General features: G+C 32.9%; 2 protein-coding genes and 1 pseudogene across 48 annotated transcripts; 1 reads left to right on the top strand and 2 right to left on the bottom strand.

Annotated features, from left to right (window-relative positions):
- Positions 1 to 23,249: 23,249 nt before the first annotated feature.
- Positions 23,250 to 27,914, top strand: LOC112741642 (ferrochelatase-2, chloroplastic). Of its 46 annotated transcripts, XR_011870700.1 has the most exons (10): positions 23,305 to 23,764; positions 23,940 to 24,048; positions 24,145 to 24,262; positions 24,344 to 24,379; positions 24,830 to 24,995; positions 25,249 to 25,461; positions 25,584 to 25,621; positions 26,054 to 26,101; positions 26,200 to 26,300; positions 27,568 to 27,914. XR_011870700.1 is itself a non-coding variant. In XM_072213822.1 (9 exons), the coding sequence occupies exons 5-8, from the start codon at positions 25,459 to 25,461 to the stop codon at positions 26,490 to 26,492; spliced, it is 270 nt and encodes an 89-aa protein (XP_072069923.1). In that variant the 5' UTR covers positions 23,305 to 23,764; positions 23,940 to 24,048; positions 24,145 to 24,262; positions 24,344 to 24,995; positions 25,249 to 25,458; the 3' UTR covers positions 26,493 to 26,523; positions 27,568 to 27,914. The 46 variants fall into 46 exon arrangements, 10 of the variants coding, with proteins under 10 accessions (XP_072069922.1, XP_072069923.1, XP_072069919.1 ...); XR_011870708.1 differs by having other exon boundaries at positions 24,344 to 24,995; positions 25,252 to 25,461; XR_011870721.1 differs by lacking the exon at positions 25,584 to 25,621 and having other exon boundaries at positions 25,252 to 25,506.
- Positions 27,915 to 33,525: 5,611 nt separating this feature from the next.
- On the bottom strand, positions 33,526 to 46,245 carry LOC112742285 (serine acetyltransferase 5-like; annotated as a pseudogene).
- Positions 46,246 to 50,076: 3,831 nt separating this feature from the next.
- On the bottom strand, positions 50,077 to 54,135 carry LOC112741643 (uncharacterized). 2 transcript variants are annotated; one of them, XM_025790693.2, is made up of 12 exons: positions 54,048 to 54,135; positions 53,782 to 53,951; positions 53,654 to 53,702; positions 52,600 to 52,749; positions 52,311 to 52,444; positions 52,129 to 52,198; positions 51,921 to 52,011; positions 51,268 to 51,337; positions 51,011 to 51,106; positions 50,811 to 50,910; positions 50,573 to 50,724; positions 50,077 to 50,480 (listed from the first exon to the last, which is right to left on the bottom strand). In XM_025790693.2, the coding sequence occupies exons 1-12, from the start codon at positions 54,100 to 54,102 to the stop codon at positions 50,349 to 50,351; spliced, it is 1,269 nt and encodes a 422-aa protein (XP_025646478.1). In that variant the 5' UTR covers positions 54,103 to 54,135; the 3' UTR covers positions 50,077 to 50,348. The 2 variants fall into 2 exon arrangements, with proteins under 2 accessions (XP_025646478.1, XP_025646477.1); XM_025790692.2 differs by having other exon boundaries at positions 54,033 to 54,108.
- Positions 54,136 to 72,089: the final 17,954 nt, after the last annotated feature.

Below are 72,089 nucleotides of genomic sequence, written 5' to 3' on the forward strand. Positions count from 1 at the left end.
CTTCTCTATCTCTTGCGGAATAAAGAATTTTATTTGGAACATTTATCTCTTTTGTAGGATCTTTTAATTTAATGCTTACTAATTCTTTATTTGTATTTTTAATATCTAAAGGATTTTCAGCACAAATTTCATCCAAAAATTCTTCTATCTTTATTTCGAGATTATTTTTTGGAATATTTATCTGAAAGTATAAATTTAAATAACATATCTCTAATATAGAAAATATTTTAAATTTTAAGATCTTATCTATAGTAGTAGTTGGTATTTTTATACATTTTGATTTTTGATTTATTGAAGAATCGTGTGGAGCTTTTAAAACTATATATGTTAATTCTTGAATGAATGGATGATATAGCTTTAAAAAGTTATTTCCTATGATAAAATCCATTCCAGAATCTAACATATATATAGATGGAACAATGAACCTATAATTTTGAATAAAAATTTCAGCCATCTCTACTTTTTGGTCAATTTTATGTATTGATTTGTTAGCTATTCTAACTCTTAATGGTTTCTTTAATTTTTTCCAATCAAGTTTTATATTTGTACTAGCAAAGCATTGTGTTGCTCCAATATCTATAAAAGCATTTATAAACTTTTCTGTTATTTTTATAGTAATAAATGTGGCATTATTACTCAGTCTCTGAGTCTGTTTCGAAGACATATTCAAAAATATAGTCTAAGTTATCATCAGATTCTTCTAATGGTTCCATGAAACAAGACTTAGCAATTTCTATTTGTTTAGTAAGATCCTTTTTATCCTTCTTTTTTGGACATTCATTTGCATAGTGTCCTTTTTCTTGGCAATACCAACACTTACAATTTTTTTTTATTCGGGCAATAGTCATTTTTTTGTCTTTTGTTTTTATTATTATTTTTTTTTCTAAAATACCTCTTTTTTCTCCAGTTTGGATAGTATTTTCTTTTTCTAAATTGATATTTTCTTTTTCTTTGAAAATTTTTATTAAGACCATATTTTTGGGGTATCTCTTCATTATCCTGACAGCAAATTCTAATTATATTTGCAAATCTTTTTTGAGTCGATTCTTGCATACAACGTTCTTTTATTTCCTCTCTTATTGCAGAGGTTGCTCCACCAAAATTATTTTCAATTGTCCCTCTATTTATTTCTCTTATAAATCTTCCCATTATAAATTTATTAGCAGGATATAGAAGTTTTGTTATATACATACTAAGATAATAATTTTTATCTTCTTCTTTTAATTTATAATAATGTATTCTATATTCACATATATAAGACTCCACATTACATAAATCATATATCTGAATATTAGCCAAATAGTTTTTTGCTTCTTGATATTCTTTATTATAGACTTCTTGTTTATGATCTATAATATTTTTTCCAAAAAATTCTTTATATAGAATCATCATTATATATAATATCTTATCATAAGCTGTTGTTTTTGTTGCTAATTCTTCTATTATTTGGTTTTCTATTGATGTCATATAATCTCTTATAGTTCCTTTAGTATGAAACCCTATATAATTCCAAATATCTCTTCCAAATAATTCACTAAGTTTTGGATTAGTAAAGGCTTCTAATAAGAAGGAATTCAACCAATTTTTGAAAATTTCTTTTTCATTCTTTTTACAGTCCAAGTCAAGCATTCTTTCTCCTTCCATTTCCTGGATTTTAGGAACGTATTTTAATGGTATTTTTGTATATTTTGAATCTTTATTTATAAACCCTTTTTTAAAAGCATAATTATCAAAACATGTTTCCCATTTAAATTGAGATTGATTATCCTTAGATGTTCCAGCTTTATTTTTTACTTGTATTGGAATTTCCGGTTCTTCGTCACTTGAATAATCTAGGATGTGTTCTTTATTTTCTATATTTTCAGAATTTACTAATTCTTCTTCTATTTGAAATCCCTGTTCCATAATATTATTTTCTTGAGCCATTTTTAATTGTTTAAAAGGCATTGTAACTTCTTCTAATTTCTCTTCAATATTCATAATTTCAATGGTGGTTTTACTTTTAAATCTGTTACGTTGATTATATTTTGAAACTTTTCTTCTTTGGGATTCTCTTTTTCCTTATTTCTTTGAAATTTTATGGATACTAATATTTCTTCAAGCATATCTACTATAGAATTTAATTGTGGGTTAAAAGTATGATAAAGATGTGGAGAATCATTTCCATGGTAACATTTTTTTGAAATTCCGTGTGAAAAATAAGTTTTTTCAGGTTTTTGAAGACCTTCAATAAAACTTATAGTAAAATAAAGATTTTGAGAAAAATCATTTTGTATTGATTTTAAGAATTCGGTGTCATTACAATTAACATTAGTTAGAATCATTAATTTTTGATCTATTAATTTTGATAATTTAATTATTTCTTCTCTTAAATCTTCTAATTTACTTTTTTCCATTAGGTGACACTTTTCTTTGTGAAGGGTTACGGTTCTAAGTAAAAAGTGTGGCTTTAGAATGTATGGTTTAGGTTTTGCCACGTAGGCGTCTTTACCATAAAGTCATTTTTGGGATCTTTATTTAAGTGGTGTCTTTAATTGATAGCTATATCCTCCAAAATATTATATTAGTTATGTGAAATGTCTATAATAATTTTAATTCAAAATTAATAATATTAATTTGAAAATTAATAATAATTACTAAAAATTTGATTAGACAGCCAACTTTTCTCAACTAATATTACCTAATCTTTTAATCATAAACTCTAAATATTTTAAATTTTAAATTTTAAATTCTAAATCTAATACTAAAATCTAAACTCTCTAAAAAATAAAGATTAAAAAAATAATTTTACAATAAAAATTTAACTAATATTAATTAAAAGTTAATTTTATACTTATTCTTACTAAAAAGGGTAAAAAACGCATATAAGCTAAGGACAGATTTTAATTACGCAATTCAACCAAATCAGATTCTCATTCATCAATCAACCAAAACACACTATAATGTAATTCGAAGCAACAAAATTCGAATTAGATTTCTTCATAATTCGAATCGACTTAGCTCGAATTATGACCAACCATTGTGCACAAATAGTTCGAATCAAGTTGTCACGAATTACACAACCATAAATCGAATTTAGTCAATTCGAATTACATGCATTTAGTGACATAGGGAAAGTTCGAATGGTATCAATTCGAATTACTCTTTTTTGCATGTGTGCCACTGACGGAGGAGAGAGAGACTTAAAAGTGTTGAAAATGAAGGACTGAGAAGCTGATGACAAAGCGGCGCTCTGTCTCTCACCCAATGTTCTGTATTCTATCATAAAAGCAATTAAGAGTTAACTGCGAGAGTAATTACGTATTAATTAGAATTTTTATTTAACTCTTATTATTAAAAAAATTTAAATATTTTTATTTAATACATATAAATAAATACATTCAAAATTTAAATATTTTATATTTTTAATAAAAAACTTAAATATATAAATTTAATATGTACTCTTAAAGTACAAAATAGATAAATCCTAAAATTTATTCTAAATTTAACAATTTAACCGTTTAAAATTTTATTATAATTTATATTTTATGTACTTAATTTATATTTTAATTTTTTATAAAATTCTAATTTTTCTACTCTAGTAATATTTAATTAGATTCATTACTCCATTTTGGGAAAAAAGACTGGCCTCCTCAAAGTTTATATATAAATTTGGTTACAGGATATTTCATTAACAAAATTAACTATTTTTATATTAGTAACGTAAAATGTTTTAGTTTATCAACAATAAACTATAATTAATTTTGTTAATGAAATATTCTGTAACCAAATTAACTATTTTTATATTAGCAACGTAAAACGTTTTAGTTTATCAACAATAAACTATAGTTAATTTTGTTAATGAAATATTCTGTAACCAAATTTATATATAAACTTTTAGGAGGCCAGTCTTTTTTCCCAAAATGGAGTAATGAATCTAATGAAATATTACTAGAGTAGAAAAAATTAGAATTTTATAAAAAATTAAAATATAAATTAAGTACATAAAATATAAAATTATAATAAAATTTTAAATGGTTAAATTGTTAAATTTAGCATAAATTTTAGGATTTATCTATTTTGTACTTTAAGAGTACATATTAAATTTATAAATTTAAATTTTTTATTAAAAATATAAAATATTTAAATTTTGAATGTATTTATTTATATGTATTAAATAAAAATATTTAAATTTTTTTTAATAATAAGAGTTAAATAAAAATTCTAATTAATACGTAATTACTCTTGCAGTTAACTCTTAATTGCTTTTATGATAGAACACAGAACATTGGGTGAGAGGCAGAGCGCTGCTTTGTCATCAGCTTCTCAGTCCTTCATCTTCAACACTTTTAAGTCTCTCTCTCCTTCGCCAGTGGCACACATGCAAAAAAGAGTAATTCGAATTGATACCATTCGAACTTCCCCTATGTCAGGAAATGCATGTAATTCGAATTGACTAAATTCGAATTATGGTTGTGTAATTCGTGACAACTTGATTCGAACTATTTGTGCGCAATGTTTGGTCATAATTCGAGCTAAGTCGATTCGAATTATGAAGAAATCTAATTTGAATTTTGTTGCTTCGAATTACATTATAGTGTGTTTTGGTTGATTGATGAATGAGAATCTGGTTTGACTGAATTGCGTAATTAAAATCTGTCCTTGGCTTATATGCGTTTTTTACCCTACTAAAAATATGCAAGTAAAAATTTTGATTGATTTTTTAAATAAAAAGAGCTCAACACAATAAGTGAAGTAAGAACAATCACAAGAAATAAAGAAGTTAAAAAAGAAAAAAAATCGCAAAAAAATTCATCAACTATTTTTGGCGCTCCTCCTTCCTATAGTGTACTCCTAATTGTATACTCGTGGAAACATCTCCAACTAAGAGTGCATATGACTCGGTCCGAACCCGAATACTTTGGGGGTTAATTTGGTGTGATTTCAAAACGGTCTAGGGCCAAGTAAGGGTCTCAAAATTAGACCCGGTCATTATTTAGGTCGGGTCCGGGTTAAGGTAAACCCGGCTTCACCCGACCCATGTGTACTCTAGAAAGACTAAAGAAGATATATATGTTTTAAATTAATTCCAATATTATATTATGAATTAATAGTCAAAACCGTCCCCAAAAGATATATCGATCTCCATTTTCATCTCCAAAAGATAAAATTTATCAAATTCATCCCCGAAAGATACCCAATCTAATCACGTTCGTGTGTCTTTCCATCATCTCCTTCGCTAAGTTGGCAAACGTTCGCTGATGTGTGTCGTTAACTGCCAGCATGGCAGACACCAAATTGTACCCTGTTGTTGCTGACAAGATAAGTCTTTTATATCAAGTCAAATTAGTCCTTGAGTAGATAAACCCTAATCCCCTTTTCAATTTTCAACCCATTTTCTTCTCTTCTCTCACGGCTCTTACCAATTTTCAAACCTCATAACCTCCTTCTCATTTCCCATTCCCTCCATTCTCCCACTACTGTGTGACCCTCCATTCTCCCACTGCTGTGTGACCCGATTACAACCCCAATTCTAATCCTATCTCCATTTTCATCATTTTCGGATTCTTCCTTTCTCTTGTTGCAATCAAAGAGATCAAGAGGGATTATAATGAAGCTGGCTCTAGCTACGGCTAGCAAAGTAGCAGCAGCACCAGCGTGGCTAAAGGCAAATGCTCGTTAATGTCTAGCGGGAAGGCCAAGATGTGGGAGGAAGACGACGAACCAAGCTCTGGTGGCAGTGGCGGCGGCATGGACGAGCTCCTCGCTGCTCTTGGTTACAAGTTTCGCAACTCAAACATGACTGACATGGCCCAGAAGCTAGAGACTAAACGGCGGCATTTCAATGGTAGGAGAGCATTGTATCAAAACTGCGTCATTTTGATTGTGTGCCACGCTGGCAGTTAACGCACATATCAGCAAACATTTGCCAACTCAGCGAAAGAGATGACAGAAGGATAAACGTGACTAAGTTGGGTGTCTTTTGGGGACAAATTCGATTAATTTTATCTTTCAGGACGAAAATGGAGATCGAGGTATCTTTCAGGGACAATGTTGACTATTAACTCATTATATTATATTAATTATAAGCTTATTATTTTATTTTTAATCACATTTGTTGAATTAGGAAATAGATCAAACAAGCATGAAATTAGAATTTATTGACAAATTCAAGTTCAAGTATGGTTATCAACTTCTCTATAACAAGTATTTTTTTTTCCTTTTTTATAAATGAGTGCATCATAATTTTTTGACATAAAATTTATCGAGACCCAGACTAGACCCGGACTTCACTCGGTCGAGACCAAATTTTAGTGTGACCCAAAAGTAGTGTGATTTCACCGGGTCTATGGTCGGGTAAGGGTCTCAAAAATAGACCCGATCATTATTTAGGGTCAGGTCCGGGTCAAGCCAAACCCGATTTCACCCGACCCATGTGCACCCCTATCTCCAACCACTCCAATCTTACTAAAACTCTGTCAATCTGATTGCAAGATCGCTAAGGGAAAGTCCACCAGTTGCATATCTTCTTGTGTCCAATTCTTACTAAAACTCTGTTAATCTGACAATATCATTTCTCCCCTCCACCTGCACAATCTCGTTGAAATCTCCCTTAGAAACTGACATAACTTTACAATATAACTCAATTCTTCTCACACATCAAATTTCTCTTCTCTTATACGAGCCCCGTACACAAAAAAAAAAAAAAAACATAATTGAAATTATTTTTAATAAGACCCCTTCAACACACAACCAAAACTCTCCTTTATGACAACAACTCATTTTAAATATTATTTCATTCCAAATTAATAGTAAACCACTTGAAGCACCATCTAACTCAACATATTCTCATCCCGCAGCATCACTCCCCCAAATTCTTATTACATCAAACTTCGTCACTACCTGCCACTTAATCTCAAACAAGCCTAACATATTCAATTTAATTTTTTTAAGGTGTTTGACCATGCTCAAATTTCCATCATCCATCAACCCCCTAACATTCCAAGAACAAAATTATTTTAAAAAATTACTACACACTTTTTTATTTTTATTTTTGGGCCTGTAACGTCTTGCTTTATCTTCCTGTTTTGCCAATCTTTTTTTCTGAGCAATTTTTTCATTCTGTTTTTGGAGAATATACATAATATCATATTCTTTATTGTATAAAATTATACCTGATTCTAATGTGAGGTCCCAAGTGTTTCTATTTTCAAGCATCTGCTCCTCGAACATACTATCTCTGTTCCCCTTACTTCCTTCATTTTTGTCCGAACCACCATCATCAACAACCTTCTTCCCAACTACTTTTTCATCGTGTTCCAATAGCTCCCCCTGTCCTTTTGTCAATGTTGTTCCATTTGTGCTGGAACCCATGCCATTATTATTCACAATGTCATCCCTATCATCCGTTCCTTCATCAACGTCTTTCGCACCATCATCATCAACATACACACCCAACCCACTAGTCCCTCCATTCAATGTTACCTCTGGGAGAGTAGCGGCTTGGTTCTCTGCCACCAACTCTTCCTCGATCTCACGACCCAACATAGGTGGCGTCAGGGTTGCGCATCTCCCTTGCCACGTTGAGCCTCCTCTGCCGTGGCCAGCCTTTAGCTTCCCTCCTTCAACATCGATTCGGTCTCCCTCGGTTATCTCCACGCCGGTCTCCAGCGCAAGTTTCGCAGATGCAGCTTCTTGCACACTTGCCGTAGACCCTTCCCTAGCGTGCCCATCCCTATCGTGGAAACCGTACTCCATTTCCATCAAGTCCGATTTGAATTCTAGATCCAACCCAACATCACTGAACTGGTTGATTGAGAGACCAGGCCCAAAGAGCCTTCCCTACCTTTTTTGGACATCTTTGAATTGTTGGGCCTAGCACCAAGCCTACAAAGAACCTTATTTTTCTTATTCCTTTTGCCCCTTCTTACCAGCACATTCAAGTTACCTTCATAAACCCATGTAACTGTATTTTTAGAATCAGCTTCATAATTAATATAATCACATCCCACACAATCCGCTCTCCCTTCAATTCCTTCATAAATTGGTTAATATGTTACTGTTTTTACCTGATTTTGTTTTGAATGATCATTAATCCACTCATTCAAAATAATTTCAGGAATTACCAACCTGCCTTTATCTTCTTTGTCTTTTCTCAGCTCCCCCATCACTACATCGGCTACCTAGTCGTTGAAAACTGCCGATTTTATAGCCCGTGCACTCCTTGAGCTCGTACCTGCATACTCCCTTTCTGCAACTGTTCTTCGTTGTTCACAGCTATAGTCAATTTTTTCATTAACTTCTTCATAACAATTCAAACCAAAAGTCTCACGTCCCACTTCTTTCACTAGCACATCGAATCTACTGGTACTTATTGTGATATGGACCCATTCATTAATCGTATCCATGATACAAGTATCAATTTGCACTCTTCCAACACTAAAAGACATGCACGATTCTGTCACTTTGTCACAACCGACTACTTCCCCCCATTAGCCTCCTAACATACTAAAGGTATCTGCTGACCACGCATGTAACAGAACTCCGTAGCATTCTAACCACACTCTTCGAGTTTCATATCGCTCTGTCTCATCCCATCTCCATATACTATGGAAGAATTACAAGAGATTATGCATTTTAAACGCATATGCTTCTTCTGTATTTAATACAGAATCAAAAGTCAAAAGTACTTTATACGCTCCCAATTCCCGTACTTAGACAACTTGAGGCAGGTTTTTTCCAATCATCTTCTTCAAGGAACTAAAATCAATTGCCTTTGTCGTACCGCCAAGCAGACTTCTCTGTAGCTAGTCCATATTCTCTTTCACCACTGATACTTCCACTTTCTTTGTCCACCAATTTCCATGCGGGTCTGATTCTTTTTGGTGCCTTGTTAGTTTCTCTACCTGCCTTTGGTTATTTTCTCCTTCAGGCTGAGAATTTGTCTTGTTCCGACTATCACCTCCTTCCTGAGCTGTCTTTCGGACCTTTGTCTCAGTTTTTCATTTATACTTTGCTTCTTCCACGTACACAATCTTCCCTCTCAACCTCATACGATTCATTTCTGCTATAGCCTTCAGAGCTTTACCTTTCGTTGTGTATCAAATGAACGCAAAAGCATACATATTACCACCTTTTTGTTTTCATGATACATAGATGTCGTTAATGCGTCCAGTCCAATTAAATAGATTGAATAATTCATTCTTCGAAATGTCTTCAGGGAGATTATCAACAAAGATAGAGAAAGACTCATTTTCCAACCATTGGTACTCTTCTTGATTCCAAATCTTGGGATATTTTGCATGTTCCTTAGTTCTAACTCACCCTGTGTTTCTCACTCTTTGATTGATTTATACTATTTTTTTATCTCATGCTTGATTATTAGTCTTAATAAGATCAATCTCGCTATCTATCTAAGTATTTTTATTAACTAGGTCTAATCAAATTGATCTAAACTCAATAAAAATAGCTTAAACACGTGTGCGTAAGTCACAGTTCATCTTCTTCTCGTGAAATTGAAATTTCTTAACTATGATATAGAAATTTTTAACTTTAATACCGAAATTTCTCAAGGTTTTGAACTTGATACTACAGTTTTTTTTCTTCTTCTTATTCTTTTTCTTTCTTATTTATTTTTACAGAATTTTTTTGTTTTTATTTATAAAATTACATGTTTTTTTCTTTAAAATCTTTTGTGTTTATTGTTAAAAAAATAAACCAAACAAAGAAATAAAAAATTCCATAATTCTTTTATTTTATTCCTTTTTCTTCTTTGTTTGATTTTTTTTATTCTTCTTAGAGGATAAAACAAGAAGAATTATTAGAGTGTGAAATAACAAGAACTATAAAACAAGGAGGAGGAACTCTATAACACCCTAATTAGCCTAAGCTTTACCTCACGTCGTAAAGCAAATGTTAATCAGAGATTACGACAGTTCTAAGCTCACACATATAATATATAGAAAGGATTAATATAATCTAGAAGTCCGATGAAAAATATATAGCTCAAAAACAGGATTTGAAAAGCGCAAAATGTACTAGCGAAGCTACTAGCTTAAAGCACAAGAAATGGATACAATATATCAAAATATAATAGTATAATATCATAAGAATCTAGCCACGGCTTGTGGAGTTTAAGCCGGCTAGCCATATACAATCATACAGAAACCAGACAGTAAAAACAGCTTATACAAGTTTTGTTCTCTCAAATACAAGCCTCTAGGCAAAACAAAATATAAAAGTGAGAGACATATACAAAATAAATCAAGAAGACTCAAAAGAAGTATCCGGATCCTCCGCTTCTGTCACCAATCAGACAACTCACCGAGGTGGGTTACGACCTGCATCTGAAAAACACAACAGAGATATGGTATGAGAACCGGAGACCCTCAGTATGGTAACAGTACCCAGTGATGTAGGATATAAGACCCCGGGACGCCAAAGGCAATCCTAGACTTCATATCCATCACAAGAGTTCAATCTTAAGGCATACTAAAACAGATGAGCATAATATGTAAACCTTAACATAAATAAACCGGGTAATCTATCTTAGGGGATTTCTATTCTAATCAAATATCGCTGTCCCACAGCCTTCACCGACCAATCCTCCATGTGATCCCATCGCCATCGCCTTCCGAACCTCCTCAATCCCAGTAGAAATCACAGTTATATACAATGCAAGTAAATCACAAGTAGAAGCATATAAAACAAGTAGCTCAAGTAGCAATTATACATGTTATACAAATAGGCATACAATTTTAAGTCGGCAAAGCAACCAAGCAGATAAAAAATGCATATGATGAATGCCTGCCCTACTGGCTATGATATTACATTGTCGGTTCAACTGCCAACCCGACACATCTCCATGGAGATGTCGCCCTTCGGAATCATTAATGGAAACCCCCGAGATATAGTGCTCGGATCACTGTCCAGGGTTTTGCGCCTGCACGTTTGATAAGATGAGAATTGGTGTTGATTCGAATTTTCTCTCAAAATAGGATCACTTCGTTGTAAATATAGCCAAATCAACAACTAACTCTCAACATCAAATTTAATTCCTAAAGATAGTCATAATACAAAACAAATTATAACCGAGAGCATTTAGCTCCCGGGTCGTCTTCCCTAAGAGTTGCAATGAAATGTCATATTATTGGCTATGAGAGAGCATGGGGAATTTGGGAAGCAAGAGAGCAAGAAAGTAAATGAGCATGCAAGGAATGTAAATGGCAACTCTTGGCAAGAATTGGGAAATTTAGGATTCCTATCCTAGTTATGGACCACAAACATGGGAATTGTGTAGAATCAATCCAAATCAGTCAATCCTCCTTGAGAATTATTCAAAAGGCGTAATTGATCTCAATCCATAATTTCTACTCAACTCACTAATGACTTAGTGAAAGACTAGCGTCAATGGAAACCAAACCAATTAACCATTCTCACATAATGCGGAATGGACATCCACAACTCAATCACACCTAAACACCCAATTTCTCAACCAAGAGTGTGAAGATTAAACATGCAAGAAATTAAACATCAAAGCAATTAAATAAACATGCAAGGAATTAAAAGTCAAAGCAATAAAAGTCAAAGCAATTAAATGCAAGGAAGGGAAAATTAAAATGCAAGAAACCTCTTGGCAAGTAATTGAGAGCTAAGGTTACCTATCCTAGCCATTGACCACAAACACATGATGATTATGAAGAGTTAATCCTACTTAGTCAATCTTACATCGAAGATAAGTCAAATAGGCATAGTTGATTTCAATTCCTAAGTCCTAAGTCAACACTAAGGGGTCACTTAGAGTCCAGGGAGACCAAATTAACTAACTACTCTAATATATCAAACAAGAATAGACATCAATGACTCAAGGGACACCAAAGTCAACAATTTCAAGCCAAGAGTGAAGAAAAACTATGTAAAAACTAAGCCAAGCATTTTATCAAACATTTGGTGTACATGAAAATAAAATAATATTGAAAATGCATTAAAAATAAATTCTAACTACCAAGAGCAAGAAAATCATAACAACAACTAAGGAAAGCAATAAATGAACATAAAACATAAAGTGCATAAATTGAAATTAAAGAAATACAAGAGTGTTCATAAAATGGAAAATTGACAAAATAAAAGGAAATGACAAGCGAAATGAAGAAGAACAAAGAAGCAATAACAATAAATGACAAGGAAAAATAAATAAAAACAAGAATTAAAAGTAGAAATTACAAGAAATTAAACTAACAAACCCTAATTCTAGAGAGGGGGAGCTTCTCTCTCTAGAATACAACCTACATAATGCTAATCTAACCCTAATTTCTCTCTCCTTCACATGGAGTGAGGCCTTCCTTCATATAGCACTCAATCAGCTTTAGAAAGTCCCAAAATTGGGCCCTGGAGGCCCAAAAATCGCCCCCAGCGATTTGCAAAAAATGAGTCATGCGCTGGGACGTGTGTGTAGGCACAGGTGTATACGTACGCACACATGCTGATTTTCATCTTGTGCGTACGCACAGAATGTCGTGTGCACGCACACATGGTTTTGTGACTTTTGTGTGTACGCACAGGTGGTTATGCATACGCACACTCCAATGTGTGCTTCTCCTTTGTTTTCTTCATGTTTTCTCCCTTTGCACATGCTTCCTTCCACTTTTGCCTTGCCAAACTTGCCTTTAGGACCTAAAATCACTAAAAAAATATGTCATGGTATCGAATGGCATAAAAGTGGGATTAAAATCACTAATTTAAGCACAAAATAGCATGTTTTCACAATTAAGCTCAATTAAGGAAGAGAACACAAAAGTATGCTATTCGGATGAATAAATGTGGGTTTAAGTGATGAAATCCACTCAAATCAAACCAAAATATATCATCAAATATGGATTCATCAACGCTCTATAGATCCGAAGGAATGCGAGCGGGATACTCTTGCCTCCAACCTCGCATCTCAACGTAAGCGAGATTAACCACCATCCTTACGCCGCCGCCACTACCTCGACAGGCGGGATTAACCACCGTCCCTGCCGGGCGCATAACGTCTCATAATCTCAGTATAAAAATGATACATCAGTGGTTTTCAGAAAACATTTTCATGATAGCATGGATCCATCATCTCATTCAGAGTTCTCGACTCATTTCATCCACTGTCAATCCACATTTCCATTCCGAACCCAATAGTTTTTCATTTCTCATCTCATACATCAATCATCCTTCACATATCATCAAACCATCCTCAGTACATCCAAGACCTAGAGCTCCATTTTTTAATTTTTCATAATAATCATCAACTAAACCCTTAAGTTAATTCTCATGTTCGCATACTCAAAATCAAGCCCAAAAGTCTTAAAATGGTGTTATAGAAGCTTACAATCTTGTTGGAAAAGTGAAATAGTTAAAAACAAAGTTTAAAATTGAGAAATAGGGTGTGTACGTCCGCACAGGGGTGTGCGTGCGCACGCCCAGAAAGAGTTTTTAAAAGTGTGCGTACGCACAGGTGCGAAAATTTACAAGTCTGTTCGCTCGCACAAGATGTGCTAGCGCCCCCCAACAGACTGACCTTCCCAACGTGTGCGTGTGCACAGGTTGCAATTTCTCCTTAGATATGTGCGCGCACAAGGTGTGCTCGCGCTGCAAACAGAACGCACTTCCCTGCCTGTGCGTGCGCACAGGTCTGTGCGTCCGCACAGGTCTGTGCGTCCGCACAGATTAAGATTTTCGCAGGGCTGTGTGTGCGCACATATCAAAAATCATAAAATTCTGCAACTTTGCAGAATTTCAGATTTTCAACACCAACTTTGAGTGATCATAACTTCCTCTACAAAACTCCAAAATTTTCAAACTTTATATCGTTTCGAAGAGTTTTCAATAAAATTTAATTCTAAACCAATTTCAACCGATTTTGAAAATCGAGGCAAAAGTTATGATAAAACAAAGTTCACCAAAAACCCACTTTTACCAAAATTCACATTTTTCCCACTTTCTTACCATACACTTTCAAAACCATACCAAACCATTCCAACTCCATTTCTCATCAAAATTAACCCTTTGTGTCCTAATACACCAATTCTTACCAAAATTTATTCTCAACCACAATATCACATATATCACATATCCACTAATCATCATTACATCTCTATCAATTTTCATCATCAACTCAACCATGATTCACATTAATAATCAACAATATTTATTCATCCAAATTCATCATATCTCAACCTCATCACTTAACCACAACAACAACATCAAACCATTATACATCATCAACCAAACCAACCATCAACAACATATAATTTTCAAACCTATCCTATGGGTCACTAGCCTAAGTGTCCATGAATATTATATACTACATAGAGGAAACCGAAACCATACCTTATCCGATTTGCAATTTGTCCAAAAACTCAAAATTGAGCACCAAATGAGCTTTCAACCACAATCCAACCACCAATGTAACTCCCACAAACACCAACAAGCTCCAAACTCACAATAATCAAGCTATATACATATAAATCACCACAAATCAACCTAGGGCTCAACATAACCATAATCTCACAAAGGTTCAAGAGTTCTTACCTTTCCCAATAGCTTTGGAAGCCAAAACCCAATGCTAAGCAAGGATTAGAATGAACCTAAACACCCAAAAATCACAAATTCTCACTTAATCAAAACCCTAATACTCGAAAATTTAGAGAGAACAAATGAGAAGGATTCAAGCTTTTCTTACCAATTTCTTGGGTGTATCTTGTAGATCTCTTCACAAGGAATGCATAGTCACAAACGGTGCGATGATCGGAGCTCTATAGCTCAAGCTATGAGCTTGAGAAGATTGAAGTGAATAGTGCTCAAGGGGTTCTCTTCTTCCCCTTCTCTTTCAGCTGGGTGTGTATGTGTGTGTTTAAGTGTGGTTTGGCTGTTTGGGTTCATTAATGGATCCTTTTATATGTTGGGCTTGGGTCCAACTTGGGTCCGGTCCAACCCGTTAGCGTTTTTAGCCCGTTTGGCCTAACTTCGGGCCAAACCTTTAAAATTAACGTCCGGTTTTCTATTTCTAACATTTTTCTAAGGTTTTTGACTGTTTTTACTTTTTCTCACGCAGTACCGGGCAGACTTGAATCGGTTCAACCGGTTCAATTGCCGGTTCGCAGTTTTTCACGGTTTTTCGCAGAAAACACATTTTCTTACTCAGAAAGGCCTACTGAGTCCAAAAATCATATTTAAATCCTCAAATTCTCACTCTAACTTTTCGGAACCTTATTTGGGAAATATTAGTACTTAATTAAATGGGTAATTAAGCTCGGTTCTTACAAGTTTCTTCTTCTTATTTATTTGATTTTTTTCCTTTATATATATATATATATATATATATATCTTTTTTTAGAAAGTAAAACAAAAAAATTATGAGAATGTGAAATAAAAAGAATTATAAAAACAAGAAGGAGTTTGAAAAAAAGTATAAAATAAAAAAATAGTACCAAAATGTCTTAACCGCAATACAAGAATTTTTTATTTTGACACCGAAATTTTTCAAGGCTCTAGACTTCATGCAGTAGTTTCTTAACAAGAACTTATTTAAATTTTTCTTCTTATTCTTCCGCTTTCTTCATTTTTTTGTTGTTTGTAAGAAAAAGAAAAATATGTACATAAAATTTAGTTATTTACGTTTTCGTTTCAACTGAAATAAAAGTAGCACGTGAATCTAAAATTATTATTTTAATTTGGTTTGACTTGGATAAATTAAAAAATGAGTCATTATCCAAATCAGTCCCTGAATATTTTAGGATCAGATACTTTAATCTCCCAACTTTTGATCATTTTCCTCTACGTTTAACTCTGGCCTAGTCTTATTTCTTCATCAATGACAAACAAAAAATGTTGACATGGAGGCCTGGACTAATACACGTGGCAGTCAGTTGTCCACGTGTATAAACAAAACAAATTAGTCTCTGTGCTATGTTGTAAAAATGCATCATTTTGAAGCCCACTAAACATCGCAGCTCTTTGCTGCGCCTCCACCACTACCACCAACGTTGTAGCATACTCGGTCTCCACTACATGAGTAACCTCAAACCAAGATCTGCATCATAGGAAGTGGTCCTGCTACTCATACTGTCGCCGTCTATGTTGCCCGTGCTGAGCTCGAGCCAATTCTCTTCAAAGAATGGATGGCCAATGGCATTGGTGGCCAACTCACCACCATAATTGACGTTGAGAACTTCCCCAACAACTCAAAACCCAATCAACGACGACTACTCCCCAAAACCAAACAAGCGATGACATTCATTCACTCTAAGCCCCATCAACTACCTTCTCCACAAGCAGCGCCTCCTCTTTACCCTCCTTGGAATCTTCATTGCCACCGCCTTCTTCACTCTCCTCCCTTCCTACAACACCAACCCTAACGAATAGGACATCGTTTTGATCCCATACTTCACGCAACACGACTCAGTCTTGTAAACTTAATTTAAGCAAAAGCATTAATTAGGATCTTAAAAGTTGTGATTTTTATACCTAGATTGATTGTCATAATGATTTTTGGTTATGATAGAGTTGCACTTTAAGATTAGTTTCTCTCCCTTTCCCTTTCTTTCAAACATTCATTAGGATGGTAGTTTTCTAGTATTTTCAGTAAGTAAAAACTGTAAAAAAGTCGTGTATATTGGCAGAGAAAGGACCATCTTTATATGTGTCATTACCTTTAAATCTAATGCGTACATCAAACATTAGCATTAACGGATGAGATTAAATCATTAATAATTTATAAATAATTACAATAAACTTCCAACATTCTCCCACTTGGCCTAAGTATAATCAGATTTTCACACGTTACATAATTGCTTCAATATGGTAAAATACTTTGTGTGACTTATGGCGGTCATGCATTAAATATGAAATGCATTTTCTTCTATATACTACAACCACTAGCATCTTACTACACAAGCTACATAAATAATACAAAATTTTATATCAGTCCCATAAAGTTTCTAGATTATTATGCTATAACTCATAAAATAATCTTACTTTAACTAGAAACAATAAACTATCAATGTTCAAAAAATACATAAATAAACATAATAAGTTCAGAGTGTTAGCATCATTCAAAAGAACCAATACCTATTCTATGTACATGTTACTTAAATGTCTTTGGTTACAATCCTTGAGTCATGGATCAGCAATCATAAGTTCTGTTCTAACATGTTCTATAGATGTAAGAATCGAAATAACCGTTTTAATAAAATAATAATTTTAACTGCCCGAAATAAGTTCGAAAATATAGAAATGATATTTTAAAAATAAAAAGATAAAATTTGAATTCAATGAATTTTTTTGAGTGGGAAAATGTATCTTTTACAGAAAATTTTTGTAAAGATTACGTACCGGTGCTTAAGCCGACAGTATCAGCTCTAGTCTGTCCGATTTTACGTACTGAAAAAAATAAGATTTTAAAAATTGAATTTATTATTTTGAAAGGACAAAAATAATTTATAATTGAAAACCGGACACTAATCTTAAAGGTTAGCCCAAAGTTGGGCCAAATAGAACTAAAATACTAACGGGTTAGACTGGGCCCAAGCCCAACATATACAAGTGTCAATTAATGAGCATTCAGCTCATTTTACCCTAGAAACAAAGAAAGGGGACACTGGTGAGAGAAGAGAGGAAGAAGAGAGTTGCTATTATTCATCTTCTCTTTCAATTGGCCATAACTTGAGCTATGGTGCTCCGATTGATAAGCCATTTGCGGCCGCGCGAAACTCTTGACGAGCACTTCATTTTTATCTAAACCAATTGGTAAGAAAATTGAATTCCAAGCTCTAGTTTTTTGTTTTTTGACAAATTCGAGTTGTGGCTATGTTAGATTGAGATTTTTATAGTTTTATTTGTTTAGGGGTGATCTAGCATTGGAATATTGTTGGGTTTTGTCCTTAATACTGTTGGATAAGGTAAGATTTCACTAAACTCTTGTGTTTAGTTATTTCTGTGAACCCTAAATTTGATGTGATATGTTGTATGATGTTAGATTGAAGTTTGATGTTTGTTGGAGTGAGCTTGATGGTTTTGGAGTTGAGTTTGAGCTTCGTGTTTTGAGTTACGTGGGAATCAACCAAGGTATGATTTTGGTTTTCTTTATGTAATATGTAATATTTTTGGAAACTTGGGCTAGTGAACCATAAGATAGGATTGAATTGGATATGTGATTGTTTGAACTATGTTTGTAGTATATGCATGATGATGGAGATGGAGAAAAATGTATATATTGAGGTATGATTGTGGTGAATTCTAATATGATGATGGATTGATGTTAATTGTTGGTGGTTATTAATTTTTGTGGGTGATGGTGATTGTTGGGGATTATTGGTGTTGATGATATTTGATGATTATTGATGTTTGTGATGATTTTGATGGATTGGGATGGTGATTGTTTATGTTTGATTATGAATTTTAATGATGATAATTAGTACAGAATATTGTGGTTGGTGTTGTTAACAATTGGTGGTGATTGTGAGCTTTGATTTTGATTGAGTTGAGGAAGTGAGGAGGTTGATAAAAATTTAAGTAAGTTAGTGAGGGTTAAATAGTTTTAATACTGAATGATGGGAGATGGTTGAGAAATGTTGGTATGAGGCTTTGTGTTGGTTTTGGGTGTATTTGTTTTGGTTTGGATTTGAAGTTTTGGAAACTAGAGAATTTTGTTGAATTTGGTAAAACCTTATTTTTGACAAACTTTGGCAGTTCATAACTTGATCCTCATACATTGAAATTAAATTATTTTTATTTTAAAATAAAGATGATTTCAAGATCTTTAAAATGATATAAGTTTGATGAAAATGGAGTTTTGTGGAGGAAGTTATGAACGTTTAAAGTTTGGTGTTTAAAATTGAAAATTCTGCAACTTGACATTTTTCTGAAATCTGATGAATATGCGTACGCGGCCCAGGTATGCGCACGTGAAATGGCCCAATTTTTGTGTATGCGTACGCGGACATATTGTATGTGTACGCGGACGTACTTTTTTAACGTGTGCGTACGCACAGTCCCTGTTTTGCTGAAAAATGATTTTTCTTCACTTTTCAAGGGTTCTTTAGCTTTCCAAACTTCTCTATCTACTGTTTAAGATCGCTAACTAGTAATTAGGCCTTAAGACTAATAGAGATGGGTTAGTGAACTAAGGTGGTAATTTTCTGTATGAGTTTAGAAGATGGAGACTTAGGTTCCTGAAGTTGTGGGTGAACTAGCGAAGTGCTTTATTGGTAATGGCTTGAGAACTTGTGAGTGGATGATAACTTGTGAAATTAAGAACTAATGATGGTTATGATGAGCTTGATGGATATTGAAGGAGAGTGTGCCAGGCACTATATCCTTAAAATGTTGAGACTTGAGAATTGAAAGTGGATTGAGATGAAAAAATGGTGATGACTGATGATGATTTGAGGTTGATGGACTTGTTGGATGTGAAAAGTGTGCCAGACACTATATTGTTGGAATGATAGTGTGCCGGGCACTATATCCCTGGAACGATTTATAATGAAACATATGTTGTTGTTTTCCTTCTCTGCCGCAAGAGTGTGCCACGCACTATATCCTTGGAGCATGCAAGTGTGCTAGGCACTATATCCTCGGAACGATACAAAAGCGTGCCAGGAACTATATCCTTGGACGTGGCAGAAAGGCGACATATGAAAGGATGTGTCGGGTTGGCATTCATGAACCGACAAGTGATATCACGAGCCAATAGGACAGGAATTCATCATATGCATCTCTTATGTGCTTATTTGCTTTGATTACTTGCAGTTTGCCTAAATGTATAATATGCCTACTTGCTTCCTGTTTTACTTGCTGTATATGTATATTACCTGTGAATTACTCGCTTGCATTATCTGTGTTTGTCTGGTGCTGAGGAGGTTAGGTAGGCGGCGATGATGGTATCGCGGGGAGGGTATGGTGAAGACTGTGGAGTACAGCGGTGTGATTTTGATATTAGTTAGAAATTCCCTAAGTTTAGATAACCCTGTTTATGGTTTATGGTTTAAGTTATTTATTTTGATTAAACTTGAATATCTGTATTAATGTGAAGTTCTAGGATTGCCTTTGACGTCCCGGAACCTTACATCTTATATATTGAGCACTGTTACCATACTGAAAACCTCCGGTTCCCATACCATATTTTATTGTTGCTTTTCAGATGCAGGTCGTAACCCACCTCGGTGAGTTGTGGGATGGTGATAGAGCAGAGGATCTTTTGCTATCTTTTTGTATTTTGATTATTATATTGTAGTTCTCTCATCTTTTGTGTATTTAACTTTGTTGCCTTAGAGGCTTTATTTCTGAAAACTTTGAGAGATAGGTTGTTGCTGTTTTAAACTTTAAAACTATATTGTATTCAGTTTGACTAGCCGACCTAAACTCCGCAGGCTGTGACTAGTCCTCTTTTGTATATCATACTTATATATATCTTATTTACTTTAATTATTACCTTGTGTATCCTGGAGCTATCTACAAGGTTTTATATATACTATGTCTTGATTCGTCTGGGCCTACCCGTTTAGTTATCATGTGTGAACGCTTCGCGTTTTGTAATTCCGCTTTAAGCGACTTTAAGCTTTACTCCTTCATCGGGCTTCTAGTTATATAAATTCTTGGGCATATATTATGCATTATAAGCTTTAGAACTGTTGTGGTACTTTGTTATCCTTTGCTTTACGGCTAGAGGTAAGGCTTAGGGTAACGGGGTGTTACAATAGACATTCTTTATTTCCGAACTTCCTCCTTAATGCCAAAGTACTTTATTTCCATATGCTTGGCACTTTTAGAGTATCTATCATTTTTTGTAGAAAAATATTGTTGTAGAATTATCACAATAAATTTTCATTGGTTTAGCAATTGAGTTAATAATGCCAAGTCCTGAAATAAAATTTCGTAGCCATAAAGCTTGATTTGTAGCTTCAAAACATACTACAAATTTTGCCTCCATGTAGATGTTGTCACAACACTATACTTAGAGATTTTTTATGATATGGCAGCTTTTCCAAAATAAGAATAAGTTGCCAAATATAGACTTTTTTGTATCAGCACATCCACTAAAATCTGAATCTGAATAACCAATTATTTTAATTGGCTAGACCTTTTGTACATGAGTATATAATTCTTTGTTCTTCGAAGATACCTTAAAACCTTCTTTACAGCTTTCTAATGACTCGTTCCAAGACTACTTTGATACCATCCTAGCATTCCTACTGCAAAGTTAATGTCTGATCTTGTGCAGGTTTGCACATACGTAAGACTACCCACTACAGAACTATATGGAATTGCTTTCATTTGCTTTTCTTTCTATGTCATTTTTTAGGCATTGCATAGGACTAAATTTGTCCCTTTTTGAATTGGTACAATTTTTGCGGAACACTTTTTCATAGTGAATCTCTCTAGAACTTTACTTATATAGGCCTTCTGAGACAATCCTAATAATTCTTGTTATTTATCATGGAAAATTTAAATTTCTATCACATAGGATGCCTCTTTTACATCTTTCATTTCAAAATTTCTAGAAAGATATTCTTTAGTCTCATGTAGCCTTTCCAAATCATTTGTTGCAAGCAAAATATCATCAATATATAAGACTAGAAAGATGAACTTACTCCCACTGACCTTTCAGTATATGCATACATCAATAACATTTTTTTCAAAATTGAAAGAAAGAATGGTATTACTAAACTTAATATATCATTGTCGTGAGACTTGTTTCAGTCCATATATTGATTTCTTAAGTTTACACACCATATGACTTTTTTCTTCATTTGGAAAACCTTCAAGTTGATCCATATAAACTTCTTCATCAAGATCACATTCAAAAAGGCAATTTTTACATCTATTTGATGTATCTCTAAGTCATAATGAGCCACAAGTGCCATAATGATATGCAATGAATCTTTCTTAGAAACAGGTGAAAATGTTTCTTTATAATCAATACCATACTTTTGAGTAAATCTTTTAGCAACAAGTCTAGTTTTATATCGTTTAACATTGCCTTTTGAGTCTTGCTTAACTTTGAAGACCCATTTACAACCAACATATTTAGCACCTTCTGACAATTCAACAATATCCCAAATTTTGTTATCTTCCATGAATTTTAACTCTTCTTTCATGGCATCAATCTATTTTTCTGAATCATCGCTATTTATGCCTTGTGTAAATGAAACTGGATCTTTAGATATTCCAATGTCTTCTTCTTGTAAATAAGTTTCATAATAGCTTGAAATAGCTTACTTTCTTTCTCTTTGAAATCTCTTCAATGGTACTTCTAAAGACTCATTTATTTTAGATATTTGTAAGTTAATTTTTTCATTGGGAGTATTATCATTCAAATTTTATTCATCACTACTAATGTGCTCAACAATAGTTAGAACTACTCTTTGAGTAGGTATGGATAAAGGAGCACAAACATGTATAGGAACATTAACTTTAATTTCTTTTATTTTCACAATTTGATGATTTTCATTCCCACTAATTTCACCATTTCCAAATAATTTGGTATTACCAGTTTCTATAATTCTTAGACTATGGTTTGGATAATAAAAAAATACCTTTTAGACTTTTCTGGATAGCCAGTCACTGTTCGAGAATCTAATTTCTTTTCTTGTGGATTAAATATTCTTGCTTCTGTTGGACAACCTCAAATATGCAAATGTCGTAAACTAGGCTTTCTATTAGTCCATAACTCAAAAGGAATCTTTGGAACAACTTTACTAGAAATTCTATTTAGCAAATACACGGTAGTCTTTAATACATACATCCACAAGAATTTAGGTAAAGAAGAATTGCTCATCATACTTCTAACCATATCTATTAACGTTCGATTACGCCTTTTTGCCACACCAAAATTTTGTTGCGGTGTGTATGGCATTGTATATTGTGCACATATGCCATGTCTTTCTAGAAGTTTTGTAACACTACAAGAAAAAAGGCCTATCGGCACCCTTTTTTCTTGCCACGCTTTAAAAGCATGGCTAAAAGTGGTCAATGACCACGCTTTTATGAGGGTAGCCATTGATTTGTGGCCACGCTTTTTTTGGCACGCTTCAAAAGCGTGGCCATAGAGAGATTTTGGCACGTTTTTATGAGGATGACCACTGATTTATGATTTGACCACCCTTTTTTTTGTCACGCTTCAAAAGCGTGCCCATAGAGAGAAACAGGTACGCTTTTAAAGCGTGGCTAGTTTGTCAGGATACGGGGCACATTTTTAAAGCGTGCCTATAAACTCTAATTATTTGGGACCCTAAAAAAGCGTGACGATAGGATTCCCACTTAATTTAATTTCTCACTCAAACACTTAATTTCTTTATCAGAACACTCAAAACAGCCCTAACTTAGAAGTGAGAACCCAAACCCTCGAATCCTCTCCATTACTCAACTAAGAACCCTAAACTTTCGCAGCTCTCTCTCAGTTCGCAGCCCTCTCAGGTCTCAGCTCGCAGCCCTCTTCATCACTGAGAAGTGAGAATCCATCGTCATCTTTCAGGTCGTAGCCCGCTCTCAACTTGCAACCCTCTATCCTTCTCTTGCAACCCTTTATCCCTCTTTTACAACTCTTGGAAACTTCAATCGGTGCTGCCTCCGCCGGCGCACCCTCCATCGGCGTGCCCTTCGTCGGCGTTCACTCTCGCTCGCAAGGCCTCCATCAGTGCTCGTTCTCTCTCGCTCAAACCTTACCTCCGTCGACGCTGACTCAATCGTCGCTGCCTCTCCCTCAATCGTCGTTCCTCCCTCAATCGGTGCTCAACCCTCACCATAACACAAGAAGGTACGTATTTAAAGATTTAATCCCTTTTTGTTTCTCTGTTTCAACCCTCCGCAAATTTCTCTATTCAACCCTCACCATAACGCTGATTAATGTTTTCTTTTCTTATATAATCATCTCTTGCAACTGTAATCACCTCTCTTTTTGTTTTGTTTCTATTATGTGGTGAACTCTCTAGTTTGATTGCATTGGTGTGGGGAATGCGATGGATTGTCTATTTTATTATATGTGCTTTGCCTTACCATGACACATGCATTTATTCGAATAGTACAGATACTTGATATAAGGTTTGAGTGATATGATCATTTGTTATTTTGTTTGATTATGATGTAAATTGCTTATTGGAATGGTTTCTGATGTTTGTCTTCAATTTTTTGGTAAAGAAATACTAAATGGAGGTTTCTTGAGGGTGTGAGGGTCTCTGGTGCACTGCCACCTAGAACGGTCTTGGTGCAGCAGTGTATCTGTGATGAAGGTGTGTTGGAAGTTCTATGCAACTATGTGAGTGCTCAATTCGTTTTCGTTCTTGTATTTGATTTTGTCTAATGGAATTGAATAGTTAGATAAAAGTTTCAATTGCAGGCAGCTCCATCAAAGAAGTTTCAACCTTCAAGACATGTAATAGGCTTATGTACTGCGGTTTGCATTTCATCAAAAGAAAATTATTTCCTAGCTTAAATGCTGTAATTTTGCAATAATCTGGTGGTAGGAAGCTAAGCATTTGACCTGAATCAAATAAGTATCCTCTGTTCATACTCATTTTTTTGGGGCCTGGATATATGTTTTTACTTTTTATCCTAATGTGTTCTCTGCGGATATGATTTGGTATAGAGAGAGTTTTACTAATACAAAAGGGAAATGATTTTATAGAGAAAGTGAACTTCTATGTATTTAATGCCATTGGAAACTCAGATTTTATCCTTCCTATAAAAATTCTTCTATTTTTGTATTCTTCACAAATGCCCTTTGTAAAACTGATAAAGATATAAATTCTGTCAGCTGCTGTCTGGTATACCAATGTGTTTTCTAGGCCAAATTTTTTAAGAGTTTGCTTAATTCATTTTTTAGGTTTCATGGGGAGAATCAAGTATGATTCAAGCTGAAAGGTTATTTTCCTGAACCCAAAGAACAAGGAAATGTTGCTGGAGAACTTCAAAGAACATCTTGCTTTGTCTGTGAGAAGCATCCAGTGGAGCTATGCAATATTCTGGTCTACTTCATCTACCCAACCCGGGTACTAACTTCTAACTAACTGTTTCCTTGAATTTCAGTTCTGTTTTGTGATTTTTTTTTCATTTTCTGTTTCTTGAATGTGTTGTTTGTGAAAATACCTCAATGGACTTCATATGACGAGACACATCATGACTTGTTTCTTCTTCTTCTTCTCTAATATGAACAACTCAATGCAATGGCTTCTTAGACAACACCACAATTCAATAATACTACTATTCAAAATCAATTTCTTTCTATTCATGGTGCCCATTTAGCAGGGTGTTGAGTTGGGGGGAAGGATATTACAATGGAGACATTAAGACAAGGAAGACAAGTCAAGGAGTGGAACTCAATTTTGATCAGATAGGGTTGCAGCGGAGTGAGCAGCTTCGAGAGTTATACAAGTCCCTCAAAGCTGTAGAAGCCAGCCCTCAAACCAAAAGGCGTTCAGCAGCACTGTCTCCGGAGGATCTCACAGATACAGAATGGTACTATTTGGTTTGCATGTCCTTTGTATTCAACATTGGCTAAGGGTAATAATAGTGACACTAATAAATCTTCTCTTTATATGTTTCTTCTTTGTCCTGTTTGCTTTGTATCCTTTTTGAAGTGAAGAGGCAGGTTGGGATGTGGTAATTACTTGCCATAGTAAGAGTCTAAGTTTCTGTTTTTCTTTAGAATGTATCATGTTATTAACTATTATGTGTAAACATAATATCATTTGCTTCTTTTAAATTGGAAATTTAGTTCTCTATATTATAAAGGCATACTTTTATTCTGATTATATCAAATAATTGCAAGCTGAAGTTGTTATTGTAAATTTCATCCCATTGTCTCTATTTCCCCTTTTTATTTATTATTTGATCACAGAATATAGTCAGATGAGTTACTTTCACAACCCTGGAATAGCTGTAGAATATCTATGATATGGTTCCTGTATACCTTTTTCTCAAACACTCAAATAACCTAATATTTGCAAAAGCCCCATATACACTATATCAATACTTTTACTTCTGCTTCTACTTACTGCTATTATTTTTTTTATCAGTGCACAAAGTGATGGTAAATCTGATTATGCAGGAGTTGAAAGCTAGAGGAATTAACAATAAGCACACTCTTGCTTATCAGGTTAGTTTGGACCTCATTAACTTGCTTTTTAATTGCTGAATTGTTGGCTTACCTTTTAGAGCCTCTGTTTCTTATGGAATTGTTGGATGAATTTCCAGAGTCGAGTGGACCCGGTACAGTGGTTGAAACCATATACAGATGAAACTCTCGTTGAGCTTGGTCAGAAAGGTGTGAGGAGTCTTTTAGCTGTTCCAGTGAGGTACATTATTTTTGGACTTTTACCCAGTTTTAAATTTTAATTGTGTTTTGCGTTAGACACTATTGAAAGTTGTGAAATAGCCTTAAGAGTAAAAGACACTCCTCCTCCTTGTATCTCAGCTTTGTGAGTGAGCACATAGAGACCCTTGAAGAAATTGACATGGAGTACAGGGAGTTTGGACGGTGCATGTGATCAAGTGGGGGTAATGTGTGACAGTGTGAGCGTAGGTCCCTCTCCAATTCCACCAACCCTTTGCTTTGGTTTTTGGTTCATTAAATACAAACCAGTAAAACCACGCAATCCAAAAGGAAACAAACACATGTTTTTGGCTTTCATTTGATTCCTTTTCAACTCAAATCCCCAGCGTTACATAGGAATTTCTCCCTTTGACATATTAATTATACTTATGCCATTTTATTGTTATTTTTTATTTTTGCTTGCTCACATCCAGTAATTGAATATTTGGTCGACCTTCCTTGCTTATCTTATCTATTTCATGGATTACTTGAAAATTTCGGAATTAAAATCAATATTTCTAGTGGCCTACATTTAATTTTCCAATGCACTGACATCATTGCTTGCAGCTTATGTTATCTTTAGTCGTGTTATCCTCAAGTCATTGCTTAAGTAGAAAAAAGATATTCTATTATTATAATATTAATAATTAATAGTTCTATTACTAGTTCTATTACTAATGTATGAGTATATGCATGCATTAAGGATGGTTCTGAATCGGTAATGATGTGCTTGAGGTGTTGTGTCAACAGCAGAGTAATATGGATATCCCAAAATAGCTTGTCTCTAATGAATATAGATCGTATCTAATATTTCATTATTGTTTATAGGTTTCTGATTATATTTTACAAACTGGTCATAATGTAGTATCTGATCAGTTTCTACATTATATATATTTATATATAAATATATTTTACAAACTGTTTATAGGTGATTTATAGTATCTGATCTATATGAAATTTGGAACTTGTAATGCTATACGCTAGGCAATTATTTGACTTCAAAGAGTAATTTTGTTTTTCTCAAGAGTATAAATGGATCAAACATTGTTTTGTTTTAGCTTTATGCAATTTATGCATCCTTGCTGAGACTTTATGCAATTTAAGGTATAACAACATTTTCAAGCTGATAGTTACAATACAAAACTGCATTATATTTTGTGTAGTTGTGCTTAGACTTTTTAAAATCATTATTAAATGAAGATAAAATGGTTGAGTGTGTTTTCATGGCATTTCTTTTAAACTTGTTGCAGGTAAGAAGAATGGGAAGTAAAGAAACTGCATTGATATTCATGCATGAAGAATATAAAATCCTCAAGCGCTACAAAAATTATAGAAGTTCTTCTAAGAGGGCTATCTCCTTTTTCTAAAGCACAATGGTGTGAGCTACAAGATTCAACAGCATGAGTTTTTGCCATTATGTTTGGATTATTGATATTTATTTTTTAATTTTTTTTATTTTTTACACAAAAAAATGACAAAGAGATAGAATAAGTTAATGACTTTTAATAAGTTTTATATGTATTGATATTTTTTAGCCCAATGTATTTTATAACTACTTTGGTTTGAATTTTATTAATGTAATACTAATTTTTATTAATTAATTTTTTTAAATGATATTCACATATTTTTGTCAATGTTTTTTTATTATTTTTGGAGTGCATTAGAGTATGGGTAAAAGCATATGCCAGATTTTCTTTTTTGATGATAGGGATATAGCCACGCTTTTAAAGCGTGGCAATAGGATTATGTTTCTTTACTATTGGCACGCTTCAAAAGCAATACCATATCTTTTACTATTGGCACGTTTCAAAAGCGTAGCCATATCTTTCACTTTTCGGGACGCTTTTAAAGCATACCGATAGGTTAATACATATGGCCACGCTTAAAAGCGTGGCAAGAGTTGAAAGCGTGGCAAAAAAGAAAGCGTGCCGATAGATTCACAAAAGCGTGGCGATAGAGCAACCGGCACGCTGGCAGATGTGACCTTTTCAAAAGCGTGCCGATAGCTCAAAAAGCGTGGCGAAAAGCTGTCGACACCCTTTTTAGCACTTTTCGGCACGCTTTAAAAGCGTGGCAGAAAGCTTATTTTCTTGTAGTGTAAATGGACCAGGATATTGTCCTGTTTCATTATGTTTTCCATAATATTCACCACCTCTATCTGATCTAATAACTTTTACCTTTTTGTCTAATTGTCTTTCAATTTCTTTAATATAAATATGAACAGCATCAACTATTTGAGACTTTTTTTTTTTAAGCAAATAGACATATCTATAACGTGAAAATTCATCAATAAAAGTGATGAAATATTTTTTCCACTAATAAATAGAGCATCAAAAAGTCTACATACATTAGTGTGTATAATTTCAAGAAGATGACTACTTCTTGTGGCACCTTTTTTGTTTTGTTTGGTTTATTTTCTTTTAATATAATCCACACATAAACCAAGATCAGTAAAATTTAGATTTTATAAAATCTCATTTTTTTACTAATCTTTCTATTCTTTCATTGGATATGTAACCCAAATGTTTATGCAACAAGAATGCAGAACTTTTTTTAGGTGTATTTAGCCTAATTATGTTATTCTGATACTCAATAAGCAAGAATTCAGAAAATTGATCAAGAATTTTAATCTATATAAGCTATCAATTAGAACACCATAACTAATTAACAATATTAGAATTTTTAAATAAATTAAAACAACTATGTCTACTGTTAAAAGAAAAATCATATTTGTCCAACTTAAAAACAGAAAGTAAATTCCTAGACATTGAAGATACATAAAGAATCTTAGATAAATCTAAATGAAAGCATGTATCCAACACCAAGCGATAAGTGCATATTCCTTCAATGGGTGTTTTCACACGGTTTCCCATGCAGAGGAACATCTTACTTTGGCTTGTGATTTGGATCATAAGGAATCCATGCATTACATTAGATATGTAAGTTGTAGCACCAAAATCAAGCCACCAAGAATTACGAGGAATATCAATTAAATTTGATTCATAAGTACATACATATGTTTCAGATATACTTTTATTTTCGAATCATGCCTTACGTTTAGGACATCCTTTTAGAAATGTCCTTTTTTAACACTGTTTTGTATTGACATGTCCTTTCTTCTTAAAATTCTTTGATTTTGTCTTTAATTTTTTTCTGATTTGCCCGCTCCTTAAACCAAGTTGACAGAATGATCACCACAATTCTTAAGTCTATTTTTTTCTGTATGAGCTTTCCAATCAATTCATTAACATCCCATTTTTTCTTTATAACATTATAATTAATTTGAAAAGCTCTGTACTAAGAAGATAGTAAATTCAGAATGAACTGCATCATAAAAAAGTCATCAACCATCACACCTAGTGACGTTAACTTTGCAGCAATATTAGTCATCTCAATAGTATTAGAATGCTCTTGCATGCTCTTAGACCCATCAAACTTCATAGTCGTGAGTAGTGACATTAATGCACTAGCGAGTGACTTATCAGCAGAACGGAAGTGGTCTTCCACAAACGCAGGATATTCTTTAACACGTTTTTTTTAGAAGGGTAGTCTTAATATTTCTTGCCGTAGTCATTCACATAAATATAAGGCTCAATATGTTAGAATGTTCCCATGTCTTATGTGCATGCTTCTCATCCTCATGATTATCATCAGTGATAATGAATTTTTTTTCCAAAAATGACAAGTCAAACATCTAAAAGACCTAAATAGAACTTCACTTGCTCATTCCAGAGAAGTTTAAGCCATTAAATATGGTAACAAATGAAGCTTACAAATGAATTGAAATACCTGTAATTTAATCATACAATATTCATATTAATTTTGATTTTATCATCTACTCAGATTACATAACATAACAAAGTATATTATAGTTCACTTTTGGGTAAAATTCTAAATATACTAACGTACAAATAAATACTATATTTATCATACTTGAAGATTGAAATTTTTTGTCGAATACATATACCATCTTTGGATAATACATATATATGATTTAAGAATAATAAATTTTCTCTTTCAAGTCTATTAATAATAAAAAAAATTTTCTTTGGGTAAATCTAATTCTAAAATTAATTAACACAATATTAACTATACTGACATTTTACATTATAACTTCATAACTTGGTCAATTTAGTGTACACAAATAGTAAATAATCAAAATAAACTTAATACTATAAATAAAATATTTATAGATTTTTATAAAACTATAGTATATTACGTACTCAAAATAAATTCATAGCAACACTAAACATAAACTCAAGATTAAATTTATACATGAGTACAATTTATGGTCAAATTAAAATATTTAAAGAAACATGTAGAACATATACAACCACAAATATCCAGTTTTGATGACATGAAAATTCGAAACCCACCACTTAATTAAAATCCTACTATAAATAATTAATCAGAAAATATCGTGGACATTATAATTAGACCAGAGAAAATCACATACTTTCAAAACACATGATCTGCTGATACCTGTAAACTTAATTTAAGCGAAAGCATTAATTAGGATCTTAAAAGTTATGATTTTCATACCTGGATTGGTTGTCATAATGAATTTTGGTTATGATAGAGTTGAACTTCACAAGATTGGTTTCTCTCCCTTTCCCTTTCTTTTAGAAGTTCATTCGGATTAGTTCTCTAGTATTTTCAGTAAGTAGAAATTATAAAAAACATCGTGTATATTAGACAGAGAAAGGAATATCTTTATGTGTATTATTACCTTTAAATTTAATGCGTCCATTAAATACTAACATTAACGGATGAGGTAGATTAAGTCATTAATAATTTGTAAATAATTATAATTAGGCCATAATAGAAGTTTAAATTACAATAAACTTCCAACAAGTCTTCCCAACGAACCACCAGAGCAAGCACGCTCCGGCGAAGGTCCCAACAGTTTTTGGAACCACAAGATCTCGACATGCTGTGTGCTATGGTGCCGCCTCAATCTTCCGTAACAAGCCTCTTGACGTTATCGGAGGCGACGATTCCGCATGGAGGAAGCAACATTCCTCACGAGGTAGGGTTCCGAGGTTTATATCATCTACCGTAGAGATACGTTCTTCACCCAATTTTAAATGCTGTTCAGGTACTAATTTATCTTGTTTGCATATATAAATAACCGATTACTATATGTGTTAGTCTAAGTCTTTATGTCAGTATTTTTTATTTGCTATTGACAGAAAATTAAGGTTAAGAAATTTGTTTACCAAAATTAAATGTGTGAGAGTTTTTTGTGTATTTTAAAAGTTAAAAGACTAAAATATTCAATCCTAAAAATTTTAATGACTGATTTGGATAATTATTCTTAAAAAATTTTGTATGCATAGCTTTCTGTAATAAGATAACGTAGATAGTTGAATTTCCTCAAGTAAGCCCTAGTTTTTGCTGCACATCGTCATCACAATGACAAGTAGTGCTAATAATTAAAAAAAAAAGGAGATTAAAACTATATCGCATGGTTTTTATTTGATGTTACATGTGTTATCGATCAGCAAAATTGTGGCATTTGAATGGTTATTGAATATTGATAATGATGCTTGTCGATTTAATTATGCATGTAAAACATTTGTTCTTTACTTCTTTAAGATGAAAGATACTTTTATTGTTGAAGGATTCTTTTTATGTAGCTTTCTCTATTTTTTTTCTTTTAAGTTTTTCTCTAAAATTATAATATGCAAGCATCACGATCAATCGATTTTTTCAGATAAATAAAAAAAAGGTCTACATTAAAACTTGATTTAGTAAATTTTTTCAAAATACAACCACTTTACTTTGTATTTAATAAAAAAAATGTGTCTGTAAGTGTGATTTATTAAAATTTAAGAATTTAGTATAATTTCATATATTAATAAATAAGAAATATTGGAGAGTCATCAAAATTTGTTATTTTTAACCATCAGTTAATTATCATTGTTTAAAAGTATTAGCTAAGGTATGTTGTTAGATTATTAGACTAAAAGAATTAAATTAATAACTAAAAATAATGACCAAAAATTCTATAGTATTTCTCTTAATAAATATACAATTTTATCTTTAATTAAATTATTGATTCCAAATTCAATTTTCAAATTCTAATTTCTATTTATGTCTATTATTACTATTTTAAATTTTGAAACAATTTGTCAAACACAAATGTTGTAACTTATATTTATTGGAAAACATTTTTATTTTAATTTATCAAATATAACTCTTATAGTTTTTAGAAAACAATCTTTTAAAAATTAATCTTAATTAATAGGCTACTTTTAAAATTTATCAAATTGGAGCTAAATTTTATCTCATATTTGTTAACATACTTTTTATTTGAAATTTTTATGCACCGATAATAGAAATAACAATTAAAATGATCTCTCAATTTTAAATTATAAATCAAAATAATTCTTTTGTTTATTACCAAGTTAACGTCGTTGTCAGAAATCGTATATATAGTATTAACTTTTATGTTGACACAATATAAAAAAGATAAAATCAATTTAGCTCCCTAAATTTAAAATTAAATTGATTAAATTCCCATCTTATACTTATATTTTTTGGTTTGGTGACACATCTTATACTCATATTTTCTCATTATCTTTTTCTCTCCATCCGATATATAACAAATTATCAGAAACTTTGTATTTACATTGGGGGAAATTTTCTGGTGGCAAAGGAAGAAAACATAAAAAAGACAATCCCAACAAACATGTGTATTAAAAAATAAAATGGAACTTGAAGTTGAAGGCAAGGTACGAATGAATCAAATGTTTTAGGAAAAATAATCATTTTTACTCATAATTATTTATAATGTCAACAAAATTACTCACCAAATAATAAAATTAAATTTATATCTATGAGAGATAAGTTCTGTATCCAAAAAATATTTAATTTTTTAATTTTTGTTAATTTTTAAAAAAAAATTAATCAAAATCTCAAAATTATCTTGGCTTTTATCTTACACCATCATTACCACCATCTTTTTTTTTGGGATAAATACCTTATCTGTCCTGATTTTTTTCTTGAGAAACAAAGCGCACTTTGATCATCTTAAAACTTTAACCAGACCCCCACCTATCTATAAAATTATACAAATCGACCCTTATTCTGGTCAGTTGATAAATGGTGGTCCATATGACATGTCCGGTAAAGTCTGATGTGCTATTTCATAGTGTCAAATGTCAATACCAATTTATTGAAGGGACTAAAACTCCATTGCTAAGCTAAAAAATATCAAAAACTCTCCTCTTCTTCTCCCTTTTCTTCCTCTTCCTCTTCTCCTTTCTCACATGTCTGCCATCAATCAAAACAACGCTCCTGACACCAATCTTAGCACCTTCACCGATCGTTATGTTGCAGAAAATTGTGGCACCAGCACTAATCAGCACACCATCACCAATCCTGGGGTGCCTGTTGATGAACTGAAGATTGATGGTTTAGAATTCACAATAAATTCTCGTTGCAAGTATAGTTTCTAAACCAAGCAATAATTCTTTCATACAAAAACTTGTTTGTCACTTAAGCAAACCCAATAAAATTGATAACCGAAGTATTGAAACCTCAGGTCGTCTCTCAAGGAATTGCAGGGAAGTATGATTTATTATTGGTTATGGAAAAAGGTATATTTTTTGGTTTTTTAAATAGGGAACAGGAAAATAAATTGGCAGAAAATTAAATTAATAACTAGAAAAACTCTTGGCAAGGTATGAGAACTGAAAATCCCATCCTAGTTATCCTTATCAAGTGTGATGAGAATTGTTATTGCTTCCACTTAGTTAACCCTTACTAAATAAAGGAAAGTCAAGTGGACTAATCAATTTGATTCCTCAAGTCCTAGTCAACTCCTATGGAAAGACTAGCTTTAGAGGGATCCAAATCAATCAACAATTTCTAATTTTCAATCAACAGCTGAGTTTGACAACTCAAGTGTCACCAATTACTTAACCAAAGCCAAAAGGGAATAAAATCTACTCGAATAAAAATGCCTTGACCAGGAGAAGATTAATTGGAAGCATCAATAGCATAAATTAAAGAAAGTAATCATAAATCTGAAATACCTTAATTTATATTAAATAAAGATATCAATTCTAACATGGAAAAGTTCATAAATCAAATTTGGAAAGTAAATAAACCAAGTGATAAAGTAAATAAAAGTAGAAGAGAAATTGAATTTAAGGAACATTGAACCTGGAATGAAGAAATAACCATAAACTAAGAGAAATCCTAATTCTAAAACCTAAGAAAGAGGAGAGAACCTCTCTCTCTCTAAAACTACATCTCAAACCTCGAAATTGTGAATAATGAATTGTTGTTGAATGAATGATTTGATTCCCTCATTCTCCAACCTCTATTCTGTGTTTCTGGGCTTGGATTTGGGCCGAAAAAGGGTCCAGAAATCGCTGGGGGCGTTTTCTGCAATTTCCTACACGTGGCGTCCGTCACGCGTGCGCGTCATTGGAGATTTCCTTGCCACGCGTACGCGTCGTTTGTGCTCTGCGCCAGGCACGCGTCCGCGTCGTTCATGCGTGCGCGTCGCTGCCATTTTCTTCAAAACTCCATTTTGTGCGTTCCTTCTATTTTTGCATGTTTCCTTTCTGTCCTTTAAGCCATTCCTGCCCTATGAAGCCTGAAAATACTTAACACACAGATCACGACATCGAATGGTAATAAAGGATAATTAAAATTAATATTTTTAAGGCATAGGAAACATGTTTTCACATATATCATGGAATAAGGAAGGATTTGTAAAACCATGCAAATCTTATGAATAAGTGGGTGAAGAATTGATAAAAACACTCAATTCAGCACAAGATAAATCATAAAGTAGTAGTTTATCAACCTCCACACACTTAAACAATAGCATATCCTCATGCTAATTTCAAGAGAAAAGAGTGAAGGTAGAATGGTGGAATCTTATGCAATGCAATCTATTCTAAATGCAAGCTACCTAAATGAATCATGCAATTCTAATTACTATCCACTTACATATATATAGCTTACATGTGGTTAAATTGATTCATATTTTTAAGGAATCATATATGCACAGCCAAGGCTAAATTATGTTAAAACACATTCACAATTGAGTTGAGTTAATCAAAAGATTTCACAAACTTGCAAGATAATCAATAATTAAATATGGATATATGGAAATGAGCTATTGAACCCTCATTGGATTTGTGTATACACTCTAGTCACTCAGTGTTTGGGGTTAATCACTCTATTCTTCTCTAGTCATGCTTTCTAAAACTTTGTTCTTCATCTAACCAATCAATAAATATTCAATATACACATGCAAACATCATGAGGTCCTTTCAAGGTTGTAATGGGGTTAAGGCAAAGGTGAGGATATATATATATAAGGCTAAGTGAGCTATAAATTGAATCCTTGATTAGTCTAAAATCTCACCTAACATATACATACTTCTACAATTTTAAAATTATGCCTAGCTACCCAATTTTCCCACTTTTGTATCACATACTCATGCACCAAATTATTTTTTATTTTTATTACATGTGCATTGATTTTTCTACTAAACTTAATACTAGGGTAATTTTGTCCCCTTATTTATTTATTTACTAAAAGGGATTTATTATTATTTTTTTTAAACATAAACACAACATATCAATGCACATGGTATTTTAATTATTTTGGTTTCACATGAGCATGCACCCAAATTTCAAATAATTTTATCAATTTAATATCTTCCTATCAATCCAAGTTTCCATAGTTTTTCCACACTTAGTGGATACACAATCTCTATCTTAAGCTAACCAAGGATCCAAATTGGGATTTTTAATTTATTTTTCTGCTTAAGGCTAGAGATGTGGTTATAGAATAGAAGGGGATTTAAAAGGCTCAAGGGGGATAACAAGGGTGACATAAAAAGGTAGGTTTATTTGGGAGAAGTGAGCAATAACAAGTAATGGCCTCAATCATATGCAAGAATGTAAATACATTGAATATTGGACATATAGAATGAAACAAAGTAAAGTCTGCAATTATAGTGAAGAAGGGAGAAACACACATGAATGAAAACTATGGTTAAATAATGTAACCATGCCATTAAGCTCAAAAACTCACGGGTTGTGTGTTCTTTGGCTCAGAAACCATATATCAGTTATGTATATCATGCAAGTAGGAATTAAGAGTTTCTATTCAACTCAATGTGAATCTTTGAATGGCTCGTATAAAAATAAGTATTTTCTTTGAAAGATGTTGTCAATTTACTAACATTCATTGCTATATATATATGTGGTGGGTGGATTGTTGTGATTCTGAAAAACTAAAATTTTTAGTCTACTCTTTTATTTTCAATTAAACCAAATTATTATATGCTAAAAGGGTAAACTAAACTAAATTATCCATATGTTTTTATATCACAACTAAATAAGTTTAGAATACAATTCAAGCTAAATATCTAAGATATATATATATACGAAGTGCAAAATGTAAAATGTAATAAAGTAGAAATAGATAGAAAATACAGTAAAAGAAAATGTGCAAGTACTGAAAGGAAAATAAGATAAAGTAAAATAAAATAAAATAAAATACAGAAAAAGAAATAAAACAGGATAAAGAGTCTAAAAGTGGTTCACCAAAATAGAATTTGCCAGAGATGGTGACCTCCCCATACTTATATAATAGCATCGTCGTCGATGCTCAATCAGGCTGGGTGTGAAGAAGTGGCATCTCCGGAAGGGTGTGCTGCTGGTGTCTCTATGGTGGCCTGAGGTGCTGCAGTCTGTGTGGGTGCCTGAGGATCTACCTGCTGAAGCGGGGGCTCTGTCTGTAAAAGGACCTGTGGATCGACTGGCTGTATCTGCTGGGGCTCCTCTTGATATGGCGCAGCCTGCTCGGGTCATGCCTGCTCAGCCGCTACTCGATCGTCCTCCTCATGCTCATCCGCCTCCTCCTCAGAAGGCTCTGATGGTGTGTCAGGCTCGGAGGGGATGTCATGGTGGCCCGATCGGATCATCAACTTTAAATTCTCATAGCGTCGCTTGCTGTGACGCTCAGACCTCTCATATCGCCGCTGGATGCGGCGCTCCATCTGGTCGAGCCGCTCAAAGAGGTGATGCACAAGGTGGTAAATGGGCTCGAAAGCAGGTGGAGGTGCTGTGGTGGTGGCTAGTGCAGCAGAGGTGGAAGGGGCGTCAGAGGGTGTGGCTGTATCAGCGGAGGCAGTGAGAAAGGGCGTCTATAGCCCAGAGCCATGAACTTCCTGCTACGTGGGATGATCTTCTTGCAATCGGTGGCTGGTGGCTTTTCATCCGCAAGCTCCCAGGGTACCTCAGCTCGGCAGCCCAGCTGAGTAATCAAGTAGGGGAAGGGCAGAGTTCCCCGGACATGAACCCTGGACATGGAATACCGGATAAATCTAGGAAGGTACAGGTCCTTGCCCTCCATCACGCACCAGATAAGAGTAATCATGGCAGCTGGCACCTCAGTCTCGTGAGTGCTCGGCATCACATAGTTGCTCAGAATTTGCTGCCATAGCCGAGCCTCATCATTCAGGTAGATGATTTTGATGCCTTTTGAGGTCACTATTGACTTACCCATAACCCATGGGACAGCAGGATCAATAGCTATAGTGCGCTTCACTGCTTCCCAATCAAACCTCATAAATCTCATATCTTCCTCAGCCTGCTGATAACCATCTGGCTTATCAGATTTGGGCTAGAGTTGGAGGATATCTTCAATTGCCTCCTCAGTAACTAGAATCTATTTGCCTCTGAGCTACACTGCATCCAGGGTCATTTTAAAATAGTTGCAGTAAAATTTTCTGACTCAGGATGCATTAACCTCAGTCAAGTTCCTCTCTAGAAAGTACCAGCCTCTCTGTTTGATTTGTTCTGTGGTGTACTATTGTAATTTGGCTGGAGTTTGGAGGGTCTTTTCTAGATATAGGTTCCTTGAAGTTGCAAAGACTGGATACTTCAGTTCACAGTATCGGTTTGCAAACTTGACTGGGTCGGTTGCAGGCACTAACTGATCAGCTTTTTCCTGCGGAGTAAAATTCTTCTCCTGCCAGGAATCATCATGCAGTATATCCAGGATAGCCATAGAGGACTCTCCTCTTTTTCTTTTGCCCATGCCTGTTTTGGCTTTTCCTTTGCCTTTAGGGTTAAACATCCTGAAAAGCAGAGGTTCCAGGATACAGTTTATCAAACTAAAGCAGAAAAATAGGTAGGCAAATAGTATTTGAGCAACATAAGCATAGAGGGGAAAAAGAGGAATAGAATAACAATATAAGCATGAAGTGAGTTAGATAGATGTAGAATTTTGGACTGTATGCAAGCTAAAAGTCAAAGAATTTAAATAAGAATGACAATCCAAGATCTATGATATGCGGAATACTTGTTTATGAGGAACATCAATAATCATGCTTTAAAATGGGTTGAAAGTAGTTAGTGGAAAACTAAGAGAGAAGTTAGAAAGTTAATGCAGTTAAGAGTGAAAAAGTGAAGTTAAAGTTAGTGGCATGGTATTGTAGTTCCTAATTAACAAAAATGAGTTAATACTCAAAATCGTCCCTAAAAGATACCTCGATCTCCATTTTGGTCCTCGAAAGATAAAGTTAATCGAAATTGTCCCCAAAAGATACACAACTTGGTCACGTTAGTCCTTCCGTTAGTTGGATGATGACGTGTCACGTTAAGTGCTACGTGGCACATGATGACGTGGTGGGTGATGCCACGTGTCACGAGATGATTGGTTGACGTGTCAGATCAGTGACACGTGTCATGCCACATGTCACTTGACATGTAAAAAAGTTATTTTTAATCAAAATAGTCCTTGAAAGTTCAGACGTAAGTCATTTTCATCCCTAAAATTTTAAAAAATAATCAAAATTAGTCCTTATATATATTTATTTATTTTTTCTTGATAATATTAAATTTGAAATATTTTTTGATACTATTAATTTTAATAGAAATATAATTGACAAACAAAAAATTAGTAATGGTATCTTTTCTTCTTAAAAATTTTATCAATAAAATTATCTCTCTCCTTTAAATCTTCTCAAAATCTCTCTTATTCTTTTCTATTCTAAAATCTTTTTCTTACATTATCACATTTTGCTAGAATATATATATACTCAAAATTGAAATGTATGTATTTGTTAACCTAAACAAAGTTATATGCTCAAAATCAAAATATATGTATTAAAAGAAAAATTATATAATCTATCTCAAACATATGAAACATACAAAATATTAAATTGAAACTAATTAAATTTAGAAAGTTCTAAGAAAAATTGAATTTCTTTTCAAATTCATTATTTAGAAAAAGTAAAATGACACTCCTTCGACCCTTGAATAACATCACTTATAAATTTAGATGTGATAATCACGTAATTAGTTTAATGATTTCGTTTGTGATATTTTATATTTGTTTCTTGTAAATATTTAAAAAAAAAAAGAAAAGATTTGGATCTCTTAATAGATCTATTTGACTCAAACCAAAATAATTTGACAACTAAGATATTAACGCTGGTAACGAATATATATTATGACTAGATTAATATTTTCTTTAGTACTTTCATATAATTAAAAATATTTAATATTTTGTGTGTTTCATATGTTTGAGATAGATTATATAATTTTTCTTTTAATACATAAATTTAGATTTTGAGTATATAACTTTGTTTAGGTTAACAAATACATACATTTCAATTTTGAGTATATATATATATATATATATATATATATATATATTCTAGCAAAATAGAAAAAGATTTTAGAATAGAAAAGAATAAGAGAGATTTTAAGAAGATTTAAAGGAGAGAGATAATTTTATTGACAAAATTTTTAAGAAGAAAAGATACCATTACTAATTTTTTGTTTGTCAATTATATTTCTATTAAAATTAGTAGTATCAAAAAATATTTCAAATTTAATATTATCAAGAAAAAATTAAAAAAATTTATATAAGGACTAATTTTGATTATTTTTTAAAATTTTAGGGATGAAAATGACTTACTCTGAACTTTCAAGGACTATTTTGATTAAAAATAACTTTTTTACATGTCAAGTGACACGTGGCATGCCACGTGTCACTGATCTGACACATCAACCAATCATCTCGTGACACGTGGCATCACCCACCATGTCATCATCCAACTGACGGAAGGACTAACGTGACCAAGTCGTGTATCTTTCGGGGACGATTTCAATTAACTTTATCTTTCGAGGACCAAAATGGAGATCGGAGTATCTTTCAGGGACGATTTTGAGTATTAACTCTAACAAAAATTGCACAAACTTGAAGAACAAGCAACTCACATTCAAGCAGAGAATGCAGATTAATGATGATAAATCATATAAATAAAAGAAGTACAAAATGAATAAAATCATCAATAATGCGATTTAACTAAGAAGGGAACCAGAATGAGTAGGAATGCTGACACATTCATCCATGAATTGGCTTGGTTGAAACCAATTAGTGCAGAATTCAAAAGTACCAAAGCCAATTTATGAATGGGAGTTAAGTGAAACAATTTTTGGAAAAATCGGGCAGCATTTCGGCTATAAATTGGATGTTCTCGGGTAATAAACAGCAGCAGAAATTCAGTTCATATGACATTAAAGTAGTGCATGAAAGAGTAGCAAATAGCAAGTCACATGAATTTAGAAAAAACAAATTCAATCTGCAGGAAGAATTGCAATTTAAATGGAATAATATCAAATCAGCATTAAATAGTAATGAACAGCATATGAGCAGCATCAACAGCACAGCAATTTTAAAATTGCGAAACAGATAAAGCAAGCAGCAAGAACGGCGCAATTATCAGACCTAAATCCACTAATCACATCATAGCTACCTAACCACCTAAAATTCACTACGAACATGCATCTCTAACTATCCTAATTCTAACAAAATGTAACTAAGCTAATTAATCTAATTTAACAGAAGTAGAATATAAGTTTGTAGAGACAGCGGCAGTGAAACCTGGGGGTGGTGTGATACTAGGATTGGGGAAAGGAGAAAGAGGGTTGGTGTTGCCAGAAGCAGGGACGGCGTGGCGGCTCTGCGGAGGCACAAGGAGGTGCGGCCGGTTCTGGGGGTGGCGCGGTGGTGGCGGACTTGGTGTGGGCAGCGAGGCAGGGTTGAGAGAAGGAAGAGAAAGGAGAAAAGAAAAGGAGCGAGGGGGTAATGGTGGCGGCGTGGTCGTTGATGGTGGCGGCGGGGCTGGTTCGGTGATGGCGGAGGCAGGGGAGGGAGGAGGAAGAAGGGGAAGAAGAGGGGGGAAAGAGGGGGAGAGGGCATTACGGCGAGGGATGGAGATGGCGGCGGCGCGGTGGCTGGTTCGGCGGTGGTGGTTGGGTGGTTGCAGAGGGGGAGAGGAGAAGACTATGAGGGAAGGGGGAAAAAGGGGCGACGCTGGGTTAGGGTTTTCGCGTCGGGGGGTTAAGTGAATTCAAATCCACGCGGACGCGTGGGTCATGCGAAAGCGTGGATGAGGCGGAAGTGCAACGACGCGGAAGCGTCATTGACGCGAACGCGTGAATGAGGGATAATGGAAATGATGCGTACGCGTGAAGCATGTGTACGCGTCGACTAGGATTGTGCTAAACGTACAATTCCAGCGTCGTTTGTGCGCAACCCTCTGCTTCAATTAAGGGGGAAAAAATTATCACGCGTCGCCCACGCTTACGCGTGGTGTGTGTAAATGAAAATGACGCGTACGCGTCGTTGACACGTACGCGTGGCCCAAATTATGCCTAACGCATACCAGCCACACGATTCTAGCCCAACTTTCTGGGCGTTGGATTGTGACACCGATTCGGAATCGACGCCCACACGTGGCCCATGCGCACGCGTGGTGTGATTTTTTTTTTTTTTTTGAATATGCAGAATGCAAGATGCAGATGCTGATGCAGATGTTATGAATGATTCTAGGGAAAATAAGATAAAATAAAATAGAATAAAACTAAAAACAAACAAAATGAAATAGGATTAAACTTGAAAAAGGAACGATCATACTGTGGTGGGTTGTCTCCCACCTAGCACTTTTAGTTAAAGTCCTTAAGTTGGACATTTGTTGAGCTCCCTGTTATGGTGGCTTGTGCTTGAACTCATCCAGAAATCTCCGCCAACGTTTGCAATTCCAATAGCCTCCGGGGTCCCATACTAGGCACGTAAAGCCTTTGAGCAAGTTAAAGCAGGTTTTCAGGCTCCAGGAGTATTGATTGTCAGGATAAATTCCAGGATCCCAAACCTTGCTTTTGTAACCGCCTTCGCTTTTACCTACATTGTTCCAACCGGGCGATATGAGATTTGAACTCTCACTAAGATGACCAAACATCTTCTGAGACCCATTCAATCGAGCTCTATACCAATCCTTACACTTCAAAGTGGAGCGTGGAACCATATTGAACTTTGGATGCCAACTTCTATCACTAACCATCTCCCTCTTACTCTTAAAGCCACAAAGAGCTCTAAGCTGGTCATTGGTCTCAAGCAAACCATATTCAAGTGGAAAGGTGAAGATAAAGGTTAAGGATTTTACCCACTTGAAGTTTATATTAGGTGGTAATAGCCATGGGAGAGGTGTTTCCAGTGGTTCTTCAAGCTCCGCTTCCTTGTACTCCTCTGTGAATAGTTCCACTTCCTTACAAACCTTTTCAACTGCAACCTCGTCTTGATCAAAATCTTCAGTTTCTTCCTCATCACTCAAGTCATAAGTTGGAGGTTGAGAAAAGTCTACCTCCACATCATCCTCATATTCACTTGGGGAAGATTCTTCTAGCTCAAAGAGTTCAATTGTGACTGCAGGGTCATCATTAGGAGAACTTGATTCATGGTCATCATTACCAAGGAAAATTGTTTCTCGATTTGTTCCGTCCAGTTCTTCATAAGATACATGCTTTGGGGGTTGTGCACCATCCTCCTTAGCATCAGTTGCAAATATCTTGGCGGGATTCTCTACAATTCTCGATTCCCATGGAAGTTCAGCGTCTCCTAAGTCTTCAACCAATTCTTCTTCTTCGATAATTGTAGCTCCCTCTACTTATTCCAGTACAAAGTCATGTTCTTTACTGTCCACCTGAGCTTTTAGTGTCTCCTTCATGCTACATTCTTCAGTAGATTCTCCACATGAAGCCATGGGAGTTTCTTGAGTGCTCGAACGTTGGGAAGCTAATTGATTTATCGCTTGCTCCAGTTGGTGAAGGGTTGCATGAAATTGATCTACTGTTTCCTTGAGGCGAGCCTGTGATTCTTGGGTTGATGGATATGGACATGGTGCATATGGAAGTGGTGGTTCTTGGAAGTAACTGGATTGGAATTAGGGTGGATAAAGGTTAGGGTCATATGGGGTGAATGATTGTGATTGGCTTGTGAGTATGGTGGTTCGAAGCTATGTTGAGGAGGTGGTTTATAGGCATATGATGGGGCTTGTTGGTAACCATAAGGGGGTCCACCATATCTATCATCTTGGTACGCACCTCGGAATAGCTCTTGACCACAGTAATTTGGTGGAGGTGGTTTGTCACGAGAAGGTCCACCATAACTGTTGTCTTGGCATGCATTGTGGAATGGTCAATGTCCATGGTACTTTGGAAAGTGTTGTTGCCGAAAGGGTTGATCAGATCCGCATGGATCCTTCCATCTTTAATTGTTTTGACCTTGACGCATGTCCCTGTTATAGCTTCCATTCCTTTCAACAACATTAGAACCAAACTCAAAGCGACGGGGGTGAGAACTCATAGTAACTAATAAAAATTAAAAACAAAAATAAAAACAGGAACAAATAAACAAGAAAAATAAAATATTTACAATAACCAATAATAAGGCACACAATTGCAACTCGCTGGCAATGGCGCCATTCTGATGAACTGAAGATTGATGGTTTAGAATTCACAATAAATTCTCGTTGCAAGTATAGTTTCTAAACCAAGCAATAATCCTTTCATACAAAAACTTGTTTGTCACTTAAGCAAACCCAATAAAATTGATAACCGAAGTATTGAAACCTCGGGTCGTCTCTCAAGGAATTGCAGGGAAGTATGATTTATTATTGGTTATTGAAAAAGGTATATTGTTGGGTTTTTTAAATAGGGAACAGGAAAATAAATTGGCAGAAAATTAAATTAATAACTAGAAAAACTCTTGGCAAGGTATGAGAACTGGAAATCCCATCCTAGTTATCCTTATCAGGTGTGATGAGAATTGTTATTACTCTCACTTAGTTAACCCTTACTAAATAAAGGAAAGTCAAGTGGACTAATCAATTTGATTCCTCAAGTCCTAGTCAACTCCTATGGAAAAACTAGCTTTAGAGGGATCCAAATCAATCAATAATTTCCAATTTTCAATCAACAGCTGAGTTTGACAACTCAAGTGTCACCAATTACTTAACCAAAGCCAAAAGGGAAGAAAATCTACTCGAATAAAAATGCCTTGACCAGGAGAAGATTAATTGGAAGCATCAATAGCATAAATTAAAGAAAGCAATCATAAATCTGAAATACCTCAAATTATATTAAATAAATATATCAATTCTAACATGGGAAAGTTCATAAATCAAATTTGGAAAGTAAATAAACCAAGTGATAAAGTAAATAAAAGTAGAAGAGAAATTGAATTTAAGGAACATTGAACCTGGAATGAAGAAATAACCATAAACTAAGAGAAATCCTAATTCTAAAACCTAAGAGAGAGGAGAGAACCTCTCTCTCTCTAAAACTACATCTCAAACCTCAAAATTGTGAATAATGAATTGTTGTTGAATGAATGATTTGATTCCCTCATTCTCCAACCTCTATTCTGTGTTTCTGGGCTTGGATTTGGGCCGAAAAAGGGTCCAGAAATCGCTGGGGGCGTTTTCTGTAATTTTCTACACGTGGCGTCCGTCACGCGTGCGCGTGGGTCACGCGTGCGCGTCATTGGAGATTTTCCTTGCCACGCGTACGCGTCAGTCACGCGTACGCGTCGTTTGTGCTCTGCGCCAGGAACGCGTTCGCGTCGTCCATGCGTGTGCGTCGCTGCCATTTTCTTCAAAACTCCATTTTGTGTGTTCCTTCCATTTTTGCATGTTTCCTTTCTGTCATCTAAGTCATTCTTGCCCTATGAAGCCTGAAAATACTTAACACAAAGATCACTACATCGAATGGTAATAAAGGATAATTAAAATTAATATTTTTAAGGCATAGGAAACATATTTTCACATATATCATGGAATAAGGAAGGATTTGTAAAACCATGCAAATCTTATGAATAAGTGGGTGAAGAATTGATAAAAACACTCAACTGAGCACAAGATAAATCATAAAATAGTGGTTTATCACCTGTTCCCACCAATCTTGCCGGTTCAAGGATCACATGGTGCAGAATGGAGACATTATTGCTAATCACTTCAGTCTCTCCAACCACCACGCCAGACGCATGATCAAACAAAATCTCCTTCCCAATCCTCGCCGTAGGGTGATGGGGTGAATGTCAACTGCAAAGACATCAGCTATCCGAGACTGGAGCGCTAGGGCCAACGGCTACCTGACTGCTGCCACAGTCGGTGTGCCACACGGTGCGCCTGCAACGACAGACACACATAGAAATTAAAAATAAATAAATTTATAAACAGAAGCTGCAAATTGAGAAAGTAAAATTATGCATAAATGCATAATATAACACAAGCAAAAAACTGGAATCTAAATATATATACTAAAACAAGTGATAAACATAATCTTGAAATCAAAAAACAAAATAAACGAAAAAGAACAATCAAAACCATAAACCCTAAATTTTCAGAAACAGAGAGAGAATAAGAGGGTTTATGCACCTGGTATGCAAGGAAATCTTTATAATTGAGGGAGCAGTGAGAGTACGACACACACGCCGAATCCCGCTCCCTTGCGGCACGAAGGTCGACGATGTTAGCAGACAGCAGTGGATGATCAGGAGAAAAGGAGAAGAGGAGAAAGAAAAGAGAGAAGAAGAGGAGAGTTATTTATTTATTTTTTGGCAAGGGAGTTTTTAGTCCCTTTAACAAATAGGTATTGACACCTGACACTGTGATATGACATATCAGATCTCACCGAACACGTCAGATGGGTCATCGTTTATTAACCAGAAATAGGGGTTAATTTGTACAATTTTATAAATGGTAGGGCCTGGTTGAGGTTTCATGATGATCAAGATGCATTTTATATCTCAAGGAAAAGGTCAGGGGACGGATAAGGCACTTATCAAGATTCTGAGAATCGGACCAGTCATCAAACTGTTTTGGTTTACTGGTTCAACTGGTCCAACCGTAATCCAAATGGAAAAACTATTTTAGAATAAAATAATAATAAATTATAAATAAACATCTTAAAATATAATTATAGTCTAATATAAATTTTAAAATATCTTTCAAATTCAAAACACTACATGAGAATTAGGATTAACTGCATCATTCGAAATAAGAGGATTGGCATGCAAATTATTAAGATGCATTATTATCAGCGATTGCTTCTTTATTAATACTATCATCTATAACTAAAATCAATATAGCACCCACAAAGTTAAAAACAGCAGCACAGCCAGAAATTAAATAATCATTCATAACTGAAATCAATAAAACAGCACCACAGTAAAAAAACAGCAGCTCTCATAAACCCATAAATAATCCAATCAAAAACACCATTACCAACAATACAACAAAACCAGAACAAGAACAATTAGCTAATAAAATTAAAAAATAGCAACAAATAATCACCCTAAATTCAATAAATCTATCAACAAAAATTCAAAAACAGCAGATTCAAAAATTGAAAAATACAAAAACAACAGATTTAAAAATTAAAAAACACTAAAATAGCAGCATCAACATAGCAAATCCAATTTTAGCAATAATTTCAACAACACAAAATCAACGATCAATAGAGCATTCAGTACAGATCAACAGATCAACAGAAAAAATACAGAAAAAAGTGTGTAAGTGTCACTAACCTTCGACAGAGACGACGGCGAGCGGCGAGACGACGGCGAGACGACGACGACTAGCTCGAAGCCTCGAACAGAGAAGCCACCGATGGATGGACGATGTGCCGAACTAGAACAGAGTCTGGGTTTGGGACAGGGGAAAGGAGGAAGCCACGGAGGCGCCAACAACCATGGACAGGAGCGGCGGAACCAGACAGAAGAAGCCAGGGTTTGGTTTGGGTATTTTTTCTTCAAACTTCAAAGAGAATAATGGCTTTGCTTTCACGAAGGAGGGAATGGGTTCAGGGGAAAGGGGCGTGTCACGCATGGGGAGGTTTTCTTGCAAAACGACGTTGTTTTAAAGAATCGGTCGATTTTCGGTCCAGTCTAACTAATCGATTCCAGCCGATTCAGTGATTTTTTTGCGGTTTTTAGATTTACGATTTTAGACATCAAACTGAACCGCTTTTTATTGTCGATTCCTGATTGAATCAGTTCGACCAGCGAATTTGATCCGATTTTCAAAACCATAATATTTACCCCTTTTTTTTCTCAAACTCCCTCCATCACCATCACTTGCAACACACTACATCACCATAACTACCACAAGTATTGTTATCACTACCAGCACCACTATGAACATATAAAACACTCTGTTTTTTGGTCAGTATCAACCTCTTCGTTTCCCTCCGTCTATAACCAAAAGACTCTAAACCCCACTCTATTTTTTTTATTTAATAGAGAGAATCTTCTTATAATGTTAACTCTCTCACCTCATCTCTCACATTGTTATTGTTAATAGTTTCCTTTGTGGGTTACCTTTCTCTCACTCACTTTATTTTCTTTTGATTTTATCATATTTCAAGATGAATGACGACGATCTTACTATAACTTAAATCATTAATCTGTTATGTCTTTTTTGATGCAACAAAAAAAAATGTAACATCGTTAAATCTTGTATTTTTATTGCTAAAGGTTATGTTTTTAGATTTTAAATTTTAATTTTTTTTTCTTTTACCGTTAGATTTGATAACTTCTTTGTATTATGACTTGGGAGTACCATAAATTTTTTTCCAATTTTATCAAGGTTTGAATTATAGGTACGGCCATGGATAAGTTTAATTTTGTTCTTTTGTGAGTAATTTTATTAGCGTTTTAAATATTATAGATACAAATGGTTATTTTTCAATATTTTAAATTTGATTATTATTATTTAACAATTCTCAATTAATAACTTCATATAAAAATAAATGTATGTGAATTTTTATCTTATTATAGTGTCTAAAAAAATATATCTAACTTGCTAAAAAATTAAAAATTAATATTTAATTTAAAAATAAATTATTTTTAAATATTTAAAATTTACTATAAATAAGTTAAATAAAAATTAAGCACCATCAAATTACCTTTAAATTTTGGGTTGCCAGAGAGTCGCATCATATTCCTTCACTACTTGGTTTTGCCCTTCTGCGTTAGTTCCATCCATCATGCCATAACAACCAAGAAAATGACTGACTTTATTTAATTTAATGCCAAAAGGAAACTCCTATCAAGACTTTTTTTCTGTCTACCTTGTACTATTGTTTTTGGAAATCATAAACTATTTCTATTCTAGTTCTGGGAGAACAACACACAACATGAATCATGATTTCCGAATTCAATTGACACAAAATGCAACACGATCTCAAGTTTTTTTTAATTATTATGCATAATATTTTTTTCATTATATTTGCACTATAACTAACGTAATGATATCAACCATAAAATATTTGTATCATGATAATACAAATATCATGCATTGTCTTTGGTGATTAAAATATCATCTTATTAACTATGAATACATATTATTAAATAAAAATTTATATATTAATAATAAGAAAAGAAAGAGTAACATCCGATATGTTAATAATGTTTTTTATTTTTGTCTTGGGCTAAACCCTTCAACCCTACCCAAACCCAACAACCCACCCACACCAAACCCAGATCCCCTTTTTTACATAGACAGTTAGACTATGTTAATAACTTAATTCTTGTGGAAGTTGAAAGTAATGGGAGTTGAAAACAATGCACCCATGGTCTCCTTTTCAGACCGGTCTTCTTCTCATCAACATCTTCTTTCATTTTTTTTCTTCCTTTTTTTTTTCTTTTGAGATCTGAATTCGATGCATGGTATGATTGTGCCGGTTTGTTCAGGTCTCCTCCGCTGGCAGCGCCCCTGATGAAAACCCTGTTGCAAAGGGTGAAGGAACCCACAATTTCTCACTACTAAATTGCTCAATTCCAATGTAAAATCCTTATTTCGGATTAAGCTTGAGAGGTAAGTTGATTGTCTTTCAAGTTTTCCTTGCCGTATTTATGTTATTTTTAATTTTGTACCTGTTTGAGACCTTTTTTTTTGTTTTTTGGGTCAGATATGTTTCCTTTGTCTTAGTAGATATCCTATATTGTTGATAATTCGACCCGGCCCAACATAAGAGGCATATACATGAAGTCATAAAGAGACTCTTCTAAATCATTTAATTTAATTATTCTATTAATTTTTATAAGTTTACTAAATTTTTAATTAAATTATTATGATTTAAAAATTTATAATTAGATTCTTATATTAAATAAAATTTTGTAATTAAATTTTTATTAGTTATTATTTTAAAAAAAATAACACAATAATCCTATAATATTTGTTATTAGAATATTCAATAATTTATCGTATATCAAACACAAAAACAAATATTTTACTAAAAAATGTTTTTTCACAAAAAATAGTTAGAATAAAGCTAATTGAAAGTTTTTAATAATTTAGTTTAGAGATTCAATCATAAACATTTTAACTATAAAAACTTAACTAAAATTTTAATGAAGGTATAAAGACTAATAAAGTAATTAAATCGTATTATTATGTTCCTATGACATTTCTTTTATCCTTTTTAACAAGTTTTTATTCTTCCTTGCCAATGAGTAATAGCTCAAATGGCATAGTCTCCCCATACTCAATTAAGAGGTTGCGGGTTCGAGTCTCGTATCTTTGGTATAAAAAAAAAAAAGGTTTTTATTCTTCCTTACCCTATATGCTGTACTAGTACTGCTATAGTTCCAAATATAAACTACCAACCACTGATTGTGATTGTGAACAAGTTATGGAGATCATGAACATTTAACAGGTCCAACTAAAGCAAGTGCTTCCTTAAGAGCCATCAAAAGATGTTGAGGATGATCCTCTATTCTAGCAGCTCCCCCATATTCAGATTGCATTGATCTCAATACTCTACCAACAATCTAAGCAAACGTAGAATCATCATTTGATAAATTGCCATGTACAAGTTGGATCCATAAGGAAGATAACAAAGAATGGAAAGTAAACATGTTACCTTCCGTGCATAGCCTCCGTAAGCTATACCGCCGATTAAGGCGTCTGCCGAATTCGACGAATCAACTGCAATAGATGTTGTTTGAAATAGTCCTTTTTTTCTCAATCCATCAATTGTGTGAGCATTAGTGCCACCAGCAAGTTGAAGGAAACCTACCATGCAAGTTCAGAGATTTTGTTATAAAACTGAAGGTTTTCAAGGATCATGTATTTATATGTATGGATTATTGAATACAAACCGGGAGGTCGGTTTATCGCTTTTGCCAATTCGATAGCAAAGGCGATTGTTTCCTTGGTTGCTCCTCTCCCGATGTCTCCGCTCATCGGCCGGCCGTCCAACTTCATTCGTGTATATAGCAAACATGGTTTTGTTAAAAAAAATGAGGCATAAAAGGTTCATTAACAATGTTGAGATTGTTGAACTCATAGAAAGGCACACCTGCCATAAGTTGAAGCATTGAAGATTTGGTTTCATAATGGAGAACATCTCATTCATAGAGGATATTGTTGAAGCTCCACCATTAGGTAAGCTAACCTGGATAATTTTTGTTTTATGTTAATCTCTTTACTCAAATGCAAATACCCTATAGGGTGTGTTTGGAATGAAAAAATATGGAAATGATTTTATTTAAATCAAATAATTTCTAATAATTTATGATTCCAAACACACTCATACAGGTTGGAGGCACCACTTACTGCTATTAACTTTAAGTTTTCTACTGAATCCCCTAAAGCACACCAGAGCTCTTTGAATTGTGCACTCTGCCTGCAAAAAGAACACATGATAATGTTAGAGATGTAACCATTTACACAAGAACTTTTATGACAAGGGTTTAGAATTCGATCCTTGTTGACCCCAAAAGAAAAAATTTCAGCAGAAGGCCAATAAAAAGAGAAAGAAAGCCTTGAAAAAAACTCATACAAACTCAAAAGAGGCTCATGCGTGAGGGGGTATGTTAGATATATAACTGTTTATATGTCTCCTCCTATCAGTTTAAATATTTTGGAGAAGTGGTATCATGACAAATAACATGAGAAAGTGAATTTAAACACATCAATCATGCATCACAAGAACAACATATATCTAATCATCAGAAAACTGAGTTTTTTTTTTCTATGCTTTATCAGCTGAATTGTCTGAATAGAAAAAGAAAAAGCCATCTATGTAAAACATGGTTATGCCACAGCCATAGAAATACAAGCTTAGCAAACACATTACATGTGTATGAGAAACTGAGAACTGATAATTGAGAATCATCCTTTCAGTTCTTGTGAAAATATGTTTCCATATCAGTTAAAGTCATCCATTAAATATTGTTTGATATGATTAATTTGGTAACTAAAATTACCTCCCACTTGTATGTATCTCCATAGCATCAACATCATCCCTCCTGAGGAGATCAGCAGTTGTCGCGGCATCTCTTACATATGTTACCTCTCCTGGATCAATTCAGTAAGTTCATATTCTTAAAAATATCACATGATACATGGAAATCAGAATATTATGGATGAAGTTAAAAACTTATAATCTCAAAAGTTAGCAAGAAAATATCTCACTTATTTTGTCATAGGGGCAAACCGGAAGGCAACGGCCACAACCGTAGCAGCGTTCTGTTATGACTCCATCCTGCACGTCCAAGCCAATTGAACAATTTAAGTGTGAAAATGTTTTTGAAAAGATGAAATTATAGTCTGTAAAAACCAAAAACATCACTTCCAAGTAAAATCAAGTTAAAAACCACTAAAATTCTTGGTAATTCAGTATTAGATGAAGTTCCAGATGCTGATTTCCCTAGGAATGATATTGCATTAGCAGGGCACACAATTTCGCAAGGGCGAGAACAATCTGCTGGACAGTCTTCTGGATCAAATTCTGCATAGAAGCCAGTACTAGCAACATTCATTTATTGGAAAAATTTGCACAAAAATACTGAATGGATCAAGTGTTTGATAATTATGTTGGACTATGCTGATGCAGAAATATTATAATGAAACCAACAACTAGAAAGAACAAAGACTCTTTCTTACCGGCTTTACGAAAATGAAGATCTTTATCATCATTGACACTGATCATAACCCAAGGCCTCTTCTGAAGACCTGCGATTTCTGTTGCGGCTTCAATTCCTTCGTTCACAGCGCTAACCACTGATGCATCAGCAGCACAGTCAATGCAGTCAACTGCACCCATACAATTCCAATCTCAATAACAAGTCACATTTAAGTTTGAAAAACAAAAACCCCAAGGCAAATCATGATGATGCATCTGTTTAGAAATTAGAAATTAAAGAGTAAATTACTTATTTCTATCATGAAAGATTTGAGTACTGACAATATATCTATCAAAATTTGAGCTAGTTCGACAAAACTATCAAAACATTCGGCAAAATTACACAACAAACTACCCGTTTAAGGTAATTTTGTCAAACTAACCTGATCTTTGATGGATGTGGAGTTAGTTGAAATCTTTCATGGTTAGAATTATATCCTACAAACTACCCGTTTCAGTAGTTTTGTCAAACTAACTCAATTTTTGTTTAGTTTAAATCTTTCATTGTTAAAGTTACGCCACCTAACCCTATCATTTAGTCCGGCATCAAATTTGGTCCTTTAAAAATTGCAAATTAATTATATTAGTCTTTTGGTCACTCCATTAATAATTTTTTTAAAAAATTAATTTTGTAAAACGTTAAATGATAATGTATATAATACCTGATATATCTTATTAGATATGTTTATGAAAATTTATTAATTTAGTCATTTTTTTCAATTACAAAAGTTCTATTCCTAATATAACCTAGTAATTAAATTAACAGATTTTCATAAACATATTTAATCAACATCTAATTAAATATATTATGTGTCATGTATGCTATTAGTTAACATTTTATATCATAAATTCTTGACGAAAATTGTGAATAACTAAAAGAATTATTTTTATAAAGGACCAATTTAATTAAAAAAATCTGACTAATTTTATTATTAATCCATTAATAAATATCTAACTAATAGTTTAAATCTTTCTAATCCTAAACTTTCAAATATTTCATTGTCAGACATTAAAATAATGAATTGAATAGATTACCTCCAGAAAGAGTGTAAACCAGACTGAGATTTCTGATATCAACAACATCCTACAGATAAACACAGAGAGTGTTAGATTAGATATGATTCAAGCATGAGAAAGTGAAGAAGTAATAAGAGAGTAGTAACCTCAAAGCTTGCACCACAAATGAGCTTAACCCAGTTTCCTCTTTGAAGAGATTGAAGCGGAGAAGAAGAAGAAGAAGAAGAAGAAGATAGGGAAGGAAGCTTCAAAGTGTTGCTAATGAGGCTCTTCACGTTTTCGATGCTGCTTCTCAACTCCACTAGTGCTTCTTTCGCTGCATCAATTACACAGTCACAGTTAGCATCTTAGATAGAGGAAGATATATGATGATGATGAATGAAACAGAGACAAAAACATGTGTTGGGAAAACCATGACGATGATGGTATGTTGAAATCTTTGTATTGCAAAAATATCTGAGTGCCATAACAAGTAACAAGCCTACCTAAGTTGCTGTTCTGATTTATGAACGGATAAATATCAATATCATTATATTTTTAAAAGAATCTAAGTTCTATGCAATCCGCGCTACTAATCACATAATATTATATTTAGTGAAAATAATTATTTTTTATATTTTTTTTATATTAATTGTGTAAAAAATTATGTGTGAATAGTTATTTAAAAAAAAAAAACAAAAGTGATTACTTAGGATAAAAAATTTTACACTTAAATTTTTTTTAAAAAAGACCAAAAAATCTCAAAATTCTTTAAAGTTTGTAGAATCTTTAAGTAAAGAATTCTTATAAATTCTAACAAAAAAATCTAAGTAAAAACGGAGTGATTTTGTCTAATAGAATAAAATGTTAGTGATAAATTTAATTATTAGAATTATTAAAGATTAAAAATATTTAACTAAAAATTTCTTAAAACTTATTTATTTTTGTAATATTTATTTTTATCATAATATTTTTGCTTTAAATAGATCACGAATGATATTATTATGATAAATACTTTTGAAAATAAACTTGATCAAATTAACAATGATTTCTAAAATTTTTACTATTTTTAAAATTTCTCAAAATCAAATATAAAAATACTACGGCACGTGAATATTTATAATTTTATTAAAATATATAAGCCCATATCTAAATAATATGAAAACCTAAATGATTGTTAGGTCTGTAAAAAAAATTAAAATTTTTAATATTCTTAATTTTACCTTTTCAAAATGTTAAAAAAAAGAAACATTATCAAAACTATTGTTTCCTTTTTTTTCCCTAAAAACTATTGTTTTTTAATTAATAGAATTAAGGGGGTAAATACTTTTTTTTGTCTCCAAGGTCTGGGGTCGAAATCAAAATCGTCCACGACCTTTTTTTCTTATTAAAATCATCCTCAACGTTACAAAACGTTATAAAATCATCCTTTTCTATTTTTTTTGGACCAAATTACCCTTAACTATTAATAAAAATAATATTAAAAAAATAAAACCCCACCCCACCTACCCCCTCATCTCTTCGTCTCTCCCTCTCACCCCAAATCCACCCCCAATTTCCCTTCCTCCTTCATCAGTTGCCACCCCCTCACTCCCTCACCCCACTCCCTCACCCCCTCACTGTAACTCCCACCCCCTCACCCCATTCCATCACCCCTCACCCCCTGCATCCAACCCGCCGCCGCCCCTGCCTCCAACCCGCCGTCGCGCCGCTCCTGCGTCCAACCCGCCGCCGCCCGCCCTGCGTCCAACCCGCTGCCGCGCCGCCCCTGTGTCCAATCTGCCGCCGCCCCTACCTCTATTTTTGTTTTTGTTGTTGATTCACCCTTCTCTTTCTCTGTTCTTTGTTCTTCCTTTTTTTTTTTTTTTTGAAGAACATATACATGATTGATGATGGATTGTTGCTAATTTTGTTATTATTTTGTGATTGATGTTGTTGCTGAATTTTTTATTTATTTTGTGGTTACTGGGTTACTGGGAGGGAGAGAGAAAGAGGCTTGGGGAGGGAGGGAGAGAGAAAGAGGCTTGGTGATGAAGAAGGGGGTAAGAGGTTTGATGATGAAGAAGGAAATTGGGGGTTACTGGGTTAATGGTGATGAAGAAGGGGGTAAGGGGTGAGAGGGGTGGGGGGTTACGGTGAGGGGGTGAGAGGGATGAGAGGGGTGGGGGGGTTACGGTGAGGGAGTTGGGGTGAGGGGGGTGGGGGGTGGGGTGAGGGGTGGGGGTTACGGTGAGGGGGTGAAGGGGTGAGGGGTGGGGGGTAGGGGTGTGCATGGCCCGGCCCGGTCCGAAGACCCAGCCCGGTCCCGAACACTTTAGGGGCTAATTTGATGTGATTTCATCATGTCTAGGGCCGGGTATGGGTCTCAAAAATAGACCCGGTCATTATTTCGGGTCGGGTCCGGGACATAGTTCGGGTCACCCAAAATCGGCCCGGTGGCCCGGTCATCATACATAATTAATATTTTGTGTTATTAGTGATGGATGATGGCTATTATTATGTGAAATTTAAGTGTTGTAAACCTTAATATTTTGTGTTATTAGTCATTATATATAAGACTATAAGTTAATATTTTATATTTAAAATGCATAAGACTTTAGACTAATGCATAATCTTGTGTTATTTGTATTGATTTAAATATTTGGTGTTATTAGACAATATTAGTATTGATTATGATTATGCTTTAATTTTAGAGAAGAGTTGGTTCTTATTATATTTTTCTAAGTGAATCTTACCATGTCAAATAATGATTGGAGTCTTGAAAATTTGGATATTTTTACATGCTAACTTACAAGAAGGTATCAAGGTAATATAATGTTAACGGCCCGGTTTTCACCCGATTTTTATCCGGCATAATCATGGCCCGAAAGTGTATAGGTTTCATCAGGTCTAGGGTCGGGTTCGGATCTAATATATAGGCCCGGTATATATTTCGGGTCGGGTCTGGGTCACGTCAAACCCGGTTTCACCCAACCCATGCACACCCCTAGTGGGGGGTTACAGTGAGGGGCTTGATGGTGGTGGTGGTGGTGGAGGTGTTAGTGTTGATGGTGGTTGTGGTGGTATGGTGTTGTTGTTGTTGTTGTTTGGTGTTGTTGGTGTTGGTGTTGATTGGTGGTGGTGGTGGTGGTGGTGGTGTTGGTGTTGATGGTGGTTGTGGTGGTAATGTTGGTGGCAGTGGAGGTGGTGGGGTGAGGAAGGTGAAGAGGAGAATGATGATGATGAGGGTATTTCGGTCCAAAAATTCGGAAAATGATGATTTTAAAGCGTTTTTGAACGTTAAGGATGATTTTAATAAGAAAAAAAGGTCGGGGACGATTTTGATTTCGACCCCAGACCTTGGGGACGAAAAAAGTACTTATCCCTAGAATCAACGATTTTTTTTTTCGGACAAATCACTTATTTAAGCTAAGGGAATAAAAAAATTATATGAATTAGCCAAATTAAAAATTGGTTCATAAATCTACCCGTCTACATTTTTATATAGTTCGAATCACCCTAATTCGAACTTTATTTCCATGTGATTCGAATCATACATACACCCACTAATTCAAATCAACCTGATTCGAATTACACCCACACTCATTCGAATCAAGGTGATTTAAATTATACACACATGTGCACATAGTAATTCGAATTGGGCAGATTCGAATTACTCAATTTAAAAAATAGTTATTAAAAAAGTTTAAAAATATATATTTCGTGAGTAATAATTTAAAAAAATTTATAAAAAAATTAATAATTTAAAAATTTAAAAAAATATATTTTTTATTTCATACATTAAAAAAAAGCTAACAAAATATTTAATTACGAGATTTCTTTAAAATATTAATGAGCTATCAATTTGAATTCCATACAATACTCTTTTGCCCATTTTTAATAGCTCATGAATATTTTTTAATAAATTTATTTAAATTATATGGTGAGATATTACATAATTCGAATTACGCATGGAGAAGTTCGAATCACTCTGATTCGAATTATATGGTGAGCAATTCGAATTCTATACAATATTCTTCTGCTCATTCTTAATAGCTCATGAATTTTTTTAATAAATTTATTTAAATTATACCACAAAAAAATATTTCATTCTATACAAAATAATTTAAAAAATGACTTAAAAGATATTAGGAGTACTATAAAAATTTGTAATGTCCTAATGACTTAGGACATTAAAAAAATACTCTACATAATTAATAATAATTTAAAAATTAAAGAAAATATATTTTTATCATGTATTTACCTAAATTACTAGAATATTACAAATTTTTATAGTACTCGTAACATCTTTTAAGCCATTTTTTTAAATTATTTTGTATGGAATAAAATATATTTTTAATTATTTTGTATGAAATAAAATATATTTTTTAATTATTTTGTATGGAATAAATTATTTTCTTTAATTTCTAAATTATTATTGACTATGTAGAGTATTTTATTTAAAATTTGAGTACATGCATGTATTTACCTAAGTCATTAGAACATTACAAATTTTTATAGTACTTATAACATTTTTTAAACCATTTTGTTAAAATTATTTTGCATAGAATAAAATATTTTTTGTAGTATAATTTAAATAAATTTATTAAAAAATTTATTAAAAAATATCCATGAGCTATTAAAAATGGGCAAAAGAGTATTGTATAGAATTCGAATTGATAGCTCATTAATATTTTAAAGAAATCTCGTAATTAAATATTTTGTTAGCTTTTTTTTAATGTATGAAATAAAATATATATTTTTTAATTTTTTTAAATTGAGTAATTCGAATATGTCCAATTCGAATTACTATGTGCACGCGTGTGTAATTCGAATCACCCTGATTCGAATTAGTGGGATGTATAGGTAATTCGAATCAGTATGATTCGAATTACATGGAAATGAAGTTCGAATTAGGATGATTCGAACTATATAGAAATGTGGACTGGTTGATTCATGAATCAATTTTTGATTTGATTTATTCATGTAATTTTTTCATCCCCTTGATTTAAATAAGTGATTTGCCCTTTTTTTTTCACACTATTTTTTAATTGACAAATTAAGACTAATTTTTTTATGGATTAAAATTCTATTTAAAAATGAGATAAATATCAAATTGGTATTCGAAAAGATTTTAGCGCTGACAAAATGGTACCTGACTTTTGTTATTGACGAAATAACCATTGAAAGATTTTAAAATTTGACAAAATTGCCCAACCGTGAAAAGGATAACATCACAGTGAATGAAAAACGTTGATGTGGCAGTCGAAAGAGAGCTTGGTGATGGCAGCGAGCTCCGACAACATTTCTGGCAACCTCCTCCTTCTTTTTTGTGTTCGCTGGTTCTTCTTCTTTAACACGCCGATGCGTCCCCTTCTGCTATGACAGCTGAAGAAGCAGACCGCCATGGCACGCTGTTGCACCTCGCCGCGTTCTTCGTGTTTGCCACTTCTTATTCTTCAACATGCTGCTGCGTACCCTTTCGCGTCCCCTTCTGTCAAATTGCCATCGTATGTTGTTGCGTCTCCTTCCGCCATGGTAGTACCTTGCTGTGTTCTCGTGTTCACCTCTTTTTCTTCAACATACCGTTGCGTCTCTTCCGCATCCTCTCCACCATGGCAGCACCTCCCGCTGCGTCCCCTTCCGTTATGGCAAAGAAGAAGAAGAAAAAGAATTTCGCGTCCCCTGCACCATGGTAGCACCTCCCGCTGCGTCTCCCTTCCGTCATGGCAAAGAAGAAGAAGAAAAAGAAAAAGCGTCCCTTCTGTCATGGCAGCACCTCGCCGCTGTGTCCCTTTCGTCATGGCAAAGAAGAAGAAGACTGGAAATATCGTTGGAGTTTCGATGGCCACATCAGTATTTTTCGTTCACCGTGACATCATCCTTTCACGGTTGGATGATTTTGTCAAATTTTAAAATTTTTCAAGGGTTATTTTGTCAATAACAAAAGTTAGGTACCATTTTATCAGCACCAAAATCTTTTAGGTACCAATTTAGTATTTATCTCTTTAAAAATTTAATTGATCCTTGCATACATAAGTCTGGATTGAAATTATCAATACTATTGCGTGCTTGTGCTTCCTGTTGGGGTAACGTATACTTTTTGTCCTTGAAGTTTGGCAAAAATTTTAAAAATACTCTTAAATTTTATTTTGTTTCAATTTTGTCCTAAAAAATTTTTATTTGCATCAAATATACTCTTGATGGCTAAATTTTCAAAAAATTTAAAACTAATTTAACAATAATGCATAAAAATTATACTTGATTTGCTTGTGTTGAGGGTTGTTCTTATGAAATTGTTGTTGAGTTGGTCTTAAAAACTTTGAAAAATTAATCGCCAGGAATATATTTGATTATTTTTAGGAAAAAATTAAAATAAAATAAAATTTATGAATATTTTTAAAGCTTTTATCAAATTTCAAAAACAAAATATATACTTCTTCTTGTGTTTCTTTGGGCCTCTGGGACCCAATTTTGACAAAAAAAAATCAAGGCAAGTTACTTGCAAAAAGAGCATAGCCGTAATTAAAAACAAAACCCCTGACAAAAAAAAAAAAAACGAAAAACAACGTGATTAAGTAATTAAGTGCTAAAAAAGAAAGAAAGTAATTAAGTGCTTGAAGAAGTGCCTTCATTGGGTCAGTTTGAATTGATTTTAAAAAAAAAATATTATATTTAAATAGGTTTTTTTTTAAATTTAAGTATTAAAAATATTTTTTATTTTTATTTTTTTAAAAATAAAATATTATTAATTTTTAGAAAATAAAATAATTTTTTTAATAAAAATATTTTTTTAAAAAAACGCATCCAAATAAATTTTAAATTGAATAAAAATACTTTATTAAAAAAATATTTTTTTTAAAAAAAATAAATCCAAACTAACAAATTAAGGAACTTAAAGCCAATAATCTATTAACAATTCCTTCGTTAAAATTATTGTCTAACTATTAAAATCTAAAAACATTATATGCATAATAAAAATTAACTACTATATATTTATATATAAATACATATTATTTAATTTATTTTTAATATATATTTTATATTTTAATATACATATAACATAATTAATTAAAATTAATAACTACTTACTTTCTTTATAAAATTTTAAAAATTATACTAAAATTACATATTAAAAAATATTAATAATAGAATTTTTATCTTTTTCCTCTCTATCTCTACCTTTATATATTTTTCTAATCTACTTGTTATTTTACAACACATGAAAAAAATATGAAAAGTAAATCAGCCATGTTATTTTACAATAATACTAAAAAAATAATATTTATAATTATGTATTTATTATATTTAAAATTATATCATTGTTATAATGATAATTAATAAATATTAAATATTATTGTTAAATGCTAATACATATATATATATATATGATGAATATTACGGGTTAATGTTCAAATTGGTCCACGAAAGATTACACGATCGTTAATTTAGTTCCCGAAAGAAATTTTTAATCAAATTAATCCTTGAAAGATTTGACATCGATCACGTTCGTCCTTCTGTTTATGGGTTCACAGATTCCGTTAACGGCAATACACATGGACCGTTAAGTGACATGTGTGTTAACAGGTGTGTATCTAGTTGGAAGCTGACAAGATATGTTTTTCTTATTATGTCAAAATAATTCCTATTTCCATTTTATAAACCCTAACTCCCAAATTGAACGGAAACATTAAGGAGTGGTGTTGTAGTGGTGCAAAGACATCACCCAGGTTCAGAAGCTAGGATGCAGAGCGCCGGTGGAGGACGAAGTGCTGAGTTATCACTGCAATCGGTTGGTAGCTTCAGCTCTAGCTCCTCCATGCGAAAAAGGAGGATGAAGATGGACAGAACCTGCTTCTATGGGCTGAAAACTGTGATCAAGAAATCCGAAACACTAGAAAATCCAGAAAGGTTGTTTTACACTTGTCCAAGATATCGGGTGAGTTTAAATTGGTATGAACCATAGTTTCTTGAAACCCCCCCCCCCCCTTTCACCATTAATATGAGATTCAAATTTATCACTTCACATGTGCAGAAAGGCAGCCATTGTAACTACTTTAGTTGGGTAGATGATAATGAATATGAAGCTTTTGAAGTTGTAAATGGTGGGGCAGAAGCAGAGTTTGAAGTTGAAAGTGATTATGAAGATTGGAAAGTGAAACTAGGTTGGAGAATGGGTAGTTTGGAAGCTGAAGTCAGAGTAGTGAAGATGTTTTTTTTTTCATGTTTGTCCTAGTAATAATGCTTATATTAGTGGTTGGAGCATTTTGTGTCAAATCAGTGGGAAAATGAAAAACTTGTAAAAGCATTGGTAATGTTGTTTTGTTGGATCTTGTTAAGAGTATTGGTAAAATGTAATAGATCAGTTTGAACATTTTTGAATATCCATTAACAATCATGCAACCTGCATATTTTGACATTAGCTTAACAAATTTTTACACAATTCTAAAAACAAGTGAATAAAAAATAAATCTAAACATTTTTGCATAAGATAAATTAAGTCTAACCATATGTATTAAAATTAAAGCATTTGCATGTCCATAGAAGCATGCTAATATAGTCTTCACAATAATACCAAACCTATTAATGAAGTCTTCATAATATCAAACATAAGTTACCTAATTTTGGGCTATACCAAAATATGAACAAGGTTGTACAAAATACTTCAATATGTCTATAATGCATAAAGATTCTAAAGTAGCAGCCCTTTACAAAATACACAATTCAGCCCTTAATGAACAACACAACTCAAACATCGTTGTCTTTCTTCCTCGGGTGTTTGAATCCGAGAGTTGGTACAAAAGTCATGAAGCTAGCAAATTTCTTTGCAGTAGTAGAACATGTGCCCTTGATTGTTTCAGCTGAAATTGAAATTGTTGTAGCTGCAGCCGGTTGTGGTGAGGCTGGGATTGTTGCTTTTCCTTTTTTAACATGAAGCTTTGGAGGCCTTGCTCTAACTTTATCCTGCATTTTATCATCATGAAAGATAAAGTCAATTGACTAATCATGTTCACATTATGGAACATTATAATTTATAATAAAAGATAGATTACAAATAAAGTATTATACTTGGCTGAAAACAGATAAAAGTTGAGATTCTTGTGTAATTGAAACTCCTTCCGATCGGTCAATGATCATCTCAGTTGGTGCATTTGAAGTTGCTGCTGCTGGTGCATGTTCAGCATTAGCATCAGCAGGGGCAGCAACTACTGCAAACTGAAGTTGCATAAGCTTTGCTTGTTCAGTAGCTTCCTCTTGTTTCTTCACTTTGCACATTCTTCTGTTGTGCCCAACTTCACCACAATACAGGCACCGTATTGGGTTATACTTTTTTTTCACCGTGTTTTTGAACTAACAGGTTGCTCATCTTTATCCTTTCTCCTGTTCATTGTAGGCCTACCCGGCTTAATCTTAACTGGAGGCGGTGGTGGTGTATTGTGGTTTGGGTTGGGACAGTAGCTGTAATTTGGGCCTTAAACAGTATCTCTTATTCAGCTGAGAAGTATTTGTGGCCTTGGGTTTACAGGTGCTCTGGTTCTCTAATATAACTAACTCATCATCATCCTCACTCATACACTCTACCATGTGTGGCTCGGAGACTCTATGCACAAAATAAATATTGATCGAATTGTGATTCCTTCTACAATCCTTTACCATTTCCAACAAATTAGCATCTACTTCTAACTTCCTCAACCCAACTTCAAGCGACATTTCGGGTACTTTCCAGCAACAACCCTCCACCTCTGAATATCCTAACTCCTTATAATATCCCTTTACAAAGAAAACATCTAGCGTATCCCCTTCAACTCCCGCTAACATTTTTGTATTGTCTGGTTCATAAATTTTTGATCCACCTTCATCATTCTTAAACTTTTCACCATGATGAAAAATAAATGTCATTAGATAATTTTTCATCTACAAATTAAAAATAGCAACAATGAATCATGAGAGTGCACTCTGTTTTATTTTTATTTTTTAGTACAATTTATTTATGTTTCATCAACAAAATTTCAGCAACTACTTTCATCTAAAATGAACACCGCAAAGAATCAAACCATGTCTTTTACAAGAACTAAACAAAACAAAAAATTTAATCTATCCACACACATTGCATTCGGCCATATCAAAACAGAGAGCATCCACATTTTTTCAACATACACAATGTCTGAACCATTACAAAACCCTAGCAGCAACTACCCCCAGCACAAAAATTCTAACCCAAAATCAACCAATATTTAAAATCATCGAATAGGATACCACACATTCATACAAAAAAAAAAAAAGAAAAAGAAGTAGAGAAGGAACTCGCCATGCAAGAGAACTTACCTCTCACCAGAGACAGCGCCTACCACCGCAGAAGACTGGTGGCCTTCAGACCATGACGAGGAGGACCAATCGCAATGCGAACGGCGTCGCTTGCTGTTGCTTCCACGGGTGATCAGAGTAGCGTCTTCTTCTCACTTTGTTTCGGTGACTCTTCGTTGGTTTTGGGTGAAAGGGGGTAAAAGTATAAGTGAAAGTGAAAGGGAAAATGGGAATGGGAGACTTACTTCAGTAATATGGATTTTTGCTATACAGCGTCGTTTTGGATGAACCTAGGTATCACTTAACGGTCTGTGTACTGTCATTAACGGAATCTGTGAACCCATAAATAGAAGGACAAACGTGATCGATGTCGAATCTTTCGAGGATTAATTTGATTAAAAAAATTTTTCGGAGACTAAATTCACGATCGTGCAATCTTTCGGGGACCAATTTAAACATTAACCCTAAATATTATAGTACTTTTAATGAGTAAATAGTCAAATTGGTCCCCGAAAGATAGCTCGATCTTCAAACGAGTCCCCGTAAGAAAAAGATAATAAAATTTGTCCCCGAAAAATTTAAAATTGGTAACGTTAGTCCTTCCGTCAGTTGGATGATGACGTGTCACGTTAAGTGCCATGTGGCATATGATGACGTGGAGAGCTAATGCCACGTGTCAGGTCAGTGACACATGGCATGCCACGTGGCACTTGACATATAAAAAAGTTATTTATAATCAAAATAGTCTTTAAAAGTTCATACGTAAGTCATATTCATCCCTAAAATCTTAAAAATTAATCAAATTAGTCCTTATATAATTTTTTTATTTTTTCTTGATAATATTAAATTTAAAATATTTTTTGATACTACTAATTTTAATAGAAATGTAATTGACAATAAAAAAATTAGTAATTGTATCTTTTTTTCTTAAAAATTTGTTCAATAAAATTATCTCTCTCCTCTAATTCTTGTCAAAATCTCTCTTATTCTTTTCTATTCTAAAACATTTTTCTTACATTATTACATTTTGTTGGAATATATATATTTTGAAATGTAGGTATTTGTTAACCTAAACAAAGTTATATGCTCAAAATCAAAATTTATGTATCTTAAGTAATGAAAAAAAAGATGTATAAATTTTTATTAAATTTGTTTAAGTTAACATACATAAATTTTTATTTTGAGCATATAACTTTATTTAGGGTAACAAATACATACATTTCAATTTTGAGTATATATATATATATATATATATATATATATATATATTCCAGCAAAATGTAATAATGTAAGAAAAAGGTTTTAGAATAGAAAAGAATAAGAGAGATTTTGATAAGAATTAGAGGAGAGAGATAATTTTATTGAACAAATTTTTAAGAAGAAAAGATACAATTACTAATTTTTTTATTGTCAATTACATTTTTATTAAAATTAGTAGTATCAAAAAATATTTTAAATTTAATATTATCAAGAAAAAATAAAAAAAATTATATAAGGACTAATTTGATTAATTTTTAAAATTTTAGGGATGAATATGACTTACGTCTGAACTTTCAAGGACTATTTTGATTATAAATAACTTTTTTACATGTCAAGTGCCACGTGGCATGCCACGTGTCACCGATCTGACATGTCAACCAATCATCTTGTGACATGTGGCATTAGCCCTCCACGTCATCATATGCCACGTGACACTTAACGTGACACGTCATCGTCCAACTGACGGAAGGACTAACGTTACCAATTTTAATTTTTTCGAAGACAAATTTTATTATCTTTTTTTTACGGGGACTCGTCTAAAGATCGGATTATCTTTCGAGGACCAATTTGACTATTTACTCTACTTTTAATATTGTGTCTAAGTTATTAAAAATATAAATAAATAATATTTAAAAAATTTTAAATAATTTATTTTTTATTTAAAAAAATAAATTAAACAATTTAAACACCACAACAAAAAAAACTATAAAATCCAACTCCATATATATCTCTTGCATGAGTTTTGTCATTTCCTTTAATACCTGACATACTTGATGAATGCTTTTCCAAGAGGTATTGTCAGTGTCAACTTACAAGGACTCAATTATAAATATATAGCACAGAAGCACAGGGCAGAGAGAAGAGGGTATCGATTATCGAAGTTTATTGTTTATGTTATTTTGTAATTATTTAGGTACTCTCACCAAATTTAGTAATTGCTAAATCTGACCAGTAGTAATTGTAGAGTGCCTTTTAAAAGAAAGACCTAGAGTCTAGAGATATGCAACGGTTACCTGTAGTGGTCCTGTTACCAAAGCAATCACTTAAAAAGACAATAAATATAAATAAATAAAGGCGATTATTTTGTTCTCTTTTCCTCTGTTTACAATTTACACGATATAAATTATAGACTACTATTTTTATTCATAAAAATTAAAAATACTTGTATATCTATTTATTAAAGACAAAAATTATCATTTGTATTCATAAAAAATAGCTTTTACAAAAAAAAATTATCTAAACCCTAAAAAATTAAATGAAATTTCTAAACTATCCTTCTCTCCAGTCTCTACCACTACTACCATCGTCTTCTTCCCTCTTCCTTTTCACTCCTTTCCAAATCAAAATCTGTTCCAGAGAGCCAACCTCCCCCTTTTCTCTTCTCTCTCTCTATTACGTGCTATTGTTCTCTCTGATAGTGTCATCGTCATCTGTAGCCTCGCGTTTCTTCTTTCCGGCCCCAAAAAAAGACTGTCGTTGAGTGGTGGTAGCACAGCCACGATCAGAAGTTCGCGTCGGAACTCACGGATCCGAGATGTTTGTTCTTCCCCATTACTGCTCCATCAAGGTAAATAGAACTTGTTTTCGCCTTATTTGCTCTGCTTCTCCTTCACGACGGCTTTGTTGCTGGCCGTTCGTCGCGCAACACTGGTGTTCAAAGGGGTTCTATCGTCGGCTTCTTCAGTTGAGTCTATTTTGTGCCACCCACAACTGCCTTCGTTCAGAGAGCTTGATTCTGCATCCAGGGAGGTTGGTACCAGATCCAGAAGCTCTGATTGTAAATCTGGAGTTTTTGTTTCTGAATGTTTTGAATGGATGTTGAGTAGTAGAAATTTTGAATTAGAAAATGTCTTAAGCTTATGGCGAGAAGGAGTAGATCTGGCAAGGACTAAGCTGGCAGCGGCGATCTGAGGGAGTTGGAGATCACTGGAGGTGGCTGAGCCAGCTGAGGGTGGCATGCGAGGGAGGATGAGGGAGGTGATTATGGCGAGTGAGGCTGCCTCTGTGACTGAGAGAAGGGAGGGCCAAGAGAGAGAGACTGCATGGAGGGAAGTCGTCTGGGAAGCTTGTGGATTTTGGATGAAGGCAGTGATGGTGGTTGTTGGAGATGAGAGTGGTGGTGAAGAAGAGTTTGGGTGGTGGTGGGATTTGAGATTAGAGAAGTGGTGGTGAAGATAAGGGTAATTTAGGAATTTTAGGTGATTTTTTAGTGTTTGGATAATTTTGTTGTGCAGAACCCATATCTCATGGGTACATATGGTAATTTTTTTTTCTTTTATGAGTAGATATATTAGCGTTTTCAACTTTTATGGGTAGAAATGGTAGTTTACTCTAAATTATAGTTGTCATAATCGAATCGGTAATCGAATCGATAAAATTATTGGATTATTGATTTAATTGTTAGGTCATTGATCGAACTGATTAATTCGATATAATTAAATAATTATATAAAATTTATTTTTTTATTATAAATACTTTTATTTTATTTTTATAAAAATAATTATCATTTTTAAATTTTAATATTTTATTAATTAATTTATATTTATTGTATTATTATATTATTATTAGTAAAAACTTACATATAGTTATTTTCATGTGAAGCTAATATTTAAAAATCGTTAGATGATTTGACAAATTTAACTAAATATTATCTAACAATTTTTAACTATTAACTTCATATGAAGATAACTGCATGTGAGTCTTTACTTATTATTATATACTACAATTATTTATTAAAAAAATAATATTAATAGATATCATATAATCATAAAAAAATAAATCATAATTAATAAAATTTTTTTGTTTATCTTTTTAATTTGTATATATTTAATAAAATTTATAATTAAATAAAATATAATTGATTTTAAAATGAGTGACTTTAAAATTAAAATAAATCGAATATAAGTAATATAAACGATTGTTATATATATATATATATATATATATATATATATATATATATATATATATATATATATATATAATTTGTATATATAATAGTAAGAAGCATTCTAGCTTAATGGTTTGACAATCTTTCTTATATTTTTGGGGCAAGGGTTCCTTGACATTTGACAATGTTGAAGCATATAGAGCACCGTAGATTTGCAGAAAGTTAGAGTGTGTAGAATAACTTTCAATCAAACGATTCAATCCGGTCTAATTCTCAACGAATTTGACTGATTCGTATCGGTTCACTCTTGAATTTGACTATACAAATTATATTAAAACAAATAAAAAACTAGTAATAATATTTTCTTAAATAAATAATTTAAATATTTTATTTAAAGATATAAATAATTTAATTGATATTTAAAATTTTATTTTTTTTATTATTTATCTTGTTTATAATATAAACGCATTAATTAAATACGTATTTTGTTTATATCGTAAATGAGACAAGATATGAAATATTTAAATGTAATATACGAATACAAACGAGACATTTAAAATTTAAAAATTTATATATATCTCATTTATTACAGTATAAATAAGATATTCATTATGTAGTATACACTATAAACTATAAACGAAATATGTAAAAATTTATCTTGTTTTCGATATAAATGTAATATAAAATGATAAAATTTGTCAGTTATAATAACTTTTCCTCACATAAACTTTGCTCTTCTAAAATCTTTCAATAAGCTTATTAAGAATGACGAGTAGTGTATACAACTTTGTAGGCTTTTTTATATAAATAAATATGAAAAAATCTTTATTTATCAAAATACGCACTAAAAAAAATAATTCAAAGAATACGCATGGCCATTTTAAGGGTGACGCACGTGAAGTGGATTTATACTCCATTTCAGCTTCAGCGATCACAAAATGAAGCATACAGCATCAGTAAAATTGCATCTCGCACTCCTCGCACTTGGCATGCACGAAATGGACCAAATCAGGCTCGGCGCACACGACTTGGTCCAACTCAGGGGCAACAACAACGAATTGGCCCAAATCAGTGGCGGCGTCCGCGAAATGGGGTTATCGTGACTGGCGCACACACGAATTGGGGGTGTATTTGTTAAACACGTTGGAAACACAAGAAGTACAAGAAGCACCTTTAATCTTCTTGAATTAATTTTTTACATCTAAACAACTTTTTGGATTTGAACTCCCGTTTACCAAAAGTAACAAATTGTAGCTTTTGTATTTAGTTTTTGCGTTCATTTGATAAATTAAAAAGTTAATTGCCATTCTAACAATTTTGCCATTCAATCTCATTTACAATAAATAAAAGATACAACAAATAATCATCAGAGTTTTTGAATTTTTTTTATGGCTATGTTTTAAAAATAAATATTTTTTTAATATTATTATTAGTACTCTTTGTTAACTTTTAATTTTTATCAATTTTTTATTTATTTTTCTTGTTAATAGTATGAATATTTTTGTTTAGAGTTTTTTTATGTTTACTTATGTATATTATTATATTTTTTTAATAGAATTTTTAGTATTTATTGTTCATATGAATTTTTTTAATTATTTTTATTAATACGTATTTTTTTTACAGAATTTTATTTTTTTTATTTGACTTTGTATATTTTTTACTATATGTTCTTAAATTAGTATATATTTTATTTATTATTGTTAATTTTATAATATAAATTTCATTAGAAGGATATAATTAAATATAAAAAGAGTACTAAAGAAGAGTACTAACAAATTATAACAAAAAAGTACTAAATTTTAACACATAAATTTAAATTCTTTTTAAAAGAAATTATAGTCAAAGAATGTTAAAATAATATAATTTTAAATTATATAAATTTATGTCTATTTTAGTAATTTTTGTTTAAACTTAATTTTGAATGATGTAATCCAAACAACATTCATTTCATTATAATCTATTTTGATACAAAATTACAAACATAAATCATGTTAACACCAAGTCACTTTTTATCAAAATTAAGTTTGTAAAATTAATTTTATATAAATTCTCGTTTGTAAACTCTAATAGAAACACACAGTTGGTTATCAAAGCTGCTGAAGTTCATATGACAACAGTACCACTAGGTTGGCAACAATTTCGCTGCCCCTGATAAGCTTAATTCGCTGTCGTCAGCCACTAAATAGACTCCCATTTCGTAAACGCCACACTTAAAATGATTTCTACTGCTGTCTGCTTCATTTTGTGATTGCTGAAGCTGAAATAGAGTACAAATCCATTTTGTGGTGTCATTCTTAAAATGGCCATGCGTATTCTTAGAATTATTTTGTTTGGTGCGCATTTTGATAAATAAAGATTTTTTTATATTTATTTATATAAAAAAGCCCATCTTTGTAAGTGTACATATCATAATTGTCACATTAAAAAAGGAGTTGTATTATTTGAATACGAGAGTCCGATTTTTTTGCGCATTTGTCGTTTAGTTATTTGTTTAAGTTAAACAGTATAGTATTGACGAGTAATATATAGACGCGCCTCTAACTTTATTTCGTTTACAATGTAAATGAATTAAAGATGTATTTTATTTACTTTATAAACGAAATAACTTATTTATACAATATGTCTGCACTCAAGATATATATAATAATATCTATGTGCCTTATTTTATTTATACTCATAGTAATATTGATGTATCTTATCTTATTTATAATACGAGATATATCTTTAATTAATATGTTTATATTGGAAATGAGATAATAATAAAATATTAATTTATAAATATAGTTTAAATTAAATATATCTGTAAATAAAATATTTAAATTATTTATTTAAAAAATTTCTAGTAACGTACGTTATTCTCTTTCTCTTGGCTAATAATAACTCTTGAATACATAATTTCTAAAAATTTCTTTTATATATATATAAACAAGGTGTTGCAAAATTTAAATACAATAATTTATATCTCAATGGTTTAAACTAATGTGAATGCATCAATACAATGCCACACATGTATAGACTTATTCATTCATTAATAACTTAAGGCAGGGGCGATATCCGTAAACGTGGATATTCACGGAAATATCTGAAAATGGAAGTCGATGAGAATAAAGAGAGCAAATGCTAGTAATGAGTAAATATTTTTATTTTTTTTAGTAATATTATTATTTAGTTAGTAATAATTTATATTTATATTTATTAAAATTTTGTATATATAAATTAATAATTTAATATTTATATTAAATAAATAATAACCAAAATACTAAAAGTTACTGACTTCTAAAAATTTTTCTAAAGTAAAAATCACTTCATAAAAATAAAAATGAAAATAAATATTTTTTCGTAAAAAATTTTAAAATAAAAAATAGAAATTATATTCTTATCTTATGGTAATATTCGTACTGAAGAATATATATATATATATATATATATATAAAATATGCTAAATAATTTCTACTATTTAAACTTTGTTGCATGACAATCTTTTCTATAGAAACTTTGTTGCATGACAATCTTTTTTTTATATATATTATTTTTTATTTTTTAAATTGTATTGTATACTTATATAATACTTGAAAATTTGTCATTGATTAGTTTTATTATTTAATATAATTAAAAATATTTATTTTATTTTAATTATACTAAAACTAATGTAATTTTTATTAAAATGAATAATTTTCGCGTGAGATCCATATAACTATATTTTTCCACAGGAAATAGACATGAGGAGAAATATTTTCCTATAGTAAAGAATAAGAGTAGAGATGAGAAAAAAAAATTCGAAGTGTGAAATAGAGAATAGATAACACTATATATTCTTTCTCCCCTGTATTTTCCTCCCTAATTCAAGGTAAAAGAAAAATAAAAAATTGAGGCAAGAATAATATATATATAAAAGGTATATGAGGCCTCTCAATGCTGTTGAGGGACCCATATTATTAAACACAACTAAAATATATGCATGTTTGAGTTTTTCAACTCTCCTCTTCTTCCAACTCTGAGGGGCTGGGACCCTAAAATCCCATCTACTTATAATAAGCTTCA

Source organism: Arachis hypogaea, chromosome 14 (genome assembly GCF_003086295.3).
Source record: "Arachis hypogaea cultivar Tifrunner chromosome 14, arahy.Tifrunner.gnm2.J5K5, whole genome shotgun sequence".
Classification (NCBI taxonomy): domain Eukaryota; kingdom Viridiplantae; phylum Streptophyta; class Magnoliopsida; order Fabales; family Fabaceae; genus Arachis; species Arachis hypogaea.

Excerpts from the sequence above, each read along its gene's own strand:
- LOC112741642 (XM_072213817.1), top strand. The coding sequence starts at position 24,898 with ATGTTGCTGGAGAACTTCAAAGAACATCTTGCTTTGTCTGTGAGAAGC. Across the intron at positions 24,996-25,248 it reads ACTTCATCTACCCAACCCGG|CAGGGTGTTGAGTTGGGGGG; the intron begins GTACTAACTTCT and ends GTGCCCATTTAG.
- LOC112741643 (XM_025790692.2), bottom strand. The coding sequence starts at position 54,102 with ATGGCACTCAGATATTTTTGCAATACAAAGATTTCAACATACCATCAT. Across the intron at positions 52,750-53,653 it reads GGTTTACACTCTTTCTGGAG|TTGACTGCATTGACTGTGCT; the intron begins GTAATCTATTCA and ends GTATGGGTGCAG. Across the intron at positions 52,199-52,310 it reads AATTACCAAGAATTTTAGTG|GATGGAGTCATAACAGAACG; the intron begins GTTTTTAACTTG and ends TTGGACGTGCAG.